At 36.2% G+C, this 65,817-nt stretch overlaps 6 protein-coding genes across 9 annotated transcripts; 3 read left to right on the forward strand and 3 right to left on the reverse strand.

The window, feature by feature from the left end:
- Nucleotides 1-259: 259 nt before the first annotated feature.
- On the reverse strand, nucleotides 260-10,753 carry LOC147386174 (chaperone protein dnaJ-like protein). 2 transcript variants are annotated; one of them, XM_086422660.1, is made up of 7 exons: nucleotides 10,620-10,752; nucleotides 10,344-10,538; nucleotides 9,311-9,380; nucleotides 7,859-8,190; nucleotides 6,713-6,854; nucleotides 6,360-6,485; nucleotides 260-915 (listed from the first exon to the last, which is right to left on the reverse strand). In XM_086422660.1, the coding sequence occupies exons 1-7, from the start codon at nucleotides 10,639-10,641 to the stop codon at nucleotides 531-533; spliced, it is 1,272 nt and encodes a 423-aa protein (XP_086278786.1). In that variant the 5' UTR covers nucleotides 10,642-10,752; the 3' UTR covers nucleotides 260-530. The 2 variants fall into 2 exon arrangements, with proteins under 2 accessions (XP_086278786.1, XP_086278785.1); XM_086422659.1 differs by lacking the exon at nucleotides 260-915 and adding an exon at nucleotides 4,313-5,937 and having other exon boundaries at nucleotides 10,620-10,753.
- Nucleotides 10,754-15,325: 4,572 nt separating this feature from the next.
- LOC147386175 (large ribosomal subunit protein eL33z) lies at nucleotides 15,326-23,392 on the forward strand. Of its 2 annotated transcripts, none has more exons than XM_086423447.1 (5): nucleotides 15,326-15,447; nucleotides 15,553-15,588; nucleotides 15,685-15,913; nucleotides 16,005-16,047; nucleotides 23,255-23,392. In XM_086423447.1, the coding sequence occupies exons 1-4, from the start codon at nucleotides 15,419-15,421 to the stop codon at nucleotides 16,044-16,046; spliced, it is 336 nt and encodes a 111-aa protein (XP_086279573.1). In that variant the 5' UTR covers nucleotides 15,326-15,418; the 3' UTR covers nucleotide 16,047; nucleotides 23,255-23,392. The 2 variants fall into 2 exon arrangements, with proteins under 2 accessions (XP_086279573.1, XP_086279574.1); XM_086423448.1 differs by lacking the exon at nucleotides 23,255-23,392 and adding an exon at nucleotides 16,353-20,217.
- Nucleotides 23,393-28,063: 4,671 nt separating this feature from the next.
- Nucleotides 28,064-38,159, forward strand: LOC147386176 (Neutral/alkaline non-lysosomal ceramidase). The gene is made up of 10 exons (XM_086423441.1): nucleotides 28,064-28,493; nucleotides 28,997-29,391; nucleotides 30,191-30,399; nucleotides 31,090-31,452; nucleotides 32,430-32,694; nucleotides 32,795-33,065; nucleotides 33,186-33,311; nucleotides 35,240-35,303; nucleotides 35,711-35,880; nucleotides 37,365-38,159. Exons 2-10 carry the CDS (start codon nucleotides 29,048-29,050, stop codon nucleotides 37,911-37,913), a joined length of 2,361 nt encoding a protein of 786 aa, XP_086279567.1. The 5' UTR covers nucleotides 28,064-28,493; nucleotides 28,997-29,047; the 3' UTR covers nucleotides 37,914-38,159.
- Nucleotides 38,160-43,798: 5,639 nt separating this feature from the next.
- LOC147386177 (putative sugar phosphate/phosphate translocator At3g11320) lies at nucleotides 43,799-52,129 on the forward strand. Its single transcript, XM_086423442.1, has 4 exons — nucleotides 43,799-44,618; nucleotides 45,406-45,509; nucleotides 45,638-45,866; nucleotides 51,584-52,129. Exons 1-4 carry the CDS (start codon nucleotides 44,178-44,180, stop codon nucleotides 51,731-51,733), a joined length of 924 nt encoding a protein of 307 aa, XP_086279568.1. The 5' UTR covers nucleotides 43,799-44,177; the 3' UTR covers nucleotides 51,734-52,129.
- A 1,419-nt stretch (nucleotides 52,130-53,548) lies between these two features.
- Nucleotides 53,549-55,486, reverse strand: LOC147386178 (DNA sliding clamp PCNA-like). Its single transcript, XM_086423443.1, has 4 exons — nucleotides 54,838-55,486; nucleotides 54,553-54,705; nucleotides 54,361-54,458; nucleotides 53,549-54,159 (listed from the first exon to the last, which is right to left on the reverse strand). Exons 1-4 carry the CDS (start codon nucleotides 55,154-55,156, stop codon nucleotides 53,929-53,931), a joined length of 801 nt encoding a protein of 266 aa, XP_086279569.1. The 5' UTR covers nucleotides 55,157-55,486; the 3' UTR covers nucleotides 53,549-53,928.
- A 1,436-nt stretch (nucleotides 55,487-56,922) lies between these two features.
- LOC147386179 (LIM domain-containing protein WLIM2b-like) lies at nucleotides 56,923-64,621 on the reverse strand. 2 transcript variants are annotated; one of them, XM_086423445.1, is made up of 6 exons: nucleotides 64,256-64,621; nucleotides 63,882-64,048; nucleotides 60,207-60,306; nucleotides 60,069-60,103; nucleotides 59,832-59,921; nucleotides 56,923-57,320 (listed from the first exon to the last, which is right to left on the reverse strand). In XM_086423445.1, the coding sequence occupies exons 2-6, from the start codon at nucleotides 64,014-64,016 to the stop codon at nucleotides 57,105-57,107; spliced, it is 576 nt and encodes a 191-aa protein (XP_086279571.1). In that variant the 5' UTR covers nucleotides 64,017-64,048; nucleotides 64,256-64,621; the 3' UTR covers nucleotides 56,923-57,104. The 2 variants fall into 2 exon arrangements, with proteins under 2 accessions (XP_086279571.1, XP_086279570.1); XM_086423444.1 differs by having other exon boundaries at nucleotides 63,882-64,173.
- Nucleotides 64,622-65,817: the final 1,196 nt, after the last annotated feature.

Raw genomic sequence — 65,817 nt, forward strand, 5'->3', positions numbered from 1 at the left:
AACAGAGAAGAGCCAAATAGAACGAGAGGGATCAACCCAAACTTTCCCTTTTAATTCTGTCCCCCACTCCCACACACATACCTATAAATGACACCCCACCTTGTTTTCAAACCAAAATCACACGTACAAGTCATCTCGAGAAGAGGACGTTGGAAGGTTCATACGGAGAAAGTAAAAAAAAAAAAACAAGTATAATTTATGTCTAAAAATGGAAGAAGACACTATAAATCTACTCATGCCTCGTATACGGAAGAAGGTATCAACCATAAAGCACAAACTCATATAACATATATAAGGACGGTTCACATGGAGAGAGTAAATAGCATAACTCATATACAAATGGAAGGAGACACCACAAAGTACAAACCCACTCATGTATAATAGGGAAGTACCAACAATAAGGAAAAAAAGGGCAGCACCTGATTCCCTTAAGAGTTCTATAGGCAAAATATAGTAACAGAAATCACACATAAAAGATAGAAATACTACATTGTACCACCAAGATCCTTAAAGATAGGAGATCCACTTAACTAAAGTCGCAACCAATCCAAGCAAGGACAGAATCCCCAACAAAACCGTGAAGGATAATAATCCTTTAAGTACACCTCTCTGCTAAATCCGATAATATAGAAACTGAAGGACTGCTTTCGATGAGCCATGGTGACACGTGAGACTGGCACGACAGAGATGGCGTGCCTTTCACATATGACCCTAGCTGTAGGAGGAACAGGAGACCTGTCTGCAATAACTTCTGAAGAGAACTTGTTTAGGAAGAATGAGTCAGCAAAGAAGGCAGGCGTGCACTGGTATGCCTGTGTATTGCACAGCTGGATCCCTTGGGCTCTGTGGAACACCTCATCCGGAACCGAGGCTGCACCTCTTGTTGCACTCACTTTTCGGTTTGACAGCGTCCTCCTGTACAGGCAATAGGTTCCTCTTTTCGATTATTACATCCAGATTTGACTTCAGTGCATACATATGTTAAAAGGAAAAGTACTTGCTAACATGCCAGAAATGATATTTACATGCAAATACAAGAATCTTGCAACAGAGAAAACGGAATGTTACTGTAACAGTACCTGCAACTTTAATGAAGAAAATAGGGGGAATGAAGAGAAAAAATGGAATACCTTGGCTAATTCGAGGAAGCCAAACTCCTAAATTCTGATTGGGATGAAATTCTTATATTTTCTCATTCAATGGTCTCTCATTTATAGAAACAAGAGTCCTACTCAACAATTCAAAATAACTTAATCCTAAGAAACAAATCAAAACAACCTACCTACTTTCCTTGATTACCGGGATGTCATTTAGAAACTAACCAAATAGATATCTATAGAAGATTATAGAAAATCTTGGAGATTTCCTACGCTGAGTGCACGTGCATGTGGTTGGGGTTGTTACACCCTACCCCCCGATCGAGAAAAAGCCTTGTCCTCAAGACTCAAAATCTGGCAAACAGTCTGTGATGGATGACCATAATTCCCATGTAGTCTCTTCAATTGGTTGATCCAACCATTTAATCAAAACCTCCATACAAACTGCATTGTTACGCTTGATCATCCAACGATTGAGGATCGCCTCAGGGACTTTGCTCAAAACTCCTACATCAACGAAAGTTGGTAGAATATGAAGGATTGTGGTTGATGTACCCAACTTCTTCTTTAGTTGAGAAACATGGAAAACGTTGTGGATTTTGAAAGAGGGTGGCAAATCCAAAAGGTAAGCCACAAAGCCAATCCGATCCAAAATCTTGTGCGGGTCATAAAATCTGGGAGCTAGTTTGGAGCAAGTGCGGTTAACGAACGAATGTTGACGGTAAGATTGTAAGCGGAGGAAGACCTCATCGCCAATGATAAATTCCCATTCAGTTCTGTGTTTATCAGCATAAAGTTTGAACCGGTTCTGAACTAGAGACAGATTATCCTAGAGTAGGGACATGGTACGATCACGATCCAATAAGCCACCATCCTCCACACTTTGGACCTGGGCTGTTCTAGGCAAATACATCACTATAGTGGGAAGGCATTGTCCAAACACTACGTCATATGGCGTTAGACGTGTCGACTCATGGTAGGTGGTGTTGTACCACCATTCTGCCCAAGGGTCATTTTACCCATTGCTTAGGACTCTGACTAGTGAAGCAAAGCAAATAAGTCTCGAGGCATCTATTCACCCGTTCGGTTTGTGGGTGGTCCGCCGTGCTCATCAAAACATCGGCTCCTTGTAAGAGAGAATTCTTGCCAAAGGTTACTAGTAAATACCACATCTCGATCGCAAACAATAGACAATGGCATTCCATGTAACTTGAAAACATGCTCAATAAAGGTAGCAACAATAGTTGTAGCAGAAAAGGAGTGAGAAAGGGAAATAAAATGCGTGGCTTTGGAAAGTCGATAAACCACCACAAAGATAACACTTTTTCCATGAGATGGAGGAAGACCTTCAATAAAGTTCATAGATATTTCTATCCAAATACATTGGGGAATGGGTAATGAAGCAACCCAAGGGTGGCGAGGGATTCAGACTTATTTCGTTAGCAAATGTCGTAGGCTGCAATGTATAGTTTAACATCACGCTTCATGCCTCTCCAATAAAAAAACATGTTTGACCCGTTTGTAAGTCTTGAGGAAGCCTGAATGACTGGCATCGGGGCAATCATGAACACGTTGGAGGATAGCACTTTTATGAGGGGAATCTACATTGACGACAATGCGATGTTTGTAGCGGAGCCGATCATTGATGTTGGAGAAATAAAGAACAGAGGTCGGGTTGACTTGGAGTTGTGTCCATAATTTTGACAAGTGCTAGATATGAAATAAGCTCTTGGATGATAGAATCAAACCAAGGGGGAATTGGTCGAGATATAGAAGCAAGAATAGGATTAGTAGCCCATCTGGAAAGAGCATCAGCAACCTTGTTTTCAACTCCATGCTAGAAGACAATTTTGTAATCATAGCCGATGAGCTTGGCAAGTCATTTGTGTTGAGCTGGAGTAGAAGCACATTGATCCATTAAGTATTTCAAGCTTCTATGATCGGTCAAGATGCGGAAATGGTTCCTCAAAAAATAAGGATGGCATTTGTCAATTGCTTGCATAATCGCAGGCATTTCTTTTCATAAGTAGAAAGACCTTTGGTACAACCAGTAAGAACCTTACTAAAGAAGGCTAAGGGACGCCAGATTGCATTAAAACAGCCCCAATAGCCACATCAGATGCATCACATTCAATGTCAAATGGCTTGGTAAAATCAAGGAGGGCTGAAATTATTGTAAAGCACATTGCCTGTTTGAGAGCTTGAAAGGCAGCATCGGCCGACGGGTTCCATGCAAAGGAATCTTTTTTTAATAATGAAGTCAAGGGTGCACAAATTAATCCATAATGCCGAACAAAATTGCGATAATATCCAGTAAGGCCCAAAAAGCCTCAAAGAGCTTTCAGAGACTGGGAAGTGGGCCATGACACCATAGCCTCAATCTTTTAGGGGTTTGCTGCGACACCATTATCGGAGATGATGTGGTCGAGGTACCTTATAGTAGTAGCACCAAAGAGTCATTTAAAGCGTTTGACGAATAAGGCATTGGTCTGAAGGATTGTAAGCACCACTATGATGTGATTGGGGTAGTCAGTCCAAGTTTTGTTGTATATCAAAATGTCGTCAAAAAAAACCAAAACAAAGATGCGGAGGTACTGCATGAAAATCTCATTCATGAGGTGTTGAAAAGTAGATGGTGTGTTTGATAGTCCAAATGGCATGACAAGGAATTTGTAGTGTCTTTCATGAATGCAGAACGTCATTTTAGGAATATCATTTGTGGCCATGCAGATTTGATGATAGTCCGATCTCAAGTCCAACTTAGTAAACTGAACCATGGAGTTCATCAAGTAGCTCATCAATGACGGGGATGGGGAAACGATCATTGACAGTGATGTTGTTTAGAGCACGGTAGTCAACGCACATACACCAAGAGCTATCTTTCTTACGGATAAGTAGGACCAGTGAAGAATATGGGCTGCAACTAAGCCGAATGACTCCGTTACTAACAAGTTCTTGGATGACTTTTTCAATTTCTCCTTTCGATACAGACAAACATTTGGTGGTTTGCTACCTAGAAAGAAGGGAATCCGATGGTCGTGAGAGTGAGATGAGGGTAAGCCGGTTGGATCATTGAAGACCTCACTGAATTTGTCCAAGACAATGGACAAATTTGAAGGCTCCGGGTGGTCGTTGGAAATCGAGGTAGAGAACAACATATGTAGAAAACCACTTGAGGCACCTCCCCTTGATGATTTCAGTATTGTGGATGGATCAGAGATCGTTATTGTTGGATTAGTCCCACCAGTTAAAGTGACTTCGGTAGAACCAATATGGAAACGCATCCATAATTTCTCAAAGTCTCAAAGAATAAGGCCAAGTGTCTGAAGCCACTAGGCTCCAAAAACCATGTCACACCCACCGAAAGACAAGAGATAAACATCAATAGAAAAAGCATGTTGCTAGATTGAAAGTTGGATGTTCTTGCAAATACCTTGACTTCTAAACTTCCCACCATTGGCTACCGTGACGTGGAAATCGGCTCCTATGTCAGGGACATATCCAAGTCGTCGAGCCACTCGTACATGAAGTTGTGAATACTTCCACTATCAATTAAGATCTTGATAAGTTGACGCTTTAAGAGGCCTGTAACACACATAGTTTGGGGTGTTTGCATCACGACTAAAGCATGAAGTGATATCTCGGATTCTAGAATGTTGGGTGGAAGAGTGAAGTTATCGATAACCTCATCATCCGATAGAGACTCATCATCATCCTTGGGATCGAAGCCATCCATCAATAAGAATTGTTGGGCCTTGCAACGATGGTCAGGAGCAAACTTCTTGTCACAATTATAGCGAAGGCCACGTTCTCACCATTCACGCATTTCCGCCACTGTCAAGCGTTTAAAATTAGATGACATCGGTTTTGGAGAAGCTAAAGACGGGATCATGGGGTTTCCTGTTAGAGACGATAAGGGGTTCGGTCAAGTGACGTTTGAGCGGTTATGCTTGCGAGTAAGTAAAAGCTTTTCATCATACAAATGAGCCAAGGCAATGGTCTCGACTAGTGTCACTGGCCGCCGACTTTTGACATCCAAACGGATGTCATCCTTCAACCCATTAATCAAACAACTTACAAAGAGTGGTTGGGATTCTTTAGCGTCCATTGAGTATTGTTATTTTACTGTTTCATCCACACTTTTTATTTATTTATGCGGATCATCCATGTAATGCCAATCCAACACAGATCCTTTTTCTGTATTATTAAATTGCATTTCTTTTAGTTTCTTAACGTTAATATTGACAACTGCATTGCTTCATTTTCGAGATGGAGTGATGCCATGGAAACACGTTGATCAGAAGGGACCTCATGATATTTGAGAAATCGTTCTGCCTTGTACAGCCAACCAATTGGACCTGTGTCATCAAATCAGGGAAAATCCAAGCGTATTGGACATAGCATGACTCCTTGTGCTGGTGGAATGGTATCAGGCTCAACAGATGGTCCTTGTGAGAATTGTGTGATCACATGATCCTCGCGGATGCTGGCAGAATGGGACCCCATCAAAGGACTTTTGGGATTCCGGCCTCCAACGTTTCCATTGTGGTGGATTCCCTCCAATCGATGAATAGATTCTACCAATGTCTGTTGTAGTTTTTCCGTGACCTCAAAACAACTCTGTTGTCGGGATTCCATAGAGACAACCTGTTGTTTGAAAGCATTGAAGGCTTGTTGTCGTTGAATCAGTTCCATCATTCTTTTCTTGAGCGAATCTCCGTTTGTATTACGTGATGCCATTTGCAAGCGTGTCTCGACCATTAACCAGAGGTAAAAAAATTGGGAGAAGAAGCAGTCCAAGGATGAGTGGCTTTGATACCACTTGTAACAGTACCTGCAACTTTAATGAAGAAAATAGGGGGAATGAAGAGAAAAAATGGAATACCTTGGCTAATTCGAGGAAGCCAAACTCCTAAATTCTGATTGGGATGAAATTCTTATATTTTCTCATTCAATGGTCTCTCAATTTATCGAAATAAGAGTCCTACTCAACAATTCAAAATAACCTAATCGTAAGAAACAAATTAACACAACCTACCTGCTTTCCTTGATTATAGGGATGTTATTTAGAAACTAACCAAATAGATATCTAAAGAAGATTATAGAAAATCTTGGAGATTTCCTACGCTGGGTGCACGTGCCTGTGGTTGGAGTTGTTACAGTTACACTCATAGAAACAAAGATGAGTTTCTCGTGGAAAATATTAATTTGTTTCTGATTGCCAAAAGGTAAGATATCTACACCACAAGCGACCTTACTTACCATCTAACAATGGAAACATTGCGTGTGAGAAGAGCACCTCCTCCTTGACATGTTGTGCATTTGATTAGCCCACGAGACCCACAAATTGCACAAGGAAGCTTTCCGTTGCCTTTGCATTTCACACATCTGCAGAAACACAGAAGGATGTCTACTATATTAAATAAAATAAAACTGAAGGTTCATTGATGGATTTTCAGTTTTTCATTGATGTAAGCGATAACCATTTTATCGTAACATTAAAACACTGAATTTGGGATCCACTGTAGGAATCAGCAGACAGATTTAATAACATAGCTAGTAGGCTACCCAATGTTCCGAATGAAACTATTTTATACGCAACAAACTCCACTTACAACGTGTCAGATCCATCTTTGTGAGCAATTAGACCCCTCCCATGACAAGCAGTGCACTGGGTCATTTGATTTTCCTTGAAAAATCCAGGTTCTTTGCCTGCATTACACACATGACACGGTATCTCTCCTCGTCCTGTACAACCTGCAATTCTTTATAGGATTACAATGATTCCAACAATAACCTTTACTATAATCAAGATAATAGAAAACAATTTGCTCATTCCATAAATAGAGAAGAATGACAACAGAGAGATTGCATCAAGAAAGAACAAGGACAACGACGAGAATAAAAATAGTAAAGAGGGATACTTTCTCCTGCTGGGAAGACAGCAGCATGAAACCATCTGTCTACCTGTGTGCCCATGCCCGAGTATCAAATGGGCCCCACCAGTAGATATCTAAGGCCAAAACAGAGTTGATTGGATGATCATAGCCACCTAAGCCATAACAAATCATTCTACTGGTTGTCTAAGTCTAACAAACGTGACAATCAGTTCATAATATTTCATATTTCAATAAGGTTGAGTTTCGGCAGAGTGAAGTTCCCAGGGGCGGCTCACCAAATGATTGGTCCTGAACATCCTGGATGTGAGCGATCTTACGGCACAATTAGGGTGAACAGCTTCTCCACCATACTTGGATGATCCAAGGTTTCCTCTTATAATTCTAATATTATATCGTAACAATGCTTTCTTTTATAAAAATTAGTATTAAGACTGACAAATTCCAATAGAAGAAATATGACCTAGATGGTTGAAGAGAACCATAAAAGCCTATTTACAATTATATGACATTAAACTAAATCATTAAAAGGGCATTGTTCGAGTGCATTGCCTTTCGAATACTCGTGCATTGCTTGTTTGCCATTCCTACATGGATTCCATTGGCTTACTTGTAGGTCACGACCTTCAAGAGTCAATGGGTAGCATCGCAATGAACACGACCATGAAACTGGCTCAACAAATCTCAGAGCTTTCATCAAACCTACCAGATAAGATGTTGCGAGTACTTTAAATTCTCTAAACTTCTAACGCTCATGAGAAACAAACCAATGCAACAACAATAATAAATTTAAGAGCAGATATATTGGTCCAGAAGACATTTTATTTTTGAACTCCACAACAACCAAGATTGATAAATCCTTACCTGAGCATTTCTCGACAGCTTCAGAATGTGGAATTTTTGCTCGTGTTTCTTTGTGTGGTACAAACAAAAGAGGGAATTCAGATCTTAGATCCAATTCCCATATCCCAAGTTCAGGTCCATTCTCCTTTCCATCTACTTTTCCACCAAGATATGGCTCTGTTTCTCTGATAGTTTCTCTCTCTTCTATGAAAGATTCCAGAGTTCCCACATAAACATTGCAGTCTTCCACAGTACATATCTTCCATGTCCGAGCAGGTCGACTTCCCCAACAGCAACGATGCCCAACATGATCGACGAGTAACTCCCGTATCTCTATCTCATCCAAAACTTGCCTATCATGTATACAGTCACAAAAAGTTATTGATTGCATGGTATAAAGCCGTGTGGTGGTTCATTATCATCATCATCAAATCCACACCCCAAAATTTTGAAGTCGGTTGAACAAATCAACCACAAAAAATGGAGGGGGGAAAAAGGTGAATGGTCTCTAACATGTAAGTGGTAACATATACAAAGGAGAATGTATGAGGTAATATGACATTCTACGAACAGTACAGCTGCAAATGCAGCACACTCAGGGAGTTGGCCCACCGTTCAATGGATTCCGCCAAGGCGTTACCCATGCCAAAAATTACATGATAGAATGATTCAAACCATATGAGAATTAGTTTATTTTGGATCATTCATTACATGCTTCTGAGTTCAGACTGCACAAGATTGTCATGACCAGAAGATTAACATCATTTGATTGATTTTTTTTTAGCTTATGTGTATAGCATCATGTGTGGGTGTAGAACATTGTTCCTGATACACGAAATAAATATTAGATTTCCTTATATGTCAGCAGGAATAAATCATTTCAAAGCTAATTACAATCTAGAAAAGGAAGGTCCCAACTTGCCACAAAGACCTACTTTGTTGAGCAAATTTTCAGGAAAGAGATTGAGGAGAGTAAGGAGAGTGGAAGAAGTCCCGTGGACTGCCAAGCTAGTCACGATAGAAGCAAAGGATATAAACTAAATATCAGTGTCATGATAACTGGGTACAGCAAGATCACACATGGATATGGCATCTTCACTTAAAAGTGAAGTGCCAAACACTGGTATGGTTTCCATGTGTAAGGGTAACATGGCTTGTGCCCCAAAACATTTGAAAGGGGCATAGAAAAATAAACATTCCCAACAAGTAACAATTAAAAGAGTGGTTAAGAGCATGTGCTACCGATGGATTCAAACAAAAAGAAAATAAGGAAACACCACCAGAAAAGAAACCCATGTTTCATCTAACTCTATTTTTATTATATTCATTCATTTTTCGGTATGGGTAAAGCAGGGATAGAATCATCGTCTCAAGGTTGCAGCATAGAACATTGTTGAATCAAGTTATGGGCTCAACCCCAGAAAAACTGGTATTTAAACTAAATAATAATGATAACATAGTATCCAATCTTACCTACCAACTTCATTCGACAAGTTTCCACCAGGACCTCCTCCAAGTCCACCCTGATAAACAATAACTTGCTCTACAACAAGTGATTTACAAGGTAACGTGAGATAATAAGAAGTGTAACAATGCTAGCTGAAAAGAGCAAAACATAATAAATGTAAGTCAACTGACATGCTGAAAAATGATAATACAAGTTTATCACCAATATATATAGGTCATGTTTGGGAGCCAATGCCTTTGTCCTATAGAATTGTGAATTGTCGATGTTTTACCGTTAATTTGTAAATCACTTTTGATGGGGTTAGAAGTTTCAGATTGGGCTGATTTTTTGTGAGGATGATCACCAAAACTTTTAAGCCAAAAATGCTTTCGAAAAGTCCATCATTCAGTAGTTCATGGACACAGAAAAAATACTACATATAAGAAACAATATTAAATAAGTTTTTAAATGGCCAAATTTGTGTGCTTCAGGAGGAAAAAATTAATTCCCTTGATGCTATGCCATGCATGACTCACTGATCTGAACGATCCACTGGGTGGGAAAAGTCAATTCCTTCTGAAGGTTAGCATAGTTGAATAGGTGAATCGTCTTCAATACTTGTCAATAATATCAAATACCAGTGATTTAGAACCAGAGATCAATTTTTATTTTTATTTTTCTGTCTCTACTTAATGTCTTCACATGTTGTTCAGAGCTTGCCTTCACCATGCAAATCACAGTTGGAAGAACTGTTTCAATTAAACCTCCATCTCTAAATATCAGCCTCCCTAACCATTTCAGTATTTCACTCTTTACTCAATTTTCTTGTCTGGAAGTTTATTAACAGGATTGAAACCTGCAGAAACCTTATAAATTGTTAAATTCTCAATCCAACATTCATCTCTACCTCACACGATAAAACACGGGATTACGGATTAAATCTAATTCTCAAGAAAGGAAGCGCATGATCCATAATTGACCAAACAAATCTAAATTCAATCTTGAAAACCCCAATTTCAGATTAACTAATTAAAATAAAGCCCATAATTGTAGTAGTACCTCTGGGGTCGGGGTCGGGTTCGGGGGAACTAAGTAAAGCGGCATGGATCGAAGGCGGATAATGATCAGAAACAGCTGTTGCAGATCGAATCTCATCAACACTAACTTCAGTTCTAGCAGAAGATGCGGTGGGGATAATAGAATTTGTTCTTCCAATGTACTGGTATGAACTCCATTTCTCCTCTTTCTCTTCACCTTTAAACGTAAACACGAAGAATGAGAGAGAGAGAGAGAGATTGAAATTTTGCTAAAAGAATCAAACACAGACGATCATACCTGATAGCAGATGTTCTTCCATTTTTCCACACAAACACAGAGACAGAGGGAGAAAAAGGACTCTATAATATGATAAATGTCTATATCCAGATCTCTTAGCCAGCAAGGAAAATAGTCGGACCCACACGCCTGCTCAATCGTGGTTTTTTGGCTTGTTTGACTTCGAAATTTTGTAGGGTGTGTTTGGATTGGCATTTTCTAAAACGTGTTATTCGGTTAAAGACCAGAACATGTTTGGGTTCATTTTCCCTAAATGCAACTTTTAATCAGTCTTGAATATAAAAAAGCCCTAACAACATGAGCAAAACACGTTATCTTCGAATTACATTTCAAAAAATGCATTTTGCAAAAGCCAATTGAAACTGTTTACTTAACACAAAGACTAAATTTAGGGAAAATTACTTAATAGTCTCTGATACTAATTTTTCGAGGTTACCAATTTTTTAATCACTGTCGACAATGAATAAAAATAAAAAATTGGTGACCTCAAAAATAATTTTTTTATTTTATTTTATTGTCAACCTCGATGTTGTAAGACCCATCCAATTCATTTTTTCAAGTTTTTCATCAACTTAAAACTTGGCATGATGACTTGTGTTGATGATTTCAAATCAAAAGAATCAACATTGATCAATTTTCACCCAAAAATGAAGCAAACTAATTGAAAAAATCATTGTTTTTACATACATCTTCAAAATGCTTGAAAAAAAAATGGGGGAAAACTCCTAGAAATGACTTCTTCTTCCTTCTCAAATCCTTTTCATTGGGACAGAATCTTCAAAACTCGATTGGGATACCTGAAATCCAAATTTTTTGAATGAAAAAGTGGTAAGTTCGAATGGTTAGGGCGATATTGACATTTCAATTGTAAGAAATGTTTAGAGTGAGGTTCAAGGATTGTTTTGAAAAGAGAGATTTACTATATGGACTATTTTGATAACCTGCAAAAGTAATGACTAAATTGAAAGAAAAAATAGCGTTAGGGACCATTAAGTAATCTTCCTTTAAAATTATCATACAATTCTTGAAGTATGTATAGCTCATCTTTACATCAAACCAATATTGGGAATTATGAATAAGATTGAAACTTGGTTAACTTTTTAAATGTATAATTTTAGTTAAATAAAATTAGTCTACTTTATCAAGGATAGTCATTTTTAGATTAAGATTACAAGGGAAAAATGGCTAGCTTGAGTTAGTAGTTGTGTGCGCTCTGGCTCTTGTAGCTAGTGTTTTTATGATGAGTGATGAGCAGTCATTCAAAGCTTCTTTGGAGAAGGTACAATTCTTTAAATGATTTTGTTATTGTAGGTGCATAATCACACCTATCGTACGTAGATCAATAATTAAACATCCATGTGTCCATCGTTGCATGAGTAAAATGTGTCGAGATATTCCATGCGTCAACTCTCCCGAATAGGAAACTCAACTTGACTGATAAAAAAGGTGCCATATAAGGAACACTCAACTGAAAAAACTATATTCAGCCAAGTGATAATAATCCTATTTTGGGAAGAATATAGAGACCTTAAATATTGCGGGATAAATCTTTATTCGAGATCCTCCTAAGTTTTCTGAATCTTGAGTTTTAGAAAGATGTATTGGAAACAAACTAAAATGGGAATAAACCATATTGTACATGGAATGACAACGGGTAAGATTAAGAAGTTTCTTAATGGGGAAAAATACATGATTATAGGAAAGATTCTAAATTTTTTTTTTGCAAATTTGGAAGAAGAAACCTAGGGGGGGGGGATTTATCAGTAATATGGTAAAATACTTTTGAATTTATTTTCACTTCCACTATTTTATCCTGGTTACTTAACTGTCGAAGAGCCTTGGATAAGGAAACCCTTCTCAGTTTTCAAACTTTTTGAATGGTTCAAGGGGATGATTTATATCAAGATACGAGTTTGGGGTGAGGTAAAGTTTGTTCTTTTTACCTACAGTTATTTTACTACAATAAGATATATGGGAAAGAATAAGATATATGGGAAAGCATGTAAAACAAAAGGTTACAATAAAGAATTAGATATATAATTGAGTAAGGTTAGAAGGTTCCTAAAATTGGCTTAAATCTCGAATTGTCATCCTGTTCACAAACGATACTGAGCTCATTGACAAAATGAGACAAAAGTGTTTTTTTTTTTTTTCAAATCTATGAACCGGTAAAAATGAAATGTATTTTTACTCATGAAAAAGAAGAAGAAGAAGTGGCAAATCTTGACCATAGCATCTTTATTTCAATTGATTTTCAAAATCATGCATGAAAGTCTGATGTACGATAAATATATTAAATTGCATAACATGCTTTTAAGGCACTTCATGCCAAAATATATTTTTGAACATGGTTCTCCCACATAGTGCATTTGTGGGAAGCAAATAAACATCGTATAGTGTACTAGTAAGTTTATCTTCTACTCTTATCATTTTATTCATTTATTTCTAACAATGCTACCCTTCATGCTAAAATCAATCGAGTTTGTCGATTTCATTAACATTGCATTCTTTTTGTACTCATCATTGATTTGGGACCGTAACTAAAAGAAAGATTGATTCTTTGGGATCCTCCTTTCTTCAAATGCCGATGTACCACTTAAAAAGGCGGGACTTTTTTTTTTCTTTCTTTCCTCTTTCATTCGTCGAAGAAAAAACTATGCTCAATTGGAGTGAAGTTGGTCTTTTTGGACTTGATTGAATACTGTTGAAGATCCATTTTATACTCCACTAAAGTATTTCATTTGTCTATTCAGTAGCGCCTCGGGGAACGAACATATATAGAATCAGATCAATTCTCAAAATGCCTTTCCGGATATTCTTCAATGTCTCGACTATTTACAAAACGTGAGAAACAGATAAATAACTATCTATTTCCGGAAGAAATCGAATAATTTATTAGGAATCTTACAAGATCAATTCCTTCTTTTTTCTCTGACAGATAGTCAAAACTTCATATGGGTTCGATGCTTATCGTAGAGGCTATAATATATAGTGCCCCACAACTATTCATAATATAGTAAGTGGGGTTGAAACACGAGAGTGCTCGCCCTTTCTTTCAAGTGGGCTACTTTTTTTTGAAATGCAACACAAATCATTGATTAAACGACAGTCAAGTGATGATATTTGACGTGTGCTTTTTCAATGATGACTTTAGGTAAGTTTCATTTTCATTTTTTTTTAACCTATTGAAGACTAACAATCTTCGACACATGTATGTCGATCAACAACTTCAGATAAAGCTTTACATCTTTTTTTTTTTTTCTCTTTCTCTCTCTCTCTCTATGATTCATTACACAATTATATAGTTCACAATTTTCAATGGCAAAAACTGACAGTATTATCAAACATGCCCTAAATATATATTCTTAGGATGACTAACTATTTTAGTGTGGTACCCAAGGAGTGGATCTTTTGTGGTATTCTTTTCCTATGGTTCAATTAGATGAATGAGAGAGCGCCATGTAGTATACATATCAAAATCCCTTCATTGAAATTTTGAAATTCAATGACCGACCATTTTTTATTTTTATTTATTTCAAATCCAATTCAAGTCATGATTAATACACATACTATTGTGTTAGATTATATTTTTCAACACGGTCTCTCCGCTATTGATAGAGTACTACAAAGAACTACAGGAAAAGTACCACAGAGGATCCACTCCTGTGGTACCCAAGATTAATTTTGTTTAAAAGGTATTAAGAGAATTTCTATTGTCACACTAATTTTTACTAATGGCACTCCAAGATATGTGATTGGTGATTTACACAGGGATTTCCCCCCATAATGTGCTCAACTTATGTCCAAATTATGACTTCGGTACACAGTTCATTTTAATTCTCAAAACATTCGAGTGAATTCGTCACTTTTATAATCAATGAGTTCGATGGTGTATCTACGAATTTGTAGATATTAAAAGTGACGAACTCACTATCGTATGTTATAAAAATGACGAATGTATGTTTTGGGAATTAAAATGAGTAACCAAACTTGAAATTTTGCCATATTAAGTGCACGAAATGGAGATTCACCTATTTACATATGAATTGGGATGGTATTAGCAAAAGTTGGCGTGGCAATATAATATCTCAATGTTAATTCAATTCTAAACTAAGCCCACGACCACTTATGGGCCTTGAGTAGCTCAACTTTCAATTTTCTGAGCCTAACAGTTTATTATCAAGATTTGCAATGAAGTAGCTTGCCGTCTAATGAACCGGTAATATCCGTACTCACGCCATACGTGTAATCCTTTACGGTCATTTAGGGCCAAGACTGCCCACCACTGGGGTTTTCAAGTCATGAAAACTTAAAAGTCCAAACAACCTTGGATTTGGGTATTTTCATGAACAGGTAAGGCCCATCAATAAACACCGGAGTTTCAAGCCCATAATGGAAAATGCGGAAATCTAACGAAATAAATATAAGGAAAAACTGGAAAACTGGAATGACAAAGGTATTTACCGCGATTCTCACAAGTATGACGTGGGATGTGCATATAACCATAGATGTTTTTCCTCGCGATACGAGTAAAAATCATCTATGGTTAGGTATGCATCTCTGCGTCAGAATTGTAAGAATCACAGTAAATCCCATGTCACCCCAGCGACGTCGGCTTCAAGGGTTAGATGATATCTATTATGCAGTAGTATTCCACACGGCGGCTTTCGGTACGTAGGGTCTTTAAATCTCAATGGTCCGAGAATTATTCAATCATTTCCATCTTCTATTTATGGAAAGCTAGTTAGGGTTTAGCATTTGTTCCGAGTGCGTCTGCGAAGTCTGGTCTAGGGAGAAAGATGAAAGGACGCCAAGGAGAGCGAGTCAGGTACTTCATCTTCTTCATAAAAAACCCTAGGTTTTATATTAAGCTTTTTCGAAATCTTAATGTTTCTGTCGATTTGATGTTCTTTTATCGTCTTGTTTGAACCAGACTCTATGTCAGAGGAACGATTCTTGGATACAAGAGGTAATTCCGTAGATCTCTTTTAAAGGAATTTTTTTTTTCTGGAGTTCTAGAGGTAGTTTTAGTTACTAATCTAGGTTTTTTTCTTTGATAAATTAGATCGAAATCGAACCAGTATCCCAACACTTCGTTGATTCAGATCGAAGGCGTCAACACAAAGGAGGAGGTCGCGTGGTACTGCGGAAAGAAAATGGCTTACATTTACAAGGCTAAGGTCAAGAAGAACGGATCACACTATCGATGCATTTGGGGAAAGGTCATAAGGCCCCATGGTAACAGTGGAGTCGTTCGATCAAAGTTCAAGTCAAACCTTCCCCCAAAATCTATGGTAAAATTAGAAACTTTTACTTTATTTCAATCATTTGTCTTGGTTGCTTTAGGGTTTCAGTGATTTAATCTTAATTTTTTTTTGTGTGCAGGGATCTAGGGTTCGGGTTTTCATGTATCCAAGCAATATATAAGGTATTGTTACCAACTATTGTTTCCAAGTGTTAGTATCATGTAATTTGTCGAGTGTTGTTTAGTTATTTTGGGCTGAAACGTTTGGTTGATAGTTGACATCAATAGTTTTGTTCACATCAAATGTTTGATTTTATATTTCTTTTTATAATTGGGACCATGATCTTTGAATTTCTCCATATCGATTAGTAGTGATTAACCACAATAGTTTGTCTTTTTTAATTATATGTTGTTTTTGGTATTTTTGCTGCATATTCCCTGAAAATGTATGAACTTGATGATTCTTCTACATGGGGTATTTGATCCAGGATGGTGGGAAAAGGTAAAGGTGATCTTGTCCTCCTGGAATTTGCTTAGTATGGATATGCATGATAAGGTGGTGGGACCAACCATCAGATACATATCACTTCATTCACATGGGATGTTTTCTTAGTTGTCACAAACCTCAAACAACATGATAACAATACTTCACGATCTTGTGTTTTTAAGATTTTTTTTTTTTTTTGCAAGAGAAGAAAAAGAATTCAACTAGAGATACTAGTTATCATGAGCACCATCTACGAAAAGAAAAAATCTACCTTAAAAATAACCCTCGACTAGTGGGCCTCAACATCCATCTATAATAACTCTTTGTTTCTTTTAAGATAATCAGAATGTTTATTCAATATATTAAGGTCGTCAATGGGCTGTTTCTAGTTGTGTTTGGCTGAGCGTCAACTCAGTCCTAAAGAGAGGGATTATGCCTTATACCAATCATATACTTCTATCGAACCTAAGTTGGCTATGCCTAAGCCCGATCCTAACGAGCATGGACCTTCTCTGGTTGATTTTCGGGTTTTAAAAAAAAATTAGATCACATTTTTTGAAACTATTTGGTAGTCTAATATTACTTTTCATGAAAATAGGAGTCCCATGCCTATCCTAATTGTAAATGGTTAGAGATGAAAGTGAACTTATCATTTATAATATGTTATAATTATCTTTTGTCATAAAATATTTTGTTAGGCCCTAGCCCAGTCCATGTGCAATGGGATGAGTTTTTTTTTTTTGGCGTAGTTCTACTTTTGTGAGCTCAAGATCAAGGACCTTGGGTGGATCAAGCTCAGATAGCAAGCCTATGGGCTCAAATGACTCCCTTACTAAATATTCCCACCCAAGAGTCGTTACATTAATCAACATGAAAAAAGGGTGGTGATATAATATCACCAAACCTAGCAAAGAAATTAGAAAACACATACAAGTGTTATCAACGTGTGTTGAATTGCTTGTAAGGGTTGGTATTTGGCTGTTGAATTTGATGGTTAAACAATCATAGAGCTTTGAAAATTGGAAGTTTATGATTGATTGGTTCATTAAGGAAACACGAGGTTTTACATGGTGTAGATGAGAAGTCAAAGTCTATGCAATTATGCTTGGGAGGGGATGGATATGAACATGTTGTGGGGGCAAGAAAAAGTTTATCCAAGATTGGGGTCTACATTTATCTAATAATTGTTGAGAAAGGTTTGATGATCAGAAGGTTTGTAAAACAAACTTCCAACTAAGACTTGCATGTGCAACACAGAGTATTGATAAGATTATTCTATTAAGTTATAATTTAGAATCCTATACTAAAAAAACGATAGTAAACACATTCTTCAGTCAAGAACATGTGGAGTCGATTAGAAAGATCGTGACGTTATACCGACACGTGGCCACCATGTGGAAAAAAATTATGTTTGGAGATATGAAGTGAGCACGTGTCGACATCTCCGAGTATGATGTAAACAGAACGTCATGCGATACAATCATTTATTATGAGAATTTATAAAGAGGTTGTAAACGAAAGTGAATGTATGCAATTTCATCTAAAAATATTATTATATTCTGTAAAAATTGAGATTGACTTGATCGTCGGAGTGTAATTGTAAATTCAATAAGAATAAGTAATTGCAATTGAGTATCACTAATAAGAGTTTAATAAGATCAATGATAACAATCAAGCATTAACCTTCAACATGATTGAGCATGTTTTTCTAAAGCATGCCATGAATGATGAAAACGAGGTTGGTAGGTATCCTTTTTGCAATGGCAATTGCAAATGTACTGAAGCAATCATATCATTTGATTGACTCTGCTCAGTATCTCGAAATTCTCGTACTCTAAGCCCATAAGAGAAATGCGGGTAAATTTGGCATGTCAAGGTTAAGAGCAACATGAGTTCATTGAACAATTGAGGCATGGCAATTTGAAATTTCGTTAAGTGGAATAATCTAAGAAAAATAAATGGGGCGAAAGAGAAGAGTAAGTAGTATACGCTATGAGGTTGATGCTTTGAGGGGGTGTGTTTCGACATGCCTAATCAACGGAATAAATGATGACTCAAGATGGAAAAATAGTGAGCAAGTTGGTCATTATAGAGGTTATATATGCCAAAAGATCACAATTTACGGTAAGGATTATGCAAATTGAGACTCAAATTTCTTTTGCCATTCAAGAAGATTTTTGGGTACCAAATTTGTAATGCATTTTTAAACTCTTGGTGATGTTCCTCAATTATTGTTTTTTATTTTAGTTGAACCGATAATTGCACTCTGACGATCAAATCAGTCTTGATTTTTATAGAGTATAAAATTGATTTTAGATGAAATTGCGTATTTTTGCCTTCATTTCTTGTCCCTTTATAGGGTCTCAGTACAATTGGTTGTATCGCATGTTGTTTTGTTCATATCATGTTCGGAGATGTTGACACATGTTTGTTATAGATTTTCATAATTTTTTCACATGGTGGTCACGTGTTGGCAAAATGTCATAGTCTATCTAATCGGCTCCGTATGTATTTTGATTGGGGAATGTCTCGTTAGTTGTTTTTTGTATACAAGTTTTGATGGGATAATCCATGTATGAATTTTGTTATGCTTTGCAAGATCTGAAATTAAAAGTTTAGTTTACATTAATCGTTAGGTTTTTCTCAACATAAAGAGATGAAACAAGGTCTCAAATTTTAGAGAGGAAGTTGCAAGTGTTCTCTTTTGATTCATAAAAAATGAAGTGTTCATGGTTAGATACAACCCTACTTTTTTTATACTAGAATTGGATTTTGATCGTGGTGCTACTCACCCATGTGCCCCATTGATTTTGGTCTAGTTCATCTGAGGCATGCGAAAGTGGCTCTGATTTGATGTGTTATGAGTAATTTAGATGGATGGTTGTATAGAGTATAAGTTATTCATTAGTTAAATTTCTTAAGGATGATGGGATTATTAGACAACACCTTTGTATGTACATCCCAACAAAATGATGTTGTAGAGCACAAGAATCAATTTTTGATGGCGAGAGGTTGGTATGTGTGAACAATGCGGGTTTAGGCAAGGAGTTGTGGGCAAATGGTTGTGGTTACAATTTCCTATTGCATTACAAGGTCTCCATAAATGACATTCAATAAAGCCGTAAGGAGTTAGATGTTTTATCAAATAAAAAGTTGAATGAGCTCATTAAATTTTACAATTATGAATCGATCACTAGGCACAATGTTTTTTTATGCACACCCCAATAAAGTGGTGTGGTAAAAGGCATAAAGTGAACGTTGATAGAGATAGCTTGATATATGTTTAGTAATGTGGGTCGAGGCAAAGAACTATGGTAGTACTCGTGACTGCTACTTTCTATCTCATTAACCAATCTCAATTTACAACATTGGGTAATATCATAAGACATGGTTTTGAATCCCTTAAGATGAATTCCAAGTTAAAAACTAGTCCCTGGTTGTTTAAGGAGCAAGTTGGATCTTAAGTTCAAAACATGCGTCTTTGCTGGCTAAGGAAGATGTGCTAAAAGCATATCATTTGTGAGATCCGATTTCTTGTAAGATCATAGTGAACTAATTTGTCAACTTTGATAAGTCTTGGTACTTGCAAATGACATCACGAAGAAAATGATCATCATAAGTTGCACTAGGGTCACGTTTCTCAAAAAAATAAAATCAATTGACCATTTTTCTTGTGGTAGCAATGGTGAAGTTGAGGAATATGATGAACAACTATCTCCATTATTTTTAACTTGTTCAATACGGGTGGGTTGTTTGCTTGGACTTTTAGTCCTAATTCATTTGAAGTATTGGTATTAACATTCTTCATTGTGGCACTTAAAGGTGACGAGTCAGCTAGTATGACGAAAACAATGCATACGTGTGGGTTGTTTGCTTGGACTTTTAGTCCTAATTCATTTGAAGTATTGGTATTAACATTCTTCATTGTGGCACTTAAAGGTGACGAGTCAGCTAGTATGACGAAAACAATGCATACGTGTTGAAAACACTTTACAATAACCAAATGTGACATTTGATAGAGCTACATTCTTGGAAGAAAGATTTGAAGGGATAGAAATAGATGGGATTTCGTCACTTGCATTAAGGGGGTTTGTGGAGAAGATGCACGAGAATTTTTAAATGAATGAAGCCAAATCAGTTTAGTAGAAAAAGAGAGAGCATGTGAACAAAGTTTTCAGTTAAAGGTTATGTACACCAAGTTGTCTTAGCTCCAGGAGTCAAGTGGTGTGTTTCAATTGGACAGTTAGACTTGTTAAGTTGGTTAGGTGGTGACTCGTGTTGGGCATCTTTTCGTTTTAAGTTTTCATGACATCAACTTTAGCTACTCCATGAGTAAAGTTCCTTATGGTAAGGGAGCACTATTATCTCACTTCAAATTTTCCTACCAACAATGTCTTAAATCGAAGGAAGAAATGAAGATGGATGGAGTTCCTTGTGCTAGCTTGTGGGGTTCTTTATGTTTTGCATGGTATGTTGTAGACTAGATATTGCATGTTTAGTTGGTGTTCTAACTTGTTTCATGGAGGATTTTGGGCATAGCTTATTGGGAAGTCATCTAGTTAGTGCTTAGTTATTTTAAAGGCATTCGTGTCTGAAATCCCATACAAAGGGTTTGGATCTTACGCATGATTTTGTTTATACAAAATTTTCCCCCGACCTCAACAAAATGTGGTCGGCTATGAGCTAAATATTTTGTTTTGGTTATGGTTCTATTAGTTGGGTGTACAAGCTTTAACCAACGATGGCATTGTTGATCATTGAAGTTGAATTCATGGTATCGACGAATGGTAAGAAGGTGATATGTCTTCAAGGTTTGATGGGCGAGATTATTGATTACAAACTGAGTTTGTCTTGAGATAGCATTAGTCCTATCTCTTTGGCTAAGAATCTAGTTTGTCTCATATTTGAGAAATTTTTGAATAAGGCAAGATGCGATTGATAGAGGTGGAAATTAGGGAGGAGAGCATAGTGAATTTGTTGACAAAAACACTTCAAATAGAGAAGTTGGAGTGGACCTTGACTTTCTAGGTTTAAAAAAAAAAAAAAAGTTGATGTAAGTTGAATGGGTTGACAATGACATGTAAGTGATTTTCTAGGAAGGTGAAGATGATTGGGTTTGGTTAGATAGAATCATTTTTTTTTGTTTTGTTTCGTGGAGTTGATGGATCTGACAACACTTATGTGGGAAAATGTTTTAATTAACTCCCCCCCCCCCTTCCCAATTGATAATGCAAGGGATCCCACATTCCTATCTTGATATGAGATTAATCCCTACGGTTGCATGCGCCAACCCCATGGAAGTTTCCCAATAGGGCAAATCAAGAGGTTACCCAATTTTAATCAACTTCAATTAAAAAAGGGTATTCTTATAGACATTGTGGTTTAGTAGGAGTTTTCTCTGAAGGTACTTTATGACGAGGGATGACAACACTAAATGGTTTTTTTATTAGGATTTCTCTCTTGTTAAAATCTTAGAAGCTCAAGATTGTTGGGTATTGTCATCATTTTGTTGTTGTCCTATTTATGATAAGGGAAAATTATGAAAAAAAATCACATAAAAAAATATTTCCCAATAAGAACATAATTTATTGTAAATTATGAAAAAAGGTAATAAATCGGCCATTGAATGGTCAATCCGCTCTTATTTCTCTCCTAAACTTTTTTTTAAAATCGAATTTTAAAAAAATCGACCATTAAATGATTGTCCATTTTCTCTCTCTTCTGATTTTTTTTTGGAAAATCGAATTTAAAAAAAATCGATCATTAAATGATCGTCTATTTTCTTTCTCCTGAATTTAAAGACCATTAAATTTAAGATTAAGATCTTGATGTTTATGAAAGAAATCAAAATCTTAAGATCTTGAGATGATGTTTATAAAAGAAAAAAATTTCGATTTACCTTTTAGATTGTGATTGATAATGGTGAAGAAATTGAAGAAGAAGTCGAGATTTTTTCGTTCTTAGAGAGAAGAGAAGGGAGAGGAGAGAGAAGAGAAGAGGGAGTAATGGTTGGTCATTTAATGACTTAAATTCGATTTTTTTTTTTAAATTCAAAAGAGAGAAAGAGGAGAGAGGAGAAGAGAGAATGGACGGTCATTTAATGGTCGATATTTTTTAAACAAAATTCAGGAGGGAGAGAGAGAAAGAGAGAGGAGAAGAGAGAAAATGAACGGTCTATTAATGGTCGATTTTTTTTTTTAAAATTCGATTTAAAAAAAAAAATCAGGAGAGAAGAGAAAGAAAATGAACGGTTATGTAATGGTCGATTATTACCCTTTTCATAATTTACAATAAATTATGTTCTTTTTGGGAAATAATTTTTCTATTTATTTATTATTTTTTTTTTGTTGTGACAATAGGAGTGTCGGTGAGTCACTTGATGGATTAATGTCATCAAGTTTTTGCTTGAATTGAGTGTAGAGAGTTTGGTAGGTTTTGACTATGGTTGCTTTATACACATGCTTGTGGTATTTGGTTGTTAGAATTAACTCATCAAATAAGTAATTTTTCACTTATGGCGTCGTTTTACCACAACAGATTCTATGGTGGTTCACATTGCTTGGCAACAATTTTTCGTACTTGATCATGCACTTGTATATGTAAACCATTGCTATGAGTATGGGCATCCTTAGGTTCACACATTGATTGCTCCGTTGGATCTTTATTCCAATTGTGATGGTTGGAACTTATATGCAAATACACGAACCTGAGGAATGTTGTTCCTTGACGGGTCTCTTGGCATGATTCTACTGGTATGTGGCAGTGCAATGACACCTGCTTTTTGTTCTCTGTTACACCGTGTATGATTTTTTAGTTAATAAGATGCTGGATTTTGTTGGTGGTAACAATATTTATTCGTGGTTATATTTTTTCGGGGTTTTAATGGGCTGCATTTGTTTGCAGGTGCAGGTTGTAGGCTTAGGGAAAATGATGAGAAGATGCAGTTCTCTATTCAACTTAAGAGGAATTTGAATTAATTATTTGCTAGGTTGAGCTAAGTGTTTTTTTTTTTTTTTTTTTAAATTTATTTATAAATATTTTATGTAATAGATATCCAACTATTGAGAGGAACTTTTTTTTGCAGTGGTTAAGATTTGTTGGAGTGAAAATGAAACCTTTATTATAGCCCTTTACTTTCACTAAAATATTACAGGTTCCCAATTCCCAAAACATTTGGATCTACAGCCATAAGACCGTTTTCTAGGGTTCTTAAATCCTTGGGTCATCATTTTCATTGAAACCTTAGCCCAGAAAAGAAGTTTAAATCCAATTACGAGAAATTACCCTGTTAAAGTACTTCATTCAGGAGAGATGTTTAAATCCCACTATGGGAAATTTCCCGGGTAAAAGTACTTGATTTAGGGCTATTGTTCTGCTTCCGATTTGCTGTTTGTATCTGAAGGTAACTAGGGCTGTCTAGGGATTGGGAATTTGCTGTTTGTATCTGAAGTTAACTAGGGCTCTCAAGGGATAGGGATGGGGATCAGGATTGATTCAATGAGGATTGGGTTTGGAATCAATCCGGATTTTGAACTATAAAAATTACTTTTAAATCAATTTATTATGCTTGCATCATTTGTTAATTATGTGTAAGGGTTATGGGTAGCATACTTGCATCAATGTAGGAAATCTAATTGTTAACTCTTTAATACAGCCTACTAAATAGTGATAGGTTAATGCATATTTAGGTCAAAAGACTCCCTAATGAGCTCTCTTAATGCCTTTATCGAGATAGCTATATTTAAGTTAAAGTTCTTTCTTTCTTTCAAAAAAAGCGTCGTGCTGGAGTGACCTCAAGATTGGACCTCATGTGAAAGATGCTTTTTCACCCGTATTCAGAAAAGCATCCATAATTTTAATACCACTTTCACGTCAGAGAGAGAGAGAGAGATCTTACCCTCCTTAATAAAAAGGGCAATGTTGTAAAGAATAATGATTATCTATGCCCCAGACGTGGCATTTGTTAGAATCATAGATTTTTTCTCTCTCTCGATACCCAATTCCACAAAATTTGGGAGATGTACAGTTGTGTGTCATGAGGGAAAATATCTATGGTTTAATCGGTACTACATCAGGGGGTGTGTTAGTCGGGGGCGTCAGAAAATCATGATTCAAAATAATTTTGAAAATATATAACGAAATGCTGGGCAAATTTTATTTTACCTGAAAAATTGTTATCTAGTAAAATTTCTTACACAAGCTTAAACTCAAATACAGGTGGGGCCGTTTATTTGGTCCTATTACATTGTTATAAGAAACGTGAATGACCATATATATATATGAGAAACGTTCAAAGGCCCTAAAGAAAGTTTTGAAATTGATTGGTTTTTTTGTGAGGATGATCTTTATGGTGAAGAGAACATCCTAATAAAAAATTAGTGTATTCTAAAACATCTCATCTTAATTTACAGGTTGAAGAATTGTGAATCATCCAATTTTTGTAAATCATTTTTTATGGGATTATAAATTTGGGAATAAGTTGTTTTTGGCAAGAATGGTCTTCTCATCATAGAATTCATAAAAAATCATCTCATTTTGAAATTTCTAATCCATACATTAAAAGAATGTTTGGCTCTCTTTAGGACATCTGGACGTCACGCTCTCTCTCTCTCTCTCTCTCTCTATATATATATATATATATATATATATATAAATTAAGTTTGTCATTGGTGTCAGATTCGTATAATAACATAAACTACATGGCATATTTTTATTGGAAATTAAATACATCATGTCATATAGAAAACGGTTTGCTTATGAGCCGATCTATTTTAAACTCCTATCAAAATATAATATGCCCCATAGATATAATAGGAATGGGACATCTGATCTTTATTCATATGCATTATGATATCACAAGCAAACAATGGTATTTTGATATAGGACACGTGGCACCTAATTGGCTCGAGTGGCATGTTATGTGAAATCATGAATTGGTTGATTAAATCATGGTAAATGATGAGAAGGTGACTAAAAACCAATCGATAACTCTACTAACCACATTCCTCCGAGCTTCTCTGCAGCTCACACGTGGCTATATGGTGGTAAAATCGTGTCTTGCACTCATGTAGTTAACTTATGGTGCACTCATCTTATTTTCTTTGTGGGTTTCACCTGTTCACATTATGATCTTTATTTTCTTTCTTTTGAAAAAGAAACTGTAGCATATGTTACACTAACTTCAGTACTCCAGCGACAAGCACCAGATCATCCTCTGGTTTCTATAAACGTGAAGACCAAAATGCCAAAATCCCAATTCGTGTAGCCTTAAGTGTAACTTTCGTTACGTTATATAGAAATGAGACCGATATTGTTGTCCATGTGTTTATCAATTCTACACAAAAAAATCCAATTATTATTATTATTAAAATGTTAATTCAATTTATTATCAAAAAAAAGTAGAGAAAAATCATACCAGTATTTAAGTGTTCGAATCCAATGCCCTTTTTTTTATGACCAGGTATCCAAGTAGACAGCCGTCCGAGCTTGTATTTGGACTTTGCCCATTCCATAGACAATTGTTTTATCCATGGACTAGTCTTAGTGTACCGTCCGCACATCACACACAACAGGTATGTGAGGATGCACCCTTGAGGATGCACATCACACATAAATGACATTCTTGTGATAGATTGTCCCCACACGATATCACCTCCCTATTACATGATTGCATATAACTCAAATAATAATTATCCTTAATTAACTAACTAACTAACTAATTAAATCAAGACATACAAGGAAAGCAATTCAAGCTTACCTGAAACATCGATGAATGGAAGGTATGGGTGAGGTTGAAAGGCACCAGTACCGAAGAATGCTTTTTCTTCACGTGAATTTACAGCGATGATACCTATATATATTCCCTCAATGTTCAACTTCGGGATCGTACTCAAATACTCCCTTCGCAGGTCTAAGGGGGTGTAGTAGACACACAATTAACAAGCACCAATTAATGGTGTCTGGTGTCAAAAACCTACCACTTTCTGGAAGTAATGAATTTATAATAAAGCTTATGGGTCTTGTTAACGTGTGCCCTTTTTTGGCGCACATTAAAGGATAATATATAAATACACTTGGGAGATTGTGTTTTGTATAAAAATACCCTTACAAAAAATATTTTTTTTACAAAATACCCTCGTGTGCTTATTCCGGAAGTGTATTTATTACGCTAACAAAATCCAAAGTTTTTAAGAAAAATATTTTCCTTACTTAGAAAGATTTTAACTCTTAAGTACGAAAGGTCCTTGAGCTCAAATGAATTACCACATTGGCAATTCAACACTGCACCCCTCTAGATTTCACTGAAAAACTTATATCCAAAACAAAAAACAATAATAATTTCTTTTAACCTTGATCCAAGGTTTTGAAAATGTACAGTTACAAACTGCCTTAAAATTCTAAAATTTAAAATTAAAATTTAACTGTTTAAAATAATATATTTTTTTAAATTTTATTTTTCAAAATTTCATAGAATTTTGTCCTGCAAAACCCTATGGCATTGGATGATGTTTTTGATTGCCACAAGGTGAGCTCAATGACCCTTATTAAGAGTCGAAATCTTACTAAGTTGGTAAGGCTAGTTGGACTTTAAAGTTTATAAGAAAAACACTTTCCTTAATACATTAATAAGAAAAATTTCCAAACTACGTCGTCTTGTGACCTCTAAAACCATGATTTGATGCCACGTGAATGTATTGGAAAGTGAAATTCTACCAACTTTGAAAAAAAGAGTGGAAATTTTGATAAATTAACATATATACTAGTTAATAAATAGTTTAAGTATCACATAGACATAGACTGATTGATCTATTGAGATGGTTAATCTACTCAAAACATGCATCTTGACAGACAACCACATCATTATGGCATTGGAAGATTGATCTTGGTAAAATGTTGAACACGTGAGCATTTTTTCATAAAATCGAGAATTTTGAATTTGGATAGTAAAATTACAGAGGTGCACAATTTTTTTCTAAAGTCCTTAGCATGATTTCAAAACTCATCCGAGACCAAGACGTATCGCTTGAGTTGTCTTGATATCTCCCAACAATAAGACAGATGGATAAGTCAACGTATCAGACAAGATTTAAAACTCACATTCATTTTTCTTATTATTGAATGAAACATCTCAACCGGAAAATTCACCCGAGATGACTTGGTCTGATTCATGAATAAGACGAGACGTCAAAACGAGTTCTAAAATCATGATCCTTAGTCATTCAAAAATGAAATTTATACACATTTGATCATTAGAGTGCAATCGTGTGTATATATATATGAAGCAAAGATAAAGCAATCAACTCTATTAAGGGTTTCAAGTAGGACCTATATTTGTACCCACATTACCTAATGGACTTGAACATGATTCACTTACCCTATTCAAATCAGTCTCGATCCGAACCATGGTTTTTAAACTCGGTATCTCGACTCGTCTCGTTCAACTTAGATACCGAGTCGTCTTAGACGAGTTAGATAAATCAAAAAATTGCACGTGAGTAGTAAAACTCAATAAAAAAATGACTTTGTGAGTTGGTCTCATTCAGCTCTAATACCGAGTTAACTCGGATGATACGTCTCGGTCTCGGATGAGTTTAAAAATCATGATCCGAACCGACCCAACCGAATTGGACTCCCGACTAAATTAGGAATCAAAGTTGTATCATCAATTTCAGTGGTGGCCCTCCTAAGTAATTGTCCACAGTTGGGAAGCATACCGTATACTCCACGATTTACACTTTCATAGCGTTCGGTTAACTTCAACTTCTGTAAATATGTCTTTAAAACAGGGGCATTTGCAGTCTTGCAGAGATCTAAGCAACGCTGCAACTTATTGAGTTAAATGCGAACACTGGAAACTCTACTTACGTGTTATGAATCTCTCGTTCTTAACTTAAGCCGAGCAAAATGCGTCGATCCTACGAAGACGACTCTTAATTTCTAATTATTATATTTTTGTGCTCTATCGCTTTCTTTGGGCTGACGCCATTGAAGAAAACTATTTAGGGTTTCTTGGTTTCACCTACTCTTTTAAAGTCTCCTGCTGATATCTATATTAAGAAACTGAAAATTTTGAAGTTCAGTCGATTTGGTATCAACCGCCATTTGAAATTTCAACATAGATTTTAGAAATCTCACTTGTAAGGTATTATGCTGATCTTCTTCAAATTCATTATTTGTGATTTCCTACTTAGGGTTTGGAGATCATTCGTTCTTCTTGGTATTAATGTTTGAAATGATTGTTATTGGACATTTTGATGCTGTTTTGAGTTTGTGCCTATATTTTCATGCTAGCAAGAGAAAAAAAGACGAAATATGGAATCAGATTAGCCTGGTTTTGGAGAATTTGGGATTTGTTATGGTGGCTTTGTTCGATTGAGATGGCCTCCTAGAGATATTAGTGTCCTTTAGAACAGATTACACAATGAAGGGTTTCGACTTTCAAAAGATATGAATTTATTAAACACAAATCGTTTTTAGTTTTCCAGTTTGTTAGATAATTTATTTTTGATGGTAGACTTTAAATAATGTTGGTTAGGAATTGTATGGATGATGTTAGTTAGGAAACACTAGCATTACTTGTAATTTTAACTTGGAACCAATCTCAAAGCAGCTTATATCTGACTCTTCTTTGATTTTCATTTGAAGGGTAATGGAAAGGATCATATGAAAAGTATTGCATCTCGTTAACGGATTGTGATGGAGTTATTTTCTTATTTCTATGGCCACGTTCGGAGGCCGTGTGCAAGTATATGGTTTTGGTTTTTGCTGTTGCTCTGTTTACAGAATAGCAGAGAAACACTTTCTGCTTCAACTTACTTGATTGGACTTGGAAGCTATGACATAACGGGTCCTGCAGCAGATGTCAATATGATGGGATATACTAATTTGGAACAGATTGCTTCCGGAGTTCACTTCAGGTTACGGGCCCGTACGTTTATTGTGGCGGAGCCTCAGGGGAATCGGGTAGTTTTTGTAAATCTTGATGCTTGCATGGCCTCTCAACTTGTTACTATCAAAGTGATTGAGAGGCTGAAGGCAAGGTAGTTACAATCTTATTATGTTTTCCCTCTCTGACTTCTGATCTTCTATGGTTCTCTATAAATTTATAAATTGCGAAGATGATCTCTATGGTGAGGAGATCATCCTCGTAAAAAATCAGCTCATTCTGAAACTTCTAACCCCATCAAAAGTTGTTTACAATTTGAAGAATCGTCGACTGTCAATTTTTACTGTTAACTTGTAAACAACTTTTGATGGGTTAAAAGTTTTAGAATGGCCTGATTTTTTCTTGTGAGGACGATCTCCTTACCACAGATATCATCTTCACAAAAAATCAGCCCATTCCAAAACCTCTAACCCATATAAAACAAAGGGTTGTCAACTGGATTAGTCGGGATTGCCAGCCAACGTGTTTTGAAAATATGGGTTAGAAGTTTCAGAATAGACTGATTTTTGGTGAGGAGATCAGCCTCACAAAAAATCAGCCGCCCATTAAGAAACTAGTGGTCTACAAAAAATGGACTGACCATGGTTCTTCAACTTGTAAATTAGGGTTAGAAGTTTCAGAATGGGCTGATTTTTGTGAGGACAATTCCTCACCAAAATTCAGCCCATTCCGAAACTTCTAACCCATACTTTCAAAACACGTTGGCTATATCATTAGTTTTTTCGTTGGCTGGCAAAAAAGATCCCATGTATGTATGCATTTTTTTCCTTATAGAAAATATTGATTTTTTTTTAAAAGTTGTAAAGTACTCTTTATATTTACAATCATGTTCTATGCATATGGGTCTGGTTCTAGCTGTGTGGCTGATCTTCTATTGTGCATTTCTTTGACAGGTACGGGAACCTGTATAATGAACAGAATGTGGCTATTAGTGGCATTCACACCCATGCTGGGCCTGGGGGTTATCTTCAATATATTATTTATATCATAACATCTCTTGGATTTGTGCGTCAGTCATTTGATGTTCTTGTTGATGGCATCGAGAAAAGCATTATACAGGCTCATGAAAATCTTCGGCCAGGATCAATTTTTGTGAATAAAGGTGACGTAGAGTAGTTGAAATCTTCCATGCCTTCATTTGCCATATTGTAGCCTTGTAACGTCTTTGTTTCAGTCATAGTTGAAATCAGCTGTCCTATAGAGCTGTCCTATAAATGAGATACATTTTTATTAAGAGAGATATTTTTAGTTAGTCTTGATCTGATTTGTGGATCCATTTTCTGAGGAGCAAAGTAAATCTTCAAACTGAAACTAGCACTGAATTTTAATCTTTTGAGGGTCACATAGTTCTCTTGCTATTACTTAGGAGTTTCCCTTTTTTCAGACTTCCAATTTACATGAATGAATGCTTTCCATTGCAAAGATCTTCTCTGTGCATATTCTGCTAGTGATGGATGTTTGTATGTATTGCATGCTTACTATTAGATGTATAAAGGCATATTGGGTGCTTGTTATGTACACAGATTAAGGTTGTTTCAAAACTTTATAGTGGTATACTGCTCAAGCTATTGATTTATAGGTTTTGTCAATGAACGACTAAAGTTGTTAAATGAGGCTCTCAAATGGGGTCTACCTGGTAGAATTTCACCTTGTAACTAGAGGGTTTGAGGCGTCTGCACGTGTCATGTTATGGACATGTGCTCACGAAACTTCTGAGAATGTTACTTTCCGGTTACTTTCCACTTTATCAGTTTAACAATATCCATCAGGGATGTGGCCTTTCTATTTACAGGTGAGATCCTAGATGCTGGTGTAAACCGCAGCCCTAGTGCTTACCTCAACAATCCTGCAGCCGAACGGAGTAAATATAAGTATGATGTTGATAAAGAAATGACCCTTCTGAAGTTTGTAGATAATGAATGGGGCCCTGTTGGTAGCTTCAACTGGTTCGCAACTCATGGAACTTCTATGAGTCGTACAAACTCATTGATAAGTGGTGACAATAAAGGAGCTGCTGCACGATTCATGGAAGACTGGTCCGAACGGAAAGGTTTTCTGGAAGATGTTGAAAGCCTGTATTCTAGTAAATCTGGGACTGGACTGCATGGGATCCCCAGAAGAGTCTCGAATGTAATTCCTAATCTACATAAAAACCGTAAGTTAATGAACTTTCCCTTGCACTATATTTCTTACATTCCTACAACAATACATTTAGTTAGATTTGAAGCGGAGGTTACCCACTTGATCCTATATGTTTCCAGGCTAGACTTATTTGTTTGCCAGTACATAATAGTTCCTTGGCCATTAGTACAATACTATATATGTCCCTCCTTGCATAAGTGTTAGTGTATACTGTTGAAAACTGAACAAACAAAAGATGGTGATTTGTAATTAGGGTTTAATATGGGTCGGGTTCAGGCTGAATGCAAGTATATCCATATCCAGATCCGAATTTTTATTTGGATTCTATAAGCTAAAACTATATTTGAACCATTTTTACTTCCACTAGACCCATATCCGGATCTGACCCAAGCGAATTACTTGATTCAGGTCAGATAATTTTGGCCAGTTCAACATTTTTTTGCTATATTTCTTTTCTAATTGTTATACCATTCTATTTTATTATTATAATTCTTTTTTTTTTTTATAAGAATTCATATTATATTAAAGCAGTAAAAACAAAGATATTTTGAAAAATATAAAAATATGATTTTCAAAGCAATATATCATTCGGACCTAGGTGGATATGGGGATGGATCCATATCTGACCCAGAGCCAACTCGGGTCAAGGGACATCGACCCATATTCGACCCATTTTTTATTTGGGTCTACTCCAAGGGTCCGAACCCATTAAATTTGGATTCAGATCACTTGGATTTTGGATACAATTTGACCCATTTTATGCCCTATTTGTAATGATCTGGCAACAACAAAAAAGGGCATTTTACAAATATTAGAATTGAATGTTCCTTCCAAGTGCTCCCCCATCATTTGGACAGTCCACATTGTTTCATGGTTTTGTCATGTATATGCCTATATAGTATAGCAAGAAGGATGAATAATGTTACATCAACCAAAAATGGATAATATTCCTTTTTTCTATTTGATATTTACAAGTTCTAATTCTTGCAGGTGACGAATTAACAGAGCTTGCTGCGTCCTTCCAGACTTCAGGTGGAAGACCTGCAACAAGGCTTCTTAGTGTTGTAAGACGTGTCCGAAGTGATATTAAGCAGGCTGACAAGCCTAAATTTGTATCCGCATTTTGTCAATCAAATTGTGGTGATGTAAGCCCAAATGTGCTAGGTGCTTTCTGTATAGACACTGGGCTACCTTGTGATTTTAATCAAAGTACCTGCAACGGAAAGAATGAATTGTGCTATGGTCGGGGCCCAGGGTAGTTTATTCCTCTGCTTGCTTAGATTTCCTCTAAGTCTAAATTTCACACATCTGATATCTATATAATTTTTAAGATAATTCTCTTGTTCATGTGGCAGTTATCCAGATGAATTCGAGAGTACTCGTATCATAGGAGATAGGCAATTTAAAAAAGCCGTTGAACTTTTCAATAAAGCAACTGAGCAGTTGAAAGGGAAGGTTGGGTACCGTCACACTTACTTAGACTTCTCCAAGATTGAGGTCAATCTTCCTAAACAGGGAGGAGGCAGTGAGATGGTCAAAACATGTCCTGCTGCCCTGGGGTTTTCTTTGGCTGCAGGAACCACTGACGGGCCTGGGGCTTTTGATTTCAAACAAGGTGACACTGAGGTAATTAGGATTCTGTGAAATTTGATAAACTAATACAAGTTCTCACTTTTTTTATGCTTTGAGTAGTGAAATTTTTGTGTTCAGCAGTCAACTCAATTCTTTCCTCTGATACTGTTTCAGGGTAATAACTTCTGGCGATTGGTGAGAGGCTTTCTGAAAACACCAAATGAGGAGCAAACCAATTGTCAGCATCCAAAGCCTATTTTAGTTGATGTGGGTGAAATGAAGGAACCATATGATTGGGCGGTGAGTTGCAATGTTATTTTATTTACGTCTCGCATAAGTGCTTACAGAACAACTGTACATCATGCAGTCTGTTTCCGGAATGGTTGCTTTATTTGTAGTTCCCCAAGTCATATTAATTTGTACTAAATAAAATTATTCTGATATTTAATTTTTAATCATCATCATATATGAGTGATTGGTCAGCTGAATGAATCTTGTTCCTTCATTCAATTCTATTTTAAAGTCATGTGTTTCGTTAATTCAAGCGTCTTTGTATCTGTAATTTGCAAAGAAAAAGGAAAAAAAAAAGTTTCTTAGTATTTCCTCTCACTACCTCAATTCATTTCCTTTATGGTTTTCCTCTCATTCTTTTACATCTTTCACCTTGCATGTTCCTTGTAATTGGTGTTATTTTTCTTAGTGGCACATGATCAACCCATCCCAATTGACTTTCCATTAGAGCCTACCCCTAAGTTTTCATGTAATGCTTTAATTTTGTATATATCTTGCTTAGCCTTTCCAGTTATCTATCTTAAGCATCCTATGCATGCTAAACTCATTGTTTCTTGATATGTATTATATTTTTTTCATTTATTTTGTGAACATAAATATATATTTTTTTTCAGAATTATTGTCTAGTACATATCAATACTTGTTAACTTGGATGTTATGTATTGCATTTGGGTGGACAATACTTTCTTGGATTTCAACTCTATATTGGTTTAATATCATGAGTCTATATTTTCAATGCAGTTAATCAGCATGATACATCTCATCTACTCATGTTGATGTTGGAACTCTAGTCTCCATAGTCTTTAGTGAGGATCATACATGGAACTCTCATAAATGTATTTTGTATGTTCTTACTTCCCCTGTATCGTCTATTCATGTCACATGTTCGAGTTCTTGAATGCTTCGTTTGTGCATTTCTTGAATGCTTCGTTTGTGCATTGAAAAGAACTAATACTAAAAACAGGGACTAAGGAGGATTCTTTGAGCCCTATTTTTTTTTTTAATTCCAATAATAATAATAATAATAATAATAATAATAATTAGTATTATTATTTTAGAGAAACATTTTCCTTACTAACTTTGTAAGATTTTAAGGGTTTTTTTTACTCAAATGGATTACCACAGTAGCAATCTAACACCACAGCCCTCTAGATTTCATTGAAAAACTCAGATCCAATTATTTTTTCAAAAAACAATTTCTTTTGGGCTTGATCCAAGGTTTTGAAAATGGACGGCTACCAACCTTCCATGTAACTCCAAAATTTAAAACTAAATTCAACGGTGAAAAATAATGTCATTTTTTAAATTTATTTTTTCGAAGTTCATAGAATTTTGTCCTCTACAACCCTGAAGCATCATATCATGTTTTTGGATGTCACAATGTAAGCCCAAGGACCCTTAGTAAGGGTGAAATCCTGACTAACTTAGTAAGGTTAGTCGGACTCATTATTTTATTTCTGAATGTCTATTTCTACCATACCATAACTACTGCTTCCATGGAACCTGCGCAAACTTGCTTTTCCCCAAAATGCCCTCCTCCTCCCCAATAAATTGGACAATACCATATAAAATGGCGATTTTATAGTACAAAAGGATGGTATGGCTTACCACACATTTAAAAAAAGCATTGCATGGATTGGTTGCTTATGATAATTTGGTTAGATTTTGGTGTAGAAGGTGAGGTGAATAATATGTCGAGTGTGCCCAGATGTATAATTTGCTGTTGGTAGAACTAATTACCTGATGGGAACTTAGATGTCCTCATTTATGCATATTCCAATTCTCACCTGATGGGGACGTAGATGTCCTCATTTATGCGTATTGCAATTCTCACTAGAAGGTGCACTTCATACAGTTATGCAGGCATTTTATTCATTGCTACATATGGATAATTTGACATGTGAATATGTCAATCTCTGGTCATGATTTTTTTGCAGCCTTCAATACTTCCAATTCAGATTTTGCGGATAGGACAACTGGTCATTCTGAGTGTACCTGGAGGTAGTAGCTCACTTTCTTCGTACAATTGTTTCTTAGATATTACTGTTGCTTAACAGCACTGATGTTATGTGGCATCGGTTTTATGATACTTTGAGCAAGACTAGTATGAAGTGGGAAACATCTGTCACCATAGATTGTTTTTGAAGCATGTAGCTGAAGGCATGTTTTCCTTGAAATGCTGGATTCAACCAATCTATGGTGATAGATTCTTTTCACATGTGCTGTGGTTATTAACTTATATGTCAGTACTACTTCTAAGGAAATTTGCAATGGGAGTGTTACATTTGTCCATAACCAAGTATTTGATTTTTTTTTTTTTCATTTGTAAAATATTTACCTTTTTTAGTACTGATTTTCTGGGTTTTTAATTTTTTTTTAAAATACTATTTTGATGCTGTCCTACACAGAATTCACAACAATGGCTGGTAGGCGTCTCCGTGATGCCGTGAAGACAGTGCTCATAGGTGGAGGTCGTGGAGAGTTTGGCAGCAACACCCATGTTGTTATTGCGGGGTTGACGAATACTTATTCGCAGTATGTGACCACATTTGAGGAGTACGAGATACAGAGATACGAGGTCAGTACACCGTTGTCGCCCTAATCATCTTATGCTTTACTTTGCAAGTCCACTCTGTCTTGGTCGAGCAGTTAACTCATCAATAACTAGTGCAAAAAAGGAATTTAGGACTGAGGCTTGGTACAAGCCCATTGTAACTGGAACACATCTGTATGTGCATTAGCTTTGCATTGCCGGTGCCAAGCGCAAATGAAGGAGGATTGTGTTAGGTTGACAACCGGCATAAAATATTGTCAAACCATTATAAATGATCCAAACTCATCCTATGAGGTCAGTACACCTTAATCAAAATAAATAAGACCAAAGATTGCACTGCCTTGTAGAAAAAAACTTCTGCAAGCATCACCATTGTTTTTGGTCTCTTGAATGAGAAATCAAAATGGTTATCAACAGACAAAAAACCCGAGTAAAGCCTTACAACACATGCTCTCTTCTGATTCATCAATCTGTAACCTTCAATCGGTGTATCTTCTCTTGGAAGGGTCATTACTTGGAAATTGTACCATATTTATCCACCCCTTTCCCCTCACACTTTCTTTTTCTGATTCATTTCCAGCCTACCACCTATTGATTTATTGATCATTTATTCAATCAGTTTGAACCTTTTTCACATCCATTTATCAATATTGAGTATTTATTAGTCAATTATTAGAACTTGATCAGATGGGAAGATTTGTCCAAATTTTTTATGCATGGGCAGCCAACTAGACATTATCAAATGTTGGTATGTGTTTGATTGTGTCTGCTGCAGCCAATTATATCTGGCCTAAATTATTCAAAACCAACTTGAAAAATTCAATACTAAATCAAGGTGGTGCAAATTAGGAAATACATATTTTACATTTATATAGTTCTCATACTATGTTTGGATTGAGAGAAGAGAGAAGAAAAACTCATTAAGAGAAGAGAAGGAAAGAGAAGAGAAGAGAAACTCAATTTCTCTCCAACATGTTTGGATTGATAGGAGAGAAATTGAGAAAACTTTGGAATTTTAAAATATCTTAAAAGAGATCAAGGGGGCAGAGTTGGAATTATAAAATATTTTTAAAGGGTTTCTTTCCATTTCTCTGGTCTTCTCTCCACTTTTGGAGAGAAAGAAAACTCACCTTTTTTTTCTCTCCTCTTCTCTCCCCGCTTAACAATCCAAACAAGAGAAATGGTGATAAACTCAGTTATTTTCTCTTCTCTTTTCTTCTCCTCTCCATTTCTCTAAATCCAAAGACAGCCTTGGTCTCTTTAACCCTTCAATTTTATTTTTGGTTCTGTACTTAAAAGCTTGAGCATGAAGGTGCTATAGCATGACTCTTGATGCATATACACACCACCATAAAATCATAAATGGACTTAGATACCCGAACGTATGTATAGAAAAAAGAGATGAAATAAATATAAAAAAAGAGAAGAAAGGGGAAGATGAGTGAATATTTGTTCAGCTAAATCTCTACATTTTTTAATTAATTTTTCACTGGTTTTGTAATTTTCAGGGTGCCTCAACATTGTTTGGCCCACACACTCTCAGCGCCTACATTCAAGAGTTCAAGAAATTGGCAAAGGCCCTCCTTAGTGGTGGGAATGTCGAGCCTGGCCCACAGCCCCCAGATCTTTTGGACAAGCAGATCAGCTTACTTACACCAGTTGTTGTTGATGCGACTCCTCTGGGGGTCAAATTCGGGGATGTCAGCACTGATGTCCCGCAGAACTCCACCTTCAAGAGGGGAGACATAGTGAATGTTACATTTTGGTCAGCTTGTCCAAGGAATGACCTAATGACCGAGGGCACATTTTCATTGGTGGAAATTCTCAAGGGAAAGGATACATGGGTCCCAGCTTACGATGACGATGATTTCTGCCTACGATTCAAGTGGTCGAGACCCTGGAAGCTCAGTCCCCGTAGTCACGCAACAATAGAATGGAGAATCCCGGATTCAGTTGTTCCAGGTGTGTACAGGTTAAGGCATTTTGGTGCATCAAAGAACTTGCTTGGGTCAATCCACCATTTCACCGGTTCATCTAGTGCCTTTGTCGTGATATAGTGAGCCCGCAATAAATGTACTATGTATGTGAGACAGACAGATAAAGTTGTGCTTTACTTGATTAGGATAGCTAATCCGTGCATCCAATACGTCCAAATTTGCTCAAAGTTTATCATGTTGTCTGGTCCACAACTCCATTTAAGTAGGTCCACATCCAAAAAAATCTCCCATACCATCTAACGTTGTCAAAGTATTTTTGGACAGTGTAGTAGAAGTTCTTCCTTTAAAGATTATGGTTCTTAGGTATTTGGTATTCTATCAATTAATCCCCAAAACCATCCAACTCGGTTACGTTTAGATGGAAATGAAAGAGTTGGGTGAGTGAGAAATACACTGTAATACGGTCCCTACTCTCACGAAATCCTCTCTTTCGCCCCAATGCTTTGGCCCTGATTGCAATATAAATAAGCTATTAGATTACACTTTATATATGGTACATATTGGGTTGGTGAGAAGCTAAATGATTTTTATTTTATGTTGAATGATATTTAGGTTAACAAGTCAGGATTCCTCACTACATATTGCATCAAAATTGTAGATGGCCACAAATCCCTATGATAAATTTTTATGATTTGATTTCTTATTTCATTATTAGGGTTTCAATTTTTTTCATGAGTCGATCTGTCTGGAAAATGTAGCTTGCATTTCTATTTATTAGAAGGCACATGGATCATGACAGTTGTGATGCCATTTTTATTTCAACAATACATTTCGAATGTGTTTTGTATCTAGCTCTCCTTTTCTCGTTCTTAAAATATAGTTTAAATTTTTAATCGATCAAAGCTAATTATAGTTTAATTTTATTTTAATTTAAAAATATTGTAGGTTTGATGTATAAGTCTATTTTGTAATAAAAATAATACAATTGATTTTTTTTAGAAAAAAATAATTGTAGAAGTTGTAATTTTATCTTATAGTCATAAAGAATAAATAAGACAAATTTACGTCTCCTTTTTAAAACATTGTTCTTACAAAAACCATTTTTAGTTGAGTCTTACTAGCCTTACTAAGTTAGTTAGGATTTCAACCTCATTAAGGGTCCTTGGGCTCATTTGTGGTATCTAAAAACATGATCCGATGCTTCATTATTTTTCACTGTTGAATATCAATTTTTAAGTTTGGGAGTTATGTGGAAGTGCGGTCCATTTTCAAAACCTTGGATCAATCTGAAAAGAAAGTTTTTTTTACTTTTTGAATATGAGTTTTTTGAAGAAACTTAAAGGGTTGTGATATTGGATTGCTGATATGGTAATCCATTTGAACAAAACGACCTTTAGTAAAGCTTAAAATCTTACTAAGTAAGGAAAATGTTTCTCCTTTTAGAGATGAAATATTTAAAATGCATTTACAAAATCTTTGAAGAACTGGTCTTCTTTATATTTACATGACACATGGCTCTTTTATATTTTGATGAATATTTGAGAGAACCAACTAGTTGCACACCAATCTTAGTAAATAACATTCAATTTATAACTTACTAATTGCATTTCATTATTGATAACATTGAGATTTAGTATTATTCACCCACTTGTGACTTCTTCTCCTCTGTAATATTTTTGTAAGAACATATGGTTGAAGAAGAAAAACAAGAAAAAAAAAAGTGCAATATTTTTATTTTAGTTCGACTGCAATCAAATCATCCAAATGGAGTGCAAAAAAGAAATTTTTAAGTGATGAAGTGCAATTAATAGTGGGTGGTGTGCAACTAGTCCATCACACATTTGAGGTACCTTTGTGTTTTAAAACTGTCGACATGCCCCTCGATCTTCTCTTATAAACTGATAAAAAATGAACTAAAAGCCCTTGATATTTTTTTCTTTCCAAATCAAACATCTTCAACTTCTAACTTATTGATTCCTAAAGAAGTTAAGTATCTTTGGACGAAATCTAATTTAACTATTTCGATCATTACAGATTCATATTCAGACTTTAAAACCAAGTGTGGACTACATCAAAAGTTTGAATTGAACCAATCTTATAATATATGTCCAAACTATGAGTCCAAATTTCCTTAAACTATGCCTACTTTTAATTTGAACAAAGCCAAAGTCCGCATAAAATGATTTTAGTCATTTTTAAATTAGGTAAGGAGGTAGCACCTGTAAAATTACAGGATTACCCATTTAGTCTCCTTGTTTTTAATAAACTTGCCTACTTCGAAGTTCAAACCATAGTTTCAAAGCCGGTTTGTCTTTGTTTTAGTTGATTTACAAGTTGTTATATCTTATATTACTCAAAACGTGTAAATGACTTTGACTTGGAATTTAAATTTAACTGAGGTAGGTAATATTACTTATAAAGTAAAATAATTTGTACCAAACATCTATTATATAATGAAAACGTATCTTATGGGTTTATATATATATTTTTTAAGAATTCTCATCCATGGATGGTCAGCTTCTATTTGAGATTAATTTCAAGAAATCTAACAGTCAGGATTGCTTGTTCTTATATACAAACATTTTTCATGATTCCAAGGATCGTAACCCAATTTCAAATTGGTATAAGAAATTGGAAAAAATTTAAAATAAATTTAAGTTATTTAACAGTTGAAAGGGTGATTTCATTTAAAAACTGCAACCATATCCGATAGTTTCTCGTAGTAGAGCACAACACACGACGCAAGGATGTAGATTTTAAGAACTTAAAAAGAGATATTATTTTTACTGTTGAATTTTAATTATTTATTAATAATTAGACCAGGTCAACAAAAGTCTAGGTAGACCTCATTTTGCATTTCACATAAGGACAACACTAATACATTGCCCATATCATAGGGGGGTTTTACTAAAAAGAGTTACTATTGCCACACCAACTTTTACTAATGTCAAATCAATTGTGTGTAATTCTTTGATGATTTACATATGAAATTGGTGTGGCGTTAATAAAATTTGGTGAGGCAATAGCAGTTCTCTTTACTAAATTATCTATTTTTTTATATGGAAGATTTCAAAACCCCTCGTTGCAACGCAAGATTTGCGTTGTTAATCAGACAGAATCACTTCTTATAATTTTTGCCTTGAAAATAATAGGTTTCTACGACTTTCTCAACCCAAGACGTCGTATCAAGATGTAATGGTCTTATTTGAAGTTTCAGTAAAGAGTCGTGCTGGGGTGACATTGGATTTAATGCGATTTTTACATTTTAACGTTGAGGTGCACACATAGCCATAGATGTTGTTTCCTTGCCATACGATTAAACACATCTACGGTTATGTGCCCACCTCCACTTCGGAAATGTAAAAATTTGCAGTAAATCAAATGTCACTGCAGCATTTGTGTTCGGTAAAGCATGACTATCGATGTGTCTGAAATCTGAATCATTCAATTGGGAGATTTGTTGGACAAAAGAAATTCTGGTCCATCCGCATAATCCATAGGCTCTCCTCATTTTTCAAATCTCCACCTTTATTTGCAAGAGTTATTATACAAACACCTTATGTTTTCAAGCTGATGGCATATACCCCCTCCACCTAAATTTTTGGTATAAGCGACTAGACTAAAATGCCCTTATAATCTATCTAACTAAAATCTCTTAAATTTTTTCTAAAAAATCTGTCATCTTTGAATTGTTAACTTCTAAGATTAAGTATTTTTAACTACACCATCTTAAAAAAAAAAAAAAGAATTACTATTGACACCAACTTTTATTAACACCACACCAATTATGTGTAATTCTTTAGTAATTTACAGAAGAATTAATGTGGCAATAGATGCTTTCTTAAAAGAACCTTGATTTTTCTACCTGTGGACACGGGATTTTCAATATTTTCGAAAACATCCCTCCACTTTGGGGTGTTTTGGAGTCGCCACCATTCATTTTCGGAAATGGGTGTGAATGGTCACCCGAAGTTGTATTTTGAAAAACATGTCACTTTGGACATATGATGACTCTCGTTGGATAATGCATGATTGGTCCAACCTTGATTCAAGGTAAGGGGGTCCATTTATGGAGTAGGGAAGGTGTTAGGCACCCTACTCCATCCACGTAATATGGTAACCTCGGATTCGATTTTTTTGGAATAAAGAAAATAAAAGTAAAAATAAAAATATTTGATGTGTGCCCTCAAGTGTGAGGGGCTTTCGATATAGGTTCAAATCATAGAGGGCACCCTTATGAAGAAGGGGCCCTTGGGTGATTTAGACCATAGTGGTGTGTGCAAAAGTGTAGAGAAAGAGAGAGTAGAAGAGGGGAGTTGAGGGGGGGGGGGTGTTCCTTTTGTCAACCCACCTTGACCCTTCCTTGACTTCCTTTGACCTTCCTTGATTTCTTTTCCTTGCTTGATTTGTTTTAGAGAAGTTGGAGAGTTGAGAGTTATGAGATGTAAGGTGAGTTGAGAGTAGAGGTAGTAGAATTGGTTAAGAGAGAAAGGTTGAGAGAGTGGTTTCTTTTTTATCTTTTTGAGGGTTGGAGGTAGGATTTTTCATTAGGGATTGAGAGTTGAGAGTGATGGGGTTTTTATAGAGGTTGTGAGTTATTTTGAGGGGTAGAGTTGGGTGAAATAATGAGAAGTGGTAGAATGGTGTGGAGTTTAAGAGAAGGGTGGGTGTAATTTGATGGAGGTTGGAGGGTATTTAGGGAAGGGGGGTTAAATGGGTTGTTTACAACCCAATGGGTTGGATCTTTCAACCCATTTGGGTTGAGTGTTAGATGGAGGAGAATTGATGAGAGTGGTTGAGAGGATGAGATTGTTTAAGGGGGTAATTAATTGGTGGTTGTGATTAAGTGGTGTTTGATTTAAGAGAATGGAGGATTTAATGGGGGTGGTTGATGATATTTTGAGAGGGTGAGGGAGATGATGACATGTGTTAAAGTTGGTGGAAATGAAGGGTTGAGATGAGTTGATATGAAAGGATGAGTGTTTGATTTGAGAGGATGGGTGTAGGTGTAGGTTGTAGAGATGGGTTTTGTAGGAAATGATGGAAGTAGATTAGGGGAGGGTGATAGGTTATAAGTGTTTGATTTGAGAGAATGGATAGGATAGGTTAGGGTAGGGTTATGGGTTGAATTAATTTTTGAAGGGAAGTAATGGAGTTGGTTGGTTGGTTGGTTAGATGAGGGAGGTGGAAGGGGGTGATGACATGTGTCACACCTTGATGATTGTGGTGATTGGTTGTGATGTTGGGCTTGGGTAGAGAGTTGGGCTTGGGTAATGTGTTGGGTTGAATAGGAATAGATTTGGGTTGAGTTGAATGGACTTGGGTATTGGGTAGGATAAGAGTGGGTTTGGGAATTGAGTTGAGTGGGCTTAGGTTTGGTTAGAATAAAAATGGGTTTGGGGGTTGAGTTGAGTGGGCTAATTTTCGGTCCGTGGGCCACGTGAGAAGCCTTGGGCCGTTTATTGAAATTAATATGACAAAATTTATTGGATTTTTGTAGGTTTGGACCTCGGAGCCCATTCCAATTTTTACGATTTTTGGGGCATTTTGCGTCGAGGGCCCGCTCAAATTTGGGTGTCTACACTACCTAAAATTCATCTTTCTATTTCTCCAAATATCTTATTTTGTTCTTGGGATTTATAAGTTAAGGAGATAAAATTGTACGCTTGAAGATGACTTTGCCCTAAACTATTTTCAACCTATTTAACCTGGTAGAAACTCTTAATTTTTCAACCCAACTTTCTACTTCTTTAAGAGTTCTACAAAGAGGATAGATCCTTAATCTCAGAAAATGAGTTAAAAAAAACTGCATGAAGATAGTCGATTTTGGGAGAAAAGCAAGGGAAGATGATGGCCTTTAGGTCATTTACATTTATCGCTCACAATAGGACCTTGGTCAAGGGGCCATGTCAACAATTTAAAAACACGAGGATATCTCAAATATTCACCAAAATGTGGGGGTTGTTTGTCTTAAACACGAGATACCATGCGCCTGGTGTTGGGTAACACACCCTTCCCACCTCGTAGCCGCGTTTACCTCCGTTTATTTCAATCTGACGTTTCTCTCCCATTTTACAGAGAGACGAGCTCTGCCTCTTCTTCTTCTTCATTTAGAAACCCTAATTCTTTATTCTTCTTCGTTTGGAAACCCTAATTCTCATAAAATTCTCTCAGATTCACAGAAGATCAATCGTCCCCTCTCTAAAAATCACAAATGCTCGTCTCCAAATTACAGATCTCTCTGCAACATCTCCCATCTTCCGCCTTCGGTTCATTCTCAAAATCCAAACCCTAACTCTAACAGATCCATGTTGTTCTAGTTCCAGGTACGAAGAAGAAGATCTTTTTCTCTCCATCACCTCTTTGAATTAAATCCAATCTCCAATGAAGAGTTCGAACCGATTCTTCACAATTGGACTCGTGACGTCTTGGTACTCTTCCAATATTGGGGTTTTGTTGTTGAACAAGTATCTCCTCAGCAATTATGGATTCAAGTATCCGATCTTCCTCACTATGTGCCATATGACAGCTTGTTCGCTCTTCAGCTACGTTGCAATCGCATGGTTGAAGATGGTTCCTGTTCAGACCATTCGATCTCGTGTCCAATTCATGAAGATTTCTGCCCTTAGTCTTGTTTTCTGCTTCTCGGTTGTTAGCGGCAATGTTTCGCTTCGATTCCTCCCTGTTTCCTTTAATCAGGCAATTGGTGCGACGACGCCCTTCTTTACGGCCGTGTTTGCTTATATTATGACCGTAAAAAGGGAGGATTGGCTCACTTATGTAACCCTCATTCCCGTCGTCGCTGGTGTTGTTATTGCAAGTGGGGTGAGAGCTACTTTAATCAATTAATTATCTATAATTTGCCAATTTTTTTGTCCTTCTAATTGGGGAATTGTGTTTTCTTTTGTTTTCATCGCTTGTCTACAATCAAAATTCTTATGTTTCATATTTTATTGGTTTTGAGACTTTGAGAGATTCCAAGAATTCCCAAATGGTTTTGTGATTCGAATTGGGGAATTGGATTTTCTCTTGTTAGCATTGCTTGTCTGTAATTAAATTATTATGTTATATATTTAATTGGTTTTTGAGACTTGAATGAAATTCCAAGAATTCATAAAATAGCTCCCTTTTTTTGTTTAAAAGGGGAAAAAATGAATGATTTTATTTAGATAAGCTCCACTTTCTAATTAATATTTATTTGTGTTGATTAATAATATTCTCTCTTCGAAGGATATTATCAACTGGTACCATGATTGTGCATACATAGTGGAATATGATTAGGTAGGTTTGGTTCAATCTGTTGGACCTGGTTAATAATTGGGCATACAAGACTTGCCGATAAAGATAATTGACTTGCCCATGATTTTTTTACACCTGATTAATATTAAAGTTGGGTGTGGATTTACTAATGTCGCAAACCAGTTGGCACCCTTTATTCGAACTGATTTTCTTAGCCAGTTTTGTGTGGATACATGATTTATGCTCTTTTAAGGATCTTCAGATGGTTGCGTTGCTATTAAATTATTTCTGAATTTTGTACCTTTTAACTTGTGAAAGCTTGTAAATGAATTATATATTTGTCCCTTATTTCTTTCTTGTAATTTACTTGCAGGGTGAACCGAGTTTCCATCTATTTGGGTTTATAATGTGTGTTGGTGCTACTGCTGCAAGGGCACTCAAGTCAGTGCTGCAAGGGATTTTGTTGTCCTCTGAAGGGTAAATGAATATCTTTTATATTGTTTGTCTGTTTTCTGGTTGAATTCAGGGGCTTGAGGTTTCTCGTGTTGATTTGAACATATTCTGAAATTGGAAAGCTATACTGAAATGCTTTTATTATTCAATAGGGAAAAGCTGAATTCTATGAACCTCCTTCTATACATGGCTCCAATAGCTGTGGTATTCCTTCTTCCTGCAACACTCCTGATGGAGGAAAATGTGGTTGGGATCACTCTAGCTCTTGCAAGAGATGATTTCAAGATCATATGGTACCTGCTCTTCAATTCTGCACTCGCATATTTTGTGAATTTGACAAATTTTTTGGTTACCAAACACACCAGTGCTTTGACTCTTCAGGTATGTGCCCTTGTTCAAATACATTCTTTTTTCTTTTTTTTTTGGAGATTAAATACATTCTTTTTTGTTGCTCTTGCTTTACTTAAAATTTATGAGTTCCGAATGAGATCTATTAAATTTTAAAATGAATAAAAGAATTAACCGAATACTGTATTTGAAATTATTCTAGGTGTCTAAATTTTATAGAGTCCCATGAGTTCGATCTAATATTTGGTATGATTTTATTATTAACCACCCAAAGCCCAAACCTACTATCTTTGAATGGTTCCTGTTCCTAATGGCTAGTGGTTACAAAGCTGGTACTGAAATGAGTAGATCCTTAATTGAGACACTTGGTTCCCTTTCCGATTCCTGTCAGGTAACGATTGATTAGGAATTTTTTGGCACCTCTGGGTTCATTGATTCTCTTGGAATCCAGGCCGAACATTGTAAGAGTTTCCTTCCACTTCGAAGGGACCAATGAATGCTCTTGATCATCTTTGACTCCCCTAGAAAAGCTAAAGCATCTGCTTCGATAGAATTTTGGATCCTAATCGGGCTAGAGATTCTAGGGCTGTTAACGGATAGCTATCCGATTGGATAGTGCTATATTTGAATTCGAATCTGAAAAAAAATAATGATATCCGAATTCGAATTCGAATCCGATCGGATATCACTAACAAACATTCGAATTCGAATTCGAAAAATATATCGGATATCCGATAATATCCGATCTGATAAAAAATCCTACAAATGGGGTTTTACCCTGTGTGTGAGAGTAAAATTTCACCTATTCAAATCTGTTAAAAAACAAATTAATTTTCTTATTTTTTCAACTCCAAAATTGTAATATTCCACCTATTTCAATATTAAAATAGAATAAAATGGGGTTTTACTCTACGTGTGTGTGTGTGAGATAGAGAGAGAGAGAGAGGAAGTATCTTTGGATGCTCTTTGACCGGAAAAGACGATGGTTATGGAGCTCACATCGTCGAAAAAATGGGTTTTATCGAGAGAGAGAGAGAGAGAGAGAAAATACGTACCTAGATGCTCGCCGACCGGAGAAGACGGTGGGTAATGGAGCTCGCAGCCTCGCACGGTCGAAACTCTCGTTCCGTTTACTTCGACTGGTTCGTGTGGTTTAGGTTGAAAGAAGATAAAAACAAGTTAAGTTTTTGTTGTAAAACATGAATACACAGCATATATATATATATACATATATAAATTTTTTGTTGTAAAACATGAATACATAATATATATATATATATATATATATATATATATTATCGGAGCGGATATTATCGAATCGGATTTCGCAATATCCGAATTCGTATCCGAAATTCATTCGAATGTTAAAATAACATCCGAATCCGATATCCGAAAATTTCGGATAATATCCGATTTTTCGAATTCGGATTCGGATTTCGGCTATCCATTGACACCCCTAAGAGATTCTTCAATTGCAAATCTTATTCGTCTTTGAAGATCTCCTTTATCCCTCCTACTTGTGATTTCCAGATGAACATCCATCAAAGTTCACAGTTAACAGCACCCCACAATGCTGTCATAATCAACTTAGTCGTAAAACCATAAGGAATGGGATGTATATTGGACCAGGATTATATTATTGGATTGTAAGATTCATAAAGATTTATTATTTATGAGTATAAATAATATCCAAAAAATTAAATACATACAATATGCCTAATCACTCTACAAACCATCATAATATTAACAAAACAATTTACTTTGTAACATGCATTATAAGGATTTTGTTCTAAAGAATAGTTATACCAACAAAAGTCGATCAAAATCATTTATATTCCCTTCAGTATCAAATTAAACAAGTTTCCTTCATCAACAACAGCAGTTCTTAAATCTCAATCATTCAAATTGCATGCACATACACGCATTCTTGTCTAGATTTTTCAATTGAAAATGTATTTGGTTCAATCAAATCGTAGAATTTGAGGCAATCATAAGATTTTTTTCTCTTTTTCAATAAGTTGGTTGTCAAAGGTATGGATGGTGTTCATCATCCATATGACAAGGCGCCACGTAGTTTGATGATGGTTCGTTATGCTGTGGAGATAAAAGCCACTTGGATCATGTTATCCTTCCCTACATATTAGTACATCGACTAGAAGAGACAATGACATCGTCGAACAATATCTGCCCAAGACAAGGAGTTGTGTTGCCACGTTGTCAGGTTGATACAATCGAGTGAGGCACTAGCTAAGTTGTAACGATGGGCAACCAGACCTGCCAGTTGAGTTATCCCTAGGAAACAAGCTCTGTGATGGGGTCAGAGCGTGCCTTTGAGCAACAAAACCAACTGTGAGAGTTGATTTACCCGCCAATCTAATGGCATCCCTCCTAACAAAGGAGTAGCCCCAACATTAGTGACAACTTGCACTTTTAAATAAAAAGGTGAACAGATGAGAGAAAGGGGTTGGAAGAAAGATAGAGAAACTGATAGAAGGTGACCCCTTCTTCCCACCAACAACATTCCTCACCCTTTGAGATTTAAATAACTATTTTGGACATTCTCTGGTTACTCTTGATACCATCGTGTTGGAAAAAAGTTCACTTTCTTTCTCTCTGTGTAATTTAAAATGAATAAATGATACAAGTAACAATTAAACAATATATTAAGTCACAAACATTTAATATTGTGAAAAAACCCTTCAAAGTGAAGGGAAAAACCACGTGATGAAGTTCAAATAATCTTTCACTATAAAAGAACTCTCTACATAACACTAGAAGACGTAATCATCAAGAGAACAACCACTCTTGGGTTACAATATAAATGTTTTCACTAAGAAGGTGGATTCCAATCAATTAGAACAACAAAATTTTTACCCGGATGGTGGTTACAAAATACATCTAAAATTAAACTTTTTGAGATGCCAAACAAATGCCCTTAAGTGTATGCCCTTGCCGATTATGCACTCTTCTTAGTTATATGTTATTGTAGATAATAGTATTCTAAAAGCAAGAACTTGAAAGAAAAAATCCTCCTTACTTTGGTACGTTGGAGAGAGGAGGAGGAGAGTGGGAGCAATAAAGTTTCACACATAACCCCACTTACGCGAGAGAAACCTTTTCTCTTCTCAAAGCATGTGGGATCCACCTCATAATGAGAGGGGATAACCCAAAAAACTTCCCCTCCCAACTCATGAGGAAGGCTCACCCAATCTTACCAAGCTACAACAACACTCTCATTTGTCATTAGACAAAGTTTTGGTCATCATATATGAGGTGTTATCTTCAATTTAAATCTTCTCAACTTGTAATAGTTTGTTCACCAGGACCTCCCGTATCCAATACCTTACATTAATGTGTTTTGTCCAGGAATGAAAACTTGCATTTGTGCTCAAATGAATAGCACGGATGCTATTTTGTCTCTTGTATAGATGGGGTTAGCTTTGAAACTTTATTGCCTCCACTCTCTCTCCTCATTTCTTTAACATACCAATGTAATAAGGGTTTTTTCTTTTGAGTTTCTTGTTTCTCGAACATTATTCTCTACAACAACATACACCTAAGAAGGAGAGAAAAACAACCCCTATTGTTGCCATCTTCAAGCACAGTTCAAACCGATTTTGACAGGTCTTTTTGGGGTTTGTGAAACTCAATAGCATTTGTTTGACATCTCAAAAAGTTCTTTTTTGGAGGTATTTGTAACCACAATCTGGTTAAGATTTTTGTTGTTCATGTTGATTGGAATTACCTTGTTGATGAAGACATTTATATTGTAATCCAAGAGTAGTTGTTCTCTTGATAATTGTATCCCCTGGTATTATCTGAAGAGAACTCTTTGTAATCCTATTATTTTTATAGTCAAAGATTATCTGGAATTAGGTCCCGTGGTTTTTCCCTTCACATTGAAAGGTTTTCCACATAAATTTTCGGTGTCTTGATATATTATTTGATTTTTCCTTGTATTTTCCACCCCTTTTAAATCACACAAAAAGAGAAAGAATGTCAGCTTTTTCCCAACATGTTGTGTACTCAAATGGCCATAATCTTGGTTTAGGCAGGAACTGGAATTTATCCACTTCTTTGCATTTCCGAATAATGACATCGTAATAGGATTTGAATTGTGAAACATACTTAAACATGGAAACTGTAAGATTTTTATCTATAAAGATTTAAGCATAAGACCAAGTGTTTGGTTTAAAACTTGGTTGGAATTGTAGGATTCATTTAAGAAATTGTAGGATTTTAACAAAATTGATCCCTACTTCTGGTTTCTTCCAACAGTGCTAAATAGGATTCCTGAGCTTGTTGGGATAGGGATCGACCTGTGCTTGAAACTTGTTCTTATACCACAAAAATCTTTTGAGAATGGTTGTCAATTAAATGATTTTGTTCCTGAACACTTGTGTTTAAGATCTACTTCTCTTATGGTCACACCTAGTCCGATCATTATATATTGTTGAAGTGGAAATTTCAGATTCAAACGCCATTCCCCTTCACTAAGACCCTCCTTCTAGTTAAGGTTGGACTCTAATCCTGCAGAGACCCCTTTCTAGCTGGCAGATTGGGTTTGAGCCTTTGCAGAACACAATTTTGCTTACTGTCATGGAGGACTATATTGTGTTTCCTCCTGGCAATCACTTTGAAAAAGGATATATAGGACACTGTACTTTCAAACTGCATACCAGGGGAGATTGTTTCTTGCAAGGCCTTGAGTCACATCGGATCAGATGCAGAGATTTAGATCTTTGTGCAATTACTCTGCAGTGAATGGAGGTGGAATGTCTAAATTTTTGTGGATTCATCAATGCCTTAGGTGTGGAAATGAGGTGGTGAACTCTTGGCTAAAAGGTTTATTAGTAATCAAAAGAAATCCAAGTCTTGAAACTGGAAATCTGAATATGAAAACAAGCCAACAAGAGCTTGGGAAGACAAGTCCTCAGTCATGAATCTGGAAAATTTTCCAGTGATCATAATGTCATTGGGAACAGATATTTGGAGTGAAGGGGACCTTAATGATGCAAGATGGCAACCATGCTTCTCATAAGTTCAGTCTTTAAAGTCCTGGATAGGTGAAAAACAGTCGACATCCTTGGAAATCAACTCTATACAGGTTTTTCGGGAGGGCATAATTGGAGAGAAGGAAATATAATGTTTGGCAGTAAAGCACTATGAGACCCGTCAATGGTGTTGGATACTTTAGTGACTGAAGACCGGTTGCATGTGGTGTGCATTTTGCATTGATGTTTCAGATAATGAATGTGTAAAAATTAATGTCAGTGGGATGATTGATAAGAAAATATTTTGCTTATCTTTTCTGCATGTTGGTACTATAGAATATAGACCTGTTTGAAGTCAAATCAATTTCAGTAGCTAGACCATGGCTTCAGTAGCTATACTTGTATGAATGTTTGCCTCAAATAAATACATAATGTATCATGAAGAATAAGTTATTAGGGTATCCTTTGAAGGTATGCTGATCATATACATCATCATCACCATCTATTCCTTAGTCCATATGAATCTCATGATGCTGCCTCTTATGCTAAGAAGGGGCATGTGTTCTCAGATCCATTATTACCTTAATCCATGCTCACCCTTTTAGGACGTTCAACCTGCCCCAAAGAGCTTTTGTTGATGATGTTATTTATCTTTGTTCTACATTCCCAAATTATCTCCCATTGATGTTGGTGATAGACATCCATTTTTGTGGAACACATTGTATATGAATGACATGTTGTTGACTGACTTCACAGGTCCTGGGCAATGCAAAAGGGGCTGTGGCTGTGGTTGTTTCAATTTCGATCTTCAGAAATCCTGTTTCTGTGACTGGGATGCTTGGTTACACTCTCACCGTCATTGGTGTCATCCTCTACAGTGAAGCCAAGAAGCGAAGTAGCAAATGAGAATCTGTTGCCAATCATGCAAGTATGTTTTTCTAACATTTTCTTCTCTTTATGGTTGGGAGCAGCAACAAACTTATTGAAGCTGAGGTAAAACGCTCTTGCTGCAGATGCCATAGATTGCACCCTCAATTTTTTATTTTTTTTTAAAGTCTCCTGGAAACCAGGTTGAGGGTTTCCACTTGTATCAACAGCGACAACTAGTGTAGCAACTAGGGAAATCTCGATAGAAGATGACTGATTTGTCTCTCTTTTGTTTCCATCCTCTCTGCCTAGAGTTGAGTGTCTGTCTATTACCCTTTTCAGGGGATGAATGGGATTTCTGCCCTATCAGTCTATTTCAATTTGTTCTCTGATTAATTAATTAATTAAAGATATACTCAGATAATTTTTCCATTATATTTTGATCCTCAATCCCAAGTGTCAAATACTCTGCAAATTCTACTTTTTCCATATGCTTTTACTAATATTCAAGGTTATGGTAGTTTATCTATTGTTCACATTACTCAGTTCCATACAGATATTAGAGCACTCATAAGTTGACATACTGATTCTTAGGACGAGAGGAAATGCATGTATTCCTCCATTGCAAGTTTTTATTTATTTATTTAAAGAAAAATGATTTGAAATTGTAAGTATGTAGTTAAATTAATTATATTAACAAACCTAAGAATGCTAATATTCTCTCTTCAAATTAGTGGACAAATTTGAAAATAACAAAAACACCTTCCCGCTGAATTACAAAGTTATTATCAGCTGTTTTTCTTTTCCCCAACCTTTTCCTTCATCTTAGAAAATTTTCAATTTATCCAAAAAGAATGAAAAAATTGGCCATATTTATATGCAAGTGAAGCACAGGATTTCTAACCACCCAGGCCTATGAATAACCTCACCAACTTGCCAAATTAGCATATTAGACTCTTGTTATTAGGGTATTTTTTTATTAAAAAACCGAGTGAAAGGTGGAATGAGATTTTGGATGTCATTAATTTTTTTTTTTGTCAAAATAAATTGGATCCAAAATACACACCAAAACTGGGCAGTAGTTCAACCAGGCGATTGTGCACTTGTCATGGACAAGATATCCGATTTATGAGTCATCTCAGACGAGATTTAAAAAAATGCCTAAAAATTTGATCATACCATCTTTGAGAAACCTTTTCAGTTCGTCTCGTTCATGGACAATACCAGGACAACTCGGCCGAGTCATCTCAAATCTCAGACAAGATTTAAAACCATGCTTATTGCTGCCACTCAAACTTTATTTTTGTCAAGAATGCCCAAATTAATTAGTTGAGATCCTATGGTCTAGATGTTGGGTAAATTACCCTCACGAGACTCAGGTTTGGTAACTAAGCCAACACAGGTGCGAAGTACCAAATCTCTCATAAATTAAGTAGCTTGCCTAATTGAAAAATAGAACTTAGGCAAAAGTAAACCATCAAGTTAGATAATATAAAAAAATCAACCCAGCTCGGCTCAAGTTTAAACTTCGTTGTTTAAAAACTTATTAAAGAACACCAAAATTCCAGAAGCTGCTTGATCATACCTTACATTCATTTCATGCTGGGAATGGGAGCTACACATGGGCATGTACTTATAGAATTATATAGAGGAAAAGGATTCATTTAGCCACCTAGAATTTTGGAACAAGGCTTTAATGTCCACAACCATTATCCAACAAGTAGTAACTTGGATGAATTTAATTTTGGAAATGAAACCCTAGATTAATGTAAGGAAATTTTAACTAAATGAATCAAATTTTGACATGAGAAGAGAACCTTAATTATTTTTATTTTTATTTTTGTAAAAAAAATGGGGAACTCAATATGGTTAAATTTTATAAGGATCTGATTTTTTTTGACAAATTTGATTGTAAGAGCAAAGAGTGAAGAAGTAGGAGGAACAAAGAAATATTACATCATAAAGGGCTTTTTAAGCATATATATACTCAACCCATCAATAGTCCTGAAAATACCAAAACTTTAAAAAAAAATAACAATTACCAGTTCAACCCAAAAGGGAGAATACAAATGCACCATTACCACTGTCTTCAAATCCTACAAACTAAGAATTTGATTAACTGATAAGGTAAACCCCTCAAATAAAATTGAAGATAAACATATCTCTAGGAATTAAAGATTGAAGAGAGAAATAGGGAGTAAAGGAAATAAGGTGGGATGAAAAATATGGATCTATCAAACTTGAGGCTTTGTTTCTTCATCATCTTCTTCAATCTTGGGAGCCAAGTAAAACCTAACGTAACCCATCTCAGCAATCTTGTATTCAACCACTACGGGCAACTCTGATGACAAGCTAATGGTCACAGTACTTGACAATGGGGTTGCCTTTGTGAAGGAGTTCATGTACCTTAGCGCAAATGTTAACGACACAGCCTCCTTTATCTCTATTATGGTAGCTTCCTCTGGCTGCATGTTTTGCCCAATATTAATTTTAAAAAAAAAATTATGGTTCTATAAAAAAAAATTAAGGAAATTGAATCACTCGTGGTACTAAGCACAAGAACCAAACTTGCATATTTGGGTCTCAATTATTGTGGGAGATTTTGATCAAATTTATAGATAAAATAAAGAAAAACAAAATCAATAAAAACTTGAACCAAAACTCACCTTATCTACTGTAGTATTCTGCCTGCAGACAATATTTGCAGTTCCAATATCACCCTTTGTAGAGAACTTCACACCCTCCTTTGTCACAGAGATCACAACTGCCACCAACCATGAAAAATACATAAATAAACACAAAAAAAACTCAAAAATTTAAAATTTAAAATAAATGATGGCGAGACTGAAATATTGTACCAGTATCACCAATGCTGCTTAGATCCTTGCAAATCCTTGCAAACTCTGTTGATGGCATCCGTACAATTGCGTGATACTCTGCTTCCGGAATCCCAAGATGTTCACTATCGATATCCATTAGCTTCATCTCAAAATCAGCGATCTTATCTTGACCTTTAACAAATTTTAAAAAAAATGAACAAATACGACATAAATCGCATAAAAGGATTATAAAATGAAAAGCCTAATTTTGTTTTTAGATCGATTTGACTTTCCAACCTAGGGTTTTGAAACATTAAGACTTACTAGGGCTTTCGAACATGAAGGTGACAGTATCACTGCCATCATCGGCTTTGAGGGTGATGATATCATCGTTACCGGCGCATTTTAGCATCTTGGACATGTTATTGAGGTTCATGCCCATGGAGATATTGCGATCACAGCGATAGTGCTCGAATCCCTCCGATCTGAGGAGGAAGGCAACCAGAGCCACGTGGCTTGAATCCATGGCTTGGAGAGAGAATCCAGTGGCTGAGCAATCGAAGTTTGCGTCGTTCACAAGGTCCTTGATCGCTTCTAGAACCTTCTTCAACAGACTCCCCTGCACCAATCTTAGCTCCAACATCTTGTCTTCTTTGTTTCTGCTTCTCTTGTGTGGGAGATTGCGTGAGCGAGCGAGAGAGAGAGAGAGAGAGAGATTAGGTTTTCTAGAGAGAGGTAGGGAAGAAAAGAGAAGGTAAGACCGAATAGGTGTTGGGGTTAAACTAGTGATATATAGTGGGTGTTTTGAAAACCTAAATGGGTATTGGCGGGAATTTGTTGATTTCCCGCCACGGTTTTGGGGAACAAATGGTGAGAAGATCCGTAACCTAAAGCTTTCCCGACACGATTTATCTCATGAAGGACTCTAAAGTGCACCGGATGGCTATTTACCAATCTCCAACCTCTTGCCATAAGCCTTTGTTTTTTTTTTTTTTCTCAAAAATTACTTACAATCTCTTCAACCTTAAGGCAACTCGATTTATTTGACAAAGTCATAAGAGCGAGAACTTTATTCATTTTCTTATCATTGATTTAAAAATCATATAATAGATCAAACCAAGTAATTTATAAACAGTGGATAAAACAAAAATGGCCTTCTAGTCTCCAAAAATGGAAGACAAATTCTGGGAGAGGAAAAATAAAATAACGCTAATGATTTCAGACTCAAAAAGTTTAGTCAGTCTGGCTGACATGTGTGTGTCCCGAAGAAAAAGATCTATGGTTATGTGCTCTTGTCACATCAGTCATGTACAGAATGGATGAAAATTTTCGAGTCAGAAAATCACGACTCAGTGTATATTTTCTCCACTCTCGTTCCAGGGGCTAGCGATCAAGAAACTAAGAGATAAGGAGTCCCTACCCCTACCCTATAGTAACACTGGGAGATGGAGAACCACCAAAGAAATAAGGTCGGGTCGGGGGCCTAACTTGAAACATCATCTTTGAAATGCTTCATTTTCTTTACAGGTTACCTTATTGACCTCTCTCCTCCTTCTTTGGAGCTCGTCCGTTTGTTGGGTGATTCTTTGCTCTCATGTTTGAGTGTTTGCTCGTCGTTTAGGCTGGTGAGTTATATTTCTGCTCATTGCAGTCACCTCCAGGGGTTCTTCGCATTTGGATAGTACTAGAACCCTTGTGCCTCAGACTGGAAAGGATAATTCATCAAAGATCACATGGCTGAAGATGAAAACATAGCCTGAAGAGGGATCGAGACAGCGATACCCTTTATGATTGGGACTATAACCCAAAAATGTTTCGCTTCAATCATTCAGTTATTTTATGCCATTTTCATATACACAAACAGTGGTCAAGTAGGTTTTGATTCGTTAGACTAACGCCTTGCTATGTTCGCTTAATACGAAATGAAAAAAATGAAGATATCCTCCAACAAAAGGATTCCCCCACCTGGTTACTCTCGGATAGTCGGGTGTGCCATATCCCAATTAAGCCCCCATAACCCTCTTATATTCATAGTTCACCCCCTCTCCGATCGTTCTTTTGGAGTAATTGGTTGATTAACTAATAATTCAGTCATAGGGAGAGAAACTTGGGGAGGGCAATATTAGATTATCTTTGATTTTTCTATTATCGTTATAACAGCAAATCTCCCAACCAGATGGCTGAAACAAACCATAGTACCAATTTGGCAAGCTGAGCTATAAAGACAAACAGGTCCCAACGGATCCGTGCATATACCAATCATGCAAAATAGTAAGAACTTCAACTAGTTTCCTCCCAACAGTTAGCAACCACTGATTATACCACATTTTTATTTTCAAAATAGATACATCAACCACTTTTTTCAATCAGACCATTATCAGAATGGAAACTCAGAGCAAGCCAAATCTCTAATAATATGATAGTCACATTTGAAGATTTTTTTAAGTACTGCAAATATTTCAACAAGATTCAATTACACAACAACACTCACAGCTAAGCCAAAATAAAACAAAGAGAAACGAGTTTGGCATTTACCCAGATGAACCCTAAAGGAAGAAATGAAACAAGAACACACGACCAGGATTTAGAGGTCAAGCATCTGGTACAGTAGCTGCTGCTGCTGAGCGCTTGATTGTAGCACACTTGATGAGGTGGTTGTAGCTGCCTTTCTCCTTGAAAAGCTGAGAGAAATGGTGTTTGCAGTATAGAATGCCTTCAAGAGCTGCATAGTTCGATGGAGAAATCGGGCAGCCACCATGAGAGCACTTGAAACAGGACTTGTGATAGGCTTGGTTCTCCACGGTTACCTGCAAAAAAAGAAATTGGAACAATAAGCCAAGCAACATTAAACAAGGGGAATGTTAACACCCAAGACCGCATGATGAAGTTTTTTTTTTGGTAAGTTTAAGGATTTTATAAATAAAGAGAACAAGTACAATGAAGGCCGAGATAGCCCCCAACACAGAAAAAGACTAAAACAAAGACAAACCAAAACAATAAGCAAGATACAAGACTAAAACTAAGAACTACACACAAAATCTTCGAAGAAAACCCCGGCGAATTCCTTGTTTAGTTTGGTCCAAAAGAACATCAATCCTAGTATCTCTATATAAATCAAATGCACATTATTCTCTTTGACTTTGAACACCCTGTTGTTCTTCTCCTTCAAGAGACCCCATGCTATGGCCGAAGGGAGAGTAGACCACAAATGCCTTTTTTTTTTCTGAGAAAAGATATTGAATTCTCAACCCTCTAGCAAAGAAAGGAAGTTATTGGGGGAAAACCCAACTCATTCGAAAGAGGGAAAGAAACGAAATCCAAATCCCTCGAGAGAAAGAACAATGAATGAGAGTATGATCCAACGATTCCCCGTCACTTCAACATGCTCTTGATCATTGTTGTCAAATGCAGTTGCATAGCGACCTAAATTATTATTAATTTTTTCACATGTCACGAGGGCATTATGTGAAAAATGTGTCAGCCTCAGAGGCACATATACAATTGCATTTGCTATATTACATAATGCAATATGCAATACTTGTCCAACAATCAGAAATATGACCTTTGGGGACTAATTTTTTATTTTTCAAATATTTTCTTTATAAAAAATCTCTATAAATACCCCATTTCCACCCCTCCTATTCCTACCACTCTCTGAGCATCTAAAAGGGTCATATTTGCTCTTTAATATTACTCTCTAAACCATACATTTACATCTACTACTAATTTTTATTCTTTTAATCTACAACTTGTTCTCTTAGTTTTTATAGTTCTTCTACTTCAAGACAAGAAAGATTCAAGAATGAAGATTCTAGTTTTACAAGAAGCAAGTCACGCAACTTAAAACTCATGAGGCAAGAAGAAAAAAAAATCAAGATTCAAGACAAGTAAGATTTAACGAATTGTACAACTTTGGGTGAGTTACAAGAAGTAGAAGAAGAAGATGAAGAACCATTGGATGTGAAGTAGAGTAAGTATACGTTAAAGAAGAGATTATTTGAATCAAGACTGATACAAATTACCAACCAATAAAGAATTAAATATTGTAACTTGCAAGTTTTGTTAAGTTCTTCGTAAACTAGTGGAAGAGTGGCAAGCCATAGGTGTGGGGTCCTCAGCGTTTAAGAGAAGACTGGAACATCACTCCATTTGCGATTTTCTCGGAAATTTGGAAGTGAAGGAACCTTAGGGCTTTTGAGGGGAAGGAATCTTCATTCCAAGGGATTATCACATCTATCTTGGGGTCTTTATTTTTGTGGAGCAAGGTTTTTAGTGAGTCAAAGGGGATCTTCTTTGAAGACTTTGTATTTAAGTGGGATTGGGTGTGTAGTGTTGCTGGTTGGTTTGGTTTTAGTTTTCTTTTTGTTGTTTTTACTTTGTTGCATGGTCACCTCGACCATGTTATTAATAAAAATCCTTGACTTATCAAAAAAAAGAAAAATAGTTTTGTTAAGTTCTATAATTAATAAAGATTTCATGTTTTCTTTTTTAAATTTCTTGAGCTTATGCATTCTTGGCATGTTACATTTGCAAATGTAATAAATAATAAATTACAATATATTGGAAATTCAAATTTACAAGAATATTTTTCTATGATTGTTACAATTATTGTATTTTTTTTCTCCTGTTTTAAAACATCTTTTTGTTATGCCACCGCATATGCGATGTGCGGATCACATAAGTACATAGCATTGCCTGGTCGCACACCATGGCATATGCTATTTAACAATGTTGCTCTTGGCATACATTTATTATTTGTCTTTCGGTGAAAAAAAATAAGGGTGTTTCGATCATTGTATAATGGTATTTTTGTAATTATCAAAAAACCTCAATGACATTTTTGGGAAAGCATTTATTGTACAATAACCAAAACACACTTACTGTTTGCACTAAAAGACAATGATAACTGCATTTAAAGGGCATTTTCGAAAAACCAAAGTTGTGAAGGATGCTAACGTCCCATGGTGCATTAGACATTAACAGTCCCTGACTCATTGTTCATCACTACTATGAAAAACAACACTCCATTACAGAATTAAAACAAAGCCCTCTCTTCCAATGGCATAGGCAAAACATTATTGTCTTCATTTAATAGCTTTTCATTTTACATGATTTCAATTAATTTGCAATGCATTTCCAACCTACTCAATCATCATGCAGAACATTTTGCTACGTCCAAGATACTTCTATTCTTTATTCTCAATATCAAATTGTGCATTTTAAGTATACAAAACAATGCAAACTGAAATTTCAATCCTAACCAGCAGCCCAACACAAGGCAAAAATTGTAATTCTATATTAAGAATGTGGAACTCTACCTTCTCCAGTGGATAAGCCGTTTTACCACAAGTAGCACATTTTTCTTGTGTCCCAGAAAACATGCCGGCAGCTTTGCTAGGTGACCTTGTCTGAAATCCACACAAGTCATTGAGAATCATGTACAACACCCATATCAAATTACTATTTTCTTCATGATTAAAACTCTTCCAATAAAAACCAAAATTTTATTGTAGACAAAATTATAGATAAATGCAGTGGTTTTGAGGCTACATTACCAGTTCTGGGGTCAACTTCTCAGCTGACTTCGCAGCTGCCAAAAAATGAAATGTATTATTGTGCAATTAAGCAGATAGAAACTAAACTTATATGAGATCAACAAGGGAACTTTAGCTGACAAAAGTGGGAGGGCATACGTGACTGGAAATTCTTGTTGAAGTTACCCGTCTCCTTAAAGAGCTGTTCGAAGTGAGGCTTACAGTAAAGAACACCTTCCATTGATGAAAAATTGCTCAGCTGAAAAACAGAAATATTAGATAACAGTATTAAATAATTGCCCAAACTGGCCCACAAATTGCCCAGAATGATGCTGGGCTGGGCCAAACATGCAATCTTCTATAAATGATCAGCCTGGCTCGGCTTGGTTATTAACAATGCAGATTGCTGTCCCGAATAAGATCGACCAAGTTAAGGCCCGGCCCAAACCCAACCCTCCCCAATCCATTTACGTCCCTACTAATGAGTAGCCAGTTTGATCTAAAATAAGGTCTTAATAGGTGCATTGGGTTTGCGTTAATCAGTTGGTCTACACAACCTAGCCCACAAAAGGAAAATAAAAAAGTGCATGGACAACATAGATTTATGAGTCAGCCAAAAGATCGTCACTCAACCTTTGAATGAAAAAGTTTAGGGTGGAAGAAACCCTCACATGATAGTTGCTCACTTGTAAATAATCACTGATCAAAGATCTCACTAAACGGATGAATAATAACTTGCGAAGAAAGGCGATGAGGATTGCAGTGACTGTGATTCAACTAGGAAAATGATATGAACCAGTACCAAAGATGATCAATTTTTATTCCTTTTGATAGGTTAAGTGAGAAAGTGGGGTTTTGATCCCAGGTCCATGGTATTACCAAACACAAATTTTACTACCTCACCAAGGTGACACCTTCCAAATTGATTTGAATCTGTACAATGGAAATTTCAGAAGTGATTTGAGCAGATGGTGGAATAACCAACGAGATGCAGCTTGTTCTCAGAATCACAATTGATGGATCATCAAATCGATAATGCAGCGATGATTCTGACCATAAAATACAATTTAATCAATGTGGTTGGCAAAACAGGGAACCAATCAGTAGTTAGAACATATTTGAGATGAAGGTAGTCAAACAACTGCAGGATGCAAAGTTTGGAGGGTGTCAAGCAGCAGTGATAATAGGGATGAATTGATGAGGGTGATGTGTTTAGACTAACCAGATGAAGGTGATGGGAGTAAGGATGGTGGTGGTCGTGGGTGATGGTGGATTGTTGATTGTTGACCCATGAAAATGTGGCGGGAGGTGAATACGACGGGATGATGATCATGTACGATGGATACAGATTGGATGATGTTGATGAGTGAATAGCGACAGTAGTTCAAGTTGGAGGACACAAACATCCGATCAAGAACTTTTAATATAATACCAAAATTGGTGTAAATGGATAGGGACACGTCCACAAAAATATGAGGAACTAGAACCAACCAGTTCATGATTAGAATCCACCACTCGAGGTTTTAAAAACCCTACAAAACTTATTATTCAAAAATGTAATTCTAGGACAACTGAAAAGCTCACATCACAATTTATATATTGCTTCTTTACCTAGTTTTCCTAATTCATATCAAAGCAATGTTGGAAACTCTTAATGTAATTTTTCAACTTGTTAAAAGCTATCAAATAAACTCCAAGTTAAAGTCAATGTGACTCTTAAGACGTAAGATATACAACCCTAATTATGTGGGTATGGCCCCACTTATTGAACTTGGATTGGAGCCCATTCCACGATGATCAAGGTCCCAGGCGCCCATGCAACATCAATGGCCTTACACACAACATATAGATTAAATAATCAACCGTAGGTATTACATAGTGCTCAAGTTGTTGTGCATGGTGAATTTGCAAGTCATGCGCTGAATTTTAACCATTTTAGGGCCTAGCCATGCACAAACAAATTTATGTATTAAAACCAAAGATGTGAGGGGAATGAGGTGTACACATTCTACGCATGGTTTACAATAATGTTCTAGAACGATAAATAATGGCTATTAAAACACCGACGACATGTTCCGCTTTCCAAAAATAGAGGAATTCCATTATTGTGTCAATTTACTGTTGATGATGGGCGCTATTTGTGCAATAAATACCATTAAGGTTCTATGGTACTGGTACCAGGGATGGATTTACAGTGGGGGCAATTGCCCCCACATTTTTCGTTAAAAACTATAGTGTCCATTTGATAATTTGATTTTTTTTTTTTTTTCGATATCATGGGTATCCCCACCCTTCGGGTGGGACTAATCCCATGGTCACACACACCGCATCTTTGAGTCCAATTCCGGTGTCATCTATTCCTCCACTAGCCAGCTAAGCTAGAGCTTGCCATCGACCGGTTTGTTTGGAAGTAACCGCATGTGCGGAAAAATGACGACCGCCTTACGGAGCGGAACAAGCCATCTTCCTTGAATAAGGAAGAAGGGGGCTTAAGGAACCGAAAGGCCCCTCGAAAAGTCCTACGTGTAATAGGTTGAATCGAGGGTCAACCGGACCCTGGAAAGTGGCCCCAAGAAATTCATAGCTTTGTGGGGTTTCGAACACTTGACCTACTTTTTCTGAGGAGCTTATCAAGGCTCGGCTAGCCACTAGGCCAACCCCTTGGGGTTACCTTTGATAATTTGATATATTTTGGGTTTAGTCCCCATAAACTTTTGACAAATGCCCCCACACCCACCCCAATCCCCACTCATGTTTTTGGGTTTATTAGAGCACCTCTATTTGGTTGATATTTGGCACTTGCCCCCACTAATGACATTGCCCCTTGACTCAGGTCTTTTATCATAGACTAATGGTAAGTGACCTAAATACCCTTTTCTTCAACCTCTAATCGAAATCATTGAATTTTCTCCTCAAATTCACGTTCTTCAACCTTATCGGACAACTATAGTTTGCTCCCTCAGCAAGAAAATCCTGGCTCAGCCCCTATATGGCAAGATGTTATTCAGACTTAAACAATCACACAATAACCTTTTATTTATTATTATTATTATTTTGGATAGGTAAGCCTATTTTTAATGAGATTAATAACTCGGTGTGGTAGGAATCGAACCAAGGTCTATGATATCATCACCCACAGACTTTACCAACTAGGCTAGTTGGCACCTTCAATGACCTTTATGTTATTTCCTTACTTCAATTCAATTTCAAAATTTAAGTGGGGCTCCTTGAGTTCCCTATAAGTTTTTGCTTTTGGTTCCCTTTGTAATTGTGGTTGGTCATCTCAACTTCCGTTTTTAGTAATATATTTTTCTACCTATCAAAAAAATAATAATAATAATTCAAAAGTTGCATTCAACATTTAAATTTTATGCTGAATATGATTTTTTTTAAGATAATTATCTAGTTATTATCTATGGTGGGATTCAACACTACCCCTTTCCATTGAGAGCTCCTAGCCATCATACCACCCGGTAAAGTTATTTTGCACTTCGATTCAAAGACCCTGCAAAGTTCCACTGCACTAAATCTGCGTAAAATGCAAAATAATGGTCTTTTGGTTACCCCTCCACAAATCAACATCTTTTTAAATGCACCATTAGCATCTGTCGATTGCAAGTCTGAGCAAAGTTTTTGCGTATAAGAATTGGCACAAAACTTTGTCGCGGAACTTTGCAAACTTTTAGGCATTCCACGGGCATATACCAAGCTGAGCCGAAGTGACGATTCTTTCACATTCGAGATGGTAACTTAAATGTACTAAAAACCATGCATATTCTTTGCATTTCCAGATCAGAGACAGAAAATAATAAGGGGAAATGATAAAAATAGTACCTTTAGAGTTCCTTTGCAGTGACTGCATTTGAAGCAGGACTTATGGTAAGAAACTCCATCAGCGGATAACTGATCCATCACATAAACGGTCTTATCACATGCCTTACACTTCTGCTGAGTGCCGATAAAAGCCATAGCTTCAACCTAGATCCGATGGTCTTCTAGATCTACCAAAACAAAACAAAAAACGAGTTCCAACAAGATGAACTCGACAGAAACGCGAAAAAGAGCAGGAAAAATCCCGCTTTCTGGCCAAAAATCGCCTCTTTCAAGACCTCACCAGCTCAGAATCCTTTAAATGTGCAAGAGAAACGCAGATTAAAATCTAAATATGCAAACATTGTTTCAATCGCATCAAATTGGAAGCAATTTACCTAAAAACACCGATCTGGAACCTTTGCAGGAACAGAGAGTTATTTCAAATCGAATCAACAAAACGAACGAAGAAGAAATCGATCAAGATGTCCTTGAAATGGTCAATGTTGCTTCAACAAATTCCGTCAAAGATCCAGACCTAGACAAACTCGTAGATCGTCCTCGTCGATAGAGTAACAACTTCTCCGAGCTGAATCACTAGAACAATCGCTGAAATCCAACCAAATGAGGATCGAAAGAGGGATTGGAATCAGATTTACAATTCCAACCTCTAAAAGGTGTGGATTCGGACGTTTTTCACAGCAAGCGGAGGCAGCAAACATAAAAACATAAAAAGGAAAGATAGATAGAGAGCTCTCTTAGGGTAGTCGTTGGTTGGTTGTCAATTTATATAGTTAAGCTGTTAGTTGAATTGAAATGCAAGCACGTGTCTTATTATCTACTAGTAAAATACGTGATATTAGGTTCGGCGTACAAGAGCAATTCCAACACAAATCGGCATATCCGCTAGGTATTTTTTCGTGGAGAATGATTTTGCCCCTTCAAGAGGTCTTCACTTCAATCATATTAGTCAAAATGATTCTCCGCAAAATTCAGTTACATTAAAATGTTTCGTAGTAGCGTCAACAGGTAAAAGGAGGGAAACTCAACTCTCTTCTTTTGACTTTCCCACTTTCTCTCTCCAAAATATTTTAAATTAGAGAATTAAAGATGAGTGCATCCGGGGCGAAGTCAGGATTTTCTTATAGTGGGGGCAAATTATAATTAATTATATAGTTGAAGAACTTAAATGGAAAGAGGTGAGGGTGTGGGGGCAAAAATTGGAGAGAGATGAGTCTCTGGGGGCAAATGGGAAGAATTTTAGGGAATGAGGACAAATGGGACATATAATTAGTTGAAAATATAGGGGGTATCTTAAAGTTTTGTGGGGGCAATTGCCCCCACCAGCTCCTTACTAGCTCCGCCCCTGAGTGCATTGAAGTGTTTTCGGAAGACTGTGACTCTATAAAATAACAATTGAGAGATGATGCATAGCTTGAGTCCTGGCTCGTTGGGATTACTCTAAGAAGAGATGATAACGTGGGAAAATGCTTGAGAATTGTTGTGTAACCGGTGAAGTGAATCACTTATAGCTTAATAAATAATTATACTTTAAATTACTAGTTGTAATGTTTTTATTTCCTTACCTCCTTTCCATGGTTATTAGGTTAAGTGGTAAGCTTGGTATTCAGTAATTATTCAGTGGGGACTTCAATTCAGATAAATTCGTAAACGTTTTGTCAAAATATCGAACAAAAATTTGGAAAATATAAACATGTTTTGGGATTTCATACTAAAATCCATATTTTTCAACCCCTAAGAAATCTGATCTTATTTTTGAGATTTGATTGTTAGAGAACATTAAATTTTGAGGTTGAAGGGTAATTTTTTTACCATATTTTGCAATCAATCTATAAGCCATCAATTAATTCGTTGAATTAATCAGCTAGACCCATATTCAGAAAATTTTACAAAATTTTAAAATATTCAGAGAATTTTGTGACTGCTCCTTTCCCAAAAT

The sequence above is a fragment of the Akebia trifoliata genome, chromosome 14, assembly GCF_017979445.1.
Source record: "Akebia trifoliata isolate Shusen 1 chromosome 14, ASM1797944v1, whole genome shotgun sequence".
NCBI lineage: Eukaryota > Viridiplantae > Streptophyta > Magnoliopsida > Ranunculales > Lardizabalaceae > Akebia > Akebia trifoliata.

Excerpts from the sequence above, each read along its gene's own strand:
- LOC147386179 (XM_086423445.1), bottom strand. The coding sequence starts at position 64,016 with ATGGCTTTTATCGGCACTCAGCAGAAGTGTAAGGCATGTGATAAGACC. Across the intron at positions 59,922-60,068 it reads AGAAGTTGACCCCAGAACTG|ACAAGGTCACCTAGCAAAGC; the intron begins GTAATGTAGCCT and ends TGTGGATTTCAG. Across the intron at positions 57,321-59,831 it reads CGGCTTATCCACTGGAGAAG|GTAACCGTGGAGAACCAAGC; the intron begins GTAGAGTTCCAC and ends CTTTTTTTGCAG.
- LOC147386178 (XM_086423443.1), bottom strand. The coding sequence starts at position 55,156 with ATGTTGGAGCTAAGATTGGTGCAGGGGAGTCTGTTGAAGAAGGTTCTA. Across the intron at positions 54,459-54,552 it reads AAGCAGCATTGGTGATACTG|TTGTGATCTCTGTGACAAAG; the intron begins GTACAATATTTC and ends GGTTGGTGGCAG. Across the intron at positions 54,160-54,360 it reads AGAATACTACAGTAGATAAG|CCAGAGGAAGCTACCATAAT; the intron begins GTGAGTTTTGGT and ends CAAAACATGCAG.
- LOC147386177 (XM_086423442.1), top strand. The coding sequence starts at position 44,178 with ATGAAGAGTTCGAACCGATTCTTCACAATTGGACTCGTGACGTCTTGG. Across the intron at positions 44,619-45,405 it reads GTGTTGTTATTGCAAGTGGG|GGTGAACCGAGTTTCCATCT; the intron begins GTGAGAGCTACT and ends ATTTACTTGCAG. Across the intron at positions 45,510-45,637 it reads ATTTTGTTGTCCTCTGAAGG|GGAAAAGCTGAATTCTATGA; the intron begins GTAAATGAATAT and ends ATTATTCAATAG.
- LOC147386176 (XM_086423441.1), top strand. The coding sequence starts at position 29,048 with ATGGAGTTATTTTCTTATTTCTATGGCCACGTTCGGAGGCCGTGTGCA. Across the intron at positions 33,066-33,185 it reads TCAAACAAGGTGACACTGAG|GGTAATAACTTCTGGCGATT; the intron begins GTAATTAGGATT and ends ATACTGTTTCAG. Across the intron at positions 35,304-35,710 it reads CATTCTGAGTGTACCTGGAG|AATTCACAACAATGGCTGGT; the intron begins GTAGTAGCTCAC and ends TGTCCTACACAG.
- LOC147386174 (XM_086422659.1), bottom strand. The coding sequence starts at position 10,641 with ATGGAAGAACATCTGCTATCAG. Across the intron at positions 6,855-7,858 it reads AGCTGTCGAGAAATGCTCAG|GTTGTACAGGACGAGGAGAG; the intron begins GTAAGGATTTAT and ends AAAGAATTGCAG. Across the intron at positions 5,938-6,359 it reads AATGTTTCCATTGTTAGATG|TTGCAGGTACTGTTACAAGT; the intron begins GTAAGTAAGGTC and ends TCTTCATTAAAG.
- LOC147386175 (XM_086423447.1), top strand. The coding sequence starts at position 15,419 with ATGAAAGGACGCCAAGGAGAGCGAGTCAG. Across the intron at positions 15,448-15,552 it reads CGCCAAGGAGAGCGAGTCAG|ACTCTATGTCAGAGGAACGA; the intron begins GTACTTCATCTT and ends TGTTTGAACCAG. Across the intron at positions 15,589-15,684 it reads ACGATTCTTGGATACAAGAG|ATCGAAATCGAACCAGTATC; the intron begins GTAATTCCGTAG and ends TTGATAAATTAG.